Consider the following 72,089-nt stretch of genomic DNA (forward strand, 5'->3'; position numbering starts at 1 on the left):
CACCTGTAAATTTAAAACAACATAGATGCAGAGAGCTGCAGTGTCTGGAGAAGCTTCTGCAAATGTTCATATCAAGCTGGATTGAACCCAACAAGTAAACGAATAGGAGGTTCAGCGCTGCCTGTAACCTGAGAGTCAAAACCTACTACTGCTCTCCACAGATTTTGGTGGAGGGGCAGGAAGAGATGCTGTTCAGAGAGATTTTAGTCGGTGAATTAAACTGATGTCAGGTGGAAGTGAGACTCTTAGTTTGATGCTTCACCCAGAGATTCACGCTCCAACGTGTGGGTCACTGAGCCTGTAGTAAAGGGTTACAACCTACAGACCACCTGTGGTTGTAAGGTGGGCTGTGATTGGTTGCACTGTACACACACACACACACACACACACACACTCACACACACACACACACATATATATACAGCACATTAACTGCCAGCCTCTGGTTCATGCACGGCATGGAAGTCAAGGTTACCAGGCCTGCAGGGGCTCACTCAGCTCCAAGAAAATGTCTCTGAGCGTCAGCACTTTCACTTTATGACTGCCTCAAGCAGACACACACAGACACACACACACACACAGAGACACACACACACACACAGAGACACACACACACACACAGAGACACACACACACACACAGAGACACACACACACACACAGAGACACACACACACACACAGAGACACACACACACACACACACACACACACACAGAGCCTGCTAGTTGCAGCATGATCATTTGATATGGTTATCTGTATAAGCTAATGTTCTGTGTCTGTGACTGTGCGAGGAAAGAGAAAAAAAAAGCTTGTTTGTGTGTTTGTGTGTTTGTGTGCGAGTGTTTTGAGTTGATCCCACTGAAAGTCACCTCTGATAGCCATTATACACCCACACGCTGAAATATCCCTCAGTTTCTCTTACCCCCTACCAGCTCACTCCCCCACAATGCACACTAAACAGACATGGTTTGTTGCTACGTTCCTCTGATTTGCAGGGGATTTACAACAGTGCCACGGCCGTATTAATAGGGCGGGTATACGCTTCAAGGACTAGCTGCTGGATCTTAAGCACAGCAGTGGATTTGTGACGCATCGTATTCATAGTGGGAACGAGTTTAGACTCTGAGGTTTGGGAATCAAAAGTGATTCTGACCATCAATCAGTTCCCTTCCAACACATATTGAAATATCTCTGGGGACTAGAGTCAAGGTGTGGCTCTTTGTGTGTGAGCAAATTTATGTATGCGCATGTTTCCTTGCTTTTGAGCATTACTTGTGTCTGTGTGTGTGTGTGTGTGTGTGTGTGTGTGTGTGTGGCTGTGATTTGAGCAAGTGTATCAGCGCACAATTACGCAGGGAGTCTGCGTCCATCTTTATTTGTATTTGTGCGAGTTGTATGAGGCTGTAAATCACCTCTGTGCCTTTGTCGTGCCGCCGCCTGCCTCTCAGTCTGTGTTCTGTGATAGATCTTGACAAGCTGCTGTCTGAATTATTGATTCTCTGATCTGAAAGTTTGATGCTTAGCCCGAGGGCTGGATTAACCTGCCGACAGAACCGCTGTCTCCCCCCTCAGAGGTAACCACAGCACAGACACACAAAATACACATGCATATTCATGCACACGTATGTGCACGTACACACACCAGACACTAGTTGACACGGTGGACGCTGCTCTCGGCCTGAGAGCCCCCCAGCCCACAGTTAGAAGCGGGATGATTTCGTCTCTCTGTTCCTTTGTCCTTTTGAATGGCTCTTCGTGGGTGGGTGGGATACAGAGTGCATCATGGGAGACAACAGACATGGAAGACAAGACTCAAAAAACATTAAATTCTCCCAGTGGTTGCGACACCCTCAGGTAGCGCGAGCCGGCTCCCCGTTCAGCGGAAACTCTGCCTCCGAGTGGAGAATTTGTTTCAAACAAAAACATCATGGACGATCAATAAAAGAAAAGACATTCAGCAAAATGACAATTCCTGTTCATGAAGCTGCGGCGGAGGAGGAACTCACACCAACCCGGACGTACTCAAGTATTCAAATATAAAGCTGTAACACACTCCCGTACACCGACACACTGACACACACTGACACACACTGACACACACTTCCCTCAGCGTGCACGTTAAGCTAACCTTTGTATATTCAACACTATGTTAAAGATAATTTATCTTTTCTGTTTTTCCGGTGCTGGGGGGAAGGAAGTGCCAATAAGGCTAATTAATTAATAGGATGTTTATTTCAGTTCATAGATTTACTGTCTTCTTTTGTTTCTTTTGTGGTTGGTGTGTTTTGTGTTTTATCCCCTTCATGTGTAATTGTTCCACTCAGACCTTTTGTTCTGCGTTTCTTCGGTCACTTGAGTTTTTCTCCCAGCATGCTCCCTCACATCTGCACTATAATCAGTATTTTTATATTAACAACAGAGACGTGGCTCCAAGTGAATCATCACCAAACTGCAGCTTCCTGGAACTGATGGAGGTTTTTTAGCGTCTTTTGGTTCATTGTTTTGGTTTTGATTCAGTCTCATCGCTCTCATGGTCTTTGTTTCAGATGCAGCTGATCACTGTTTCCAAAGAAACCTCCTCACACACACCTGCCCGGCAACAGGAGACAAGACGAAGTTAGCGACGAGCTGGTGAACATAGTGAAGCATTTAAGCTAAAGAGAGATAAAAAAAATATTGGACTTACATTCATGGAGTGGACAGAAACATGAATCCAAATGAATTCTCTTGCTGCTGGATGTGTAATTGCAATTGTTTTCCATAAACGTGCCGCAACATCTTTATAAGATGATGTAAATGTTGTCTTTAATTAAACTGCGTTAAAGACGTGGCAACAACCATGAAATACGGCCGTAAAGTAAAGTGCACAAACATATGTGGACACTTCCTTCAGTGTATTTCCAGCAGCACGTCTGTCCTTACTGCTGATAAAAAAAGAAAAGAAAAGAAGTTGCTTCCCTTTAGAAACTGAACCGGAAAGACTTGATGTAAATCTCAAGCTTGTGTGTTAAGCATAAGGCTGCAGTCAGGACGTACTTAGCCTAGCTTAGCATAAAGATTGGCTCCAAATTTGGCTACGTCTCTCCGTAAACATTTTTTTGAACTGCTGGTAAGAGTTGGAGCCCTCTACCGGAGTCTCACATATTTACACCACCTAAAACCAGCACAGCGCTCCATCATCCTCGCTCCCTGTTGATTTGAATTGTCGACAGGTTTTGAATGAATTCTTGCCCTTCAAAATAAAAATAAATAAATAACTAAATAAAAAAAAGAAAGATTTTGGGATGCACCACTCTCCTGCTGTGACGTTTCTCTTGTTCAGTAACTACATGACAAATTGACAAATTGTCCATTTCTACTGATGCTGCGGCTGAGTGATTTGTGACAAATCGAGCGTTTCATTATAACGTGTTCCCTGTTTGGAAATAGTCATAAAAAAATGTAAAAAAAAATAAAATTTTTTAAAAAGCTTTTTTTGTTTGTTTGTTTGTTTAGTTTTTGGAGTGATCAGATGACAGATGAAGGTGTGTCGTGGATTTAGCAGTAAAGTCATTACAGCCTTGTTAGGAAGCGCCATAAACCAATGGCCCACATCAAGCAGTGCCGCTGTCTGTATTGTTAAAATGCAAGTGGCTTTATTTATCGGTCTCTCCTCCGTCAGTCGCGAACCTTTCCCTCCCTCCCTCTCTCTCTCCCTCTCTCTCTCTCCCTCTCTCTCTCTCTGTCTCCTCCTGTGTGCTGTTTCTCTTTGCTTATCTGTCACATTGCTGAGGTGAGTCCTCTGTCTCCTGATTTATTCATGATACGACTTTTAATATCATTCACTATGACACTGGAGTCTGCATCCCAAATTAAAATCCTTCAGGCAAAGTGTGTGCCATGTACTGTGTGCACTATATGTGTGTGTGTGTGTGTGTCTGTGTGTGTTTCTGAGAGGAAAAAAAAAAAGAAAAAAGAGACAAAATCTACTGTATCTCCATCACTTTATACGGCAAGTTGAGATGCACAGCAGATGCTTAAATAATCCATTATCTGATTACATGAGGGCTTTGCATGCTTATGCAAAACTGCAATACTATACATCTCTAATTATATATATATATATATATAGTCTTTATAAAGTGTGTGACTTGTCTTTGTGAGTCTCTCTATGGTAACGTGGCATCTCAACAATTAGCCAGGTGTAATTGAGTGGGGTACATGATTGTCACTGGCAATTGCAGTGATGGAAAGGCACGCCATTCAAGAGTGTGTGGGTGTTAACCACGAGCGCGGCTCCGTGTGTGTCTCTCTGCGTTTTTAATGGGCGCTATAAGCTTTGATGGAACATTACCAGTTTGTTCTTGAGCGTATGTCAACATACGTGGGTGGAAAGGTACGTTTCTGAAGAGCTTTCTCTGTTTAAACGCGTGGGCGGGATTTTTTTTGTATGTGTTTATCAGTATATTGTAGAATTTGTCAGGTGCATTTGAAAGTGACGAAGAAGGAGAAAAAGCCGAGCAAGGACTTAAAGACACCGATGTGTCACAGTTACCTCCGCTGTGTTCTCCCCTCCACTTACGGCCCCCTATACATTCGTCTCCTCTTGACGACATCACGATCACACTTTGTACCTGCTGATTGCAACCTGCTCGTTGTCACCTCACAGCTGATCCTATAGCTTCCAAGTGCAGCAGCTTCTTCTTCCTGTTCACAGCTGTTTGAACAACTCTGGAGTCTGATGTAGTTTTAAGCTGAGGGCTGTGAATGACAGCACCTACACTTTAATGATATGGAGTGGTATGGACGGGAGGGGGGGGGGGGGGCTTGGAAAGACTGTGGAGTAGCTCAATAAATAAAAAATAAATAGAAATCACAAAGAAATTAGATTTAAAAACACATCTGCCTATTGTCACACTTGATATTTATGTATTCATATTGTCCTTTTTGTAAACACTGTACCTGTGCACCTTATGTTTTGTCTGCTTGTTTTTAATTATGTAAAACCACCATAAATTAATAAATTAAAAACAAACAAACTAACAAAAAAAGCCAGCAACAACACCTGAATGTTACATATGAGAGTAGCTGAAAACGAGCGAGCAGAGAAACTGTTCGCTGAAACCATTGCTACTTTTTAAAATGCTGTTTAATGTAAATACTCTGTGCAATGTATTTCAATATTTTCATTACTTTTTTTCTTTTGGTTTTAACGTTTTAACGCTCTTACTTATTTCTCTGTTTGCACATTATGTAAATATCTTTTTATTTATCTTTACAAATGCAAGTATTGATGTACATACCTTCTTATTTATGGTTGAGTTGTTGTTGTTTTCTACTTTATTCTGTTGTTATACTTGTTTCCCTCTGCTGCTGGAACAAGTGAATTTTCCCCAGTGTGGGATCAATAAAGGTTTATCTTATCTCATCTTAACGAATTAACTGCTGAAATTATAGATTAATGTAATAGATAAATAGTTGAAACAGAAAGCTTAATGTTAAGGGTGAATGGTTAAAATAAAAACAAACAAAAGTAACAGTGTAACACAGTTAAAATAAAGGTTTTATTGTTATTTTTATCTGAGTTGAACACGTACAGAGATGATCAGCCACTCAGTGATCACTGGTGGTTAAGCCCCGCCCCTGGTTGAACACGACAGGTGGATCACAAAGTACCTGCACCAGCAAGGTTGTGTGAGAGACAGGGCTGAGGCGTGCTCGTGGAACGGCGACGGGAGGGGGGAGGGGGAGGGGGAGGTTGGGTGAGGAAAGGAAGTTGATGAGCAGCATTAAAAAGTAAAGAGTGAGTAAAACCTACCGGCTAACCAACCAACACAGAGGAGTCACGAAGAAGAAGCAGCCGGAAGTGTGTGTTTTCCAGCTGTCTCGGTAAGCTTGGGGCTAATATATGTGTGTGTGTGTGTGTGTGTGTGTGTGTGCGCGCGCGGCGCTGCGTGGCCTGTCTGTCTGTTGAGTTATAGAAATGACCTTTAACCGAAGCAGTTGTGTTAAAGCCAGACGATGAAGATGTAAATATTTAAATGACACTTTTAATATTTTTACTGCAGGAGATGCGAGAGTCTGTTCGTGTCACTTGTGTTTTCATTAGAGACTGTGAGATTGATACTGAACTCTTTCCTAATATTGGATTAAGGGGAAGCTAACAGCTGTTGTCCTAATGTTCTTTGTGTTGTGTAATAGTGTACAGTGATGTTTAGATATTGATTTCTACATTTGAGGTTTTTTGAACTAGATCGTTGAGTGTAATATTGTGTGTGATGCTTTAATGTGACGTTGTTGTTGTTGTTGTTGTTGTTGTTGTTGTTGTGCTTTCAGTATGAATGTTCGGATTAAATCTTAAAGTGCCTGTTTGCAAAATCAAACAGGTCGGGTGGTCTGATGGGCAGAGTGAGAGACACCCCCTGGAGGTCATTCCTATGGTTCTACCTGGAACCCGGAACCTGGAACCCGGAGTCGAGTCATCGAATGTTCCACCTGGTGGGTAAGGAGGAACCAGTCGCCACGACGCCCGCACACATCCACAAAGAGCGCCGCACATTATTCCAGAAAACTGTCACAGGACAGTCACGAACATTAAGAAGACTGAAGGTGATGACAGATAACAGAATTTAATGGCTTTAAATACACGAAAGACTTAGTTTTAAAGGGCATGAACCTGTTATTGTTGTGAATTATTACCTGCAAGTTAATTTCACTAAAGGTTTCAAATTGCGACTTACCTTGTGCTTCATTACTTTAGTTTATGTTTCTGAGCTCCTCACGAACCTTGTAGCGGTGTAATTATCAGGAGTGGGTTTACTTCAGCTTAAAGTAATTGTAAATAGTTGAAATATCATAAATCCTCAGCCAAAAGCAAGTATTCACAAAGTGGCAGAGTCTCGAATAATAGCAAACAAAATAAATAAATAAATAAATAACATTAAATAAGAAAAAAAAAAAGAAATGACCTTTAACCTCCAACAACAGCTCACATGGTAAATTTGGCATAATGTATATTTCCACTGCACTGACTGATGTTCTCACACTGTGATTTATTCCAGAAAATTTACATTATTCTGAATTTATTAAGACAACAAGTAAATATGGAGGAGGTTTCAAACTTTTCATCAACCCCAGAACGGCTGATATTAAAAATAAAAGCCTCTTTTTTAATATGAGCATGTCAAAATAAGGGTCTGTCTCTCTCCCTGCCGCTCGCTGCTATTTGAGAATTCACAGCAGTTCTTTTAAAGAATCGGGTAAATGTTAAAAAGAAGTAATGTAGTGAGTATAGATGGGTGAAATAGTTAAAGCAGGACTTTGTAAGTTTTGATAGAAGGAAAAACACGGTCTTCCTAGTGCAAAGAAAAAGCTGAATTTGTAAGAGTTCAATATATTAAGTGGCTTTGCAGCTAACGGTGGCTAATGGCTAATAACGTTAGCTAACGTTAGCCACAACATCGGATGGATATCGCTGTGTAACTGACTTTTGTGTGTTGGTAGTACTTCTACACAGCTCACCAAACCAAACCTAAACATTCAGTTACGTGAAAAAAAAAAAATTCTCTTTAATAATCGATAATCATTAATATTAAATGACATACAGTTTAAAATCTATTCAAATGAGGACAGTAAGAGGATGAGTTCAGGGTTGTGGCGGTACGTCAAACCGCTGTCGTCATGGACCCTCACACACAAACAGAAATATATATATATATATATCTATATTTACATGTAATATAAAAGGCTCTTTGGTGGAAAGGATTCAGAGGGTTTCTGTGTTCTGTCTGCTGGCTCTTGGGGTGGGAAGTCATTATGCGTGTTACCACCTGGCCCTTCTCTTACTCGCAGTGCTGTATGGCTCTGCGGTAACAAATACCCCAAGGACGATAGCAAGGGACGACAAAGGATGGAGATGAAGAGGAGGGTGGGTGCACGTTGCGCCTCAGAGTGAGGGCATGGCTCAGCAGGCTCGGCGGTGTCCCCTCGATGCTGGCTGGTTTTTGATGTTGAGAACCCGGAGTGGGCTTGGTTTTTAATGTTATGCAACTTTGAAGATAGAGTGTTTGAAGTTATGCATGAGTTGGACTCATTTCCAGCTTCTTCCTGATTTGTTTTTGTTTTTTTTTGTTTTTTGTTTTTTTTTTTTCCCACCATCTCTTTCTTCTCTTAGAATTTTTTTTTTTTTTCTATGAGACGCACAAGTTGTGCGTTTGAAGTGAAGGAATGTTTCAAGGGTATCTGCTGAAGCGCCCGTTGTGGTCGTGGTCTTCACTGTGCTCGTGCCTTAATTGTGTCTCTTAAGTAATTGTTCCTCATTTGGTCTCTCCTACAGAATCTGCTCTGATTTTACACATTGTATGGAAGAACCTGTTGGAGCTTGTATTCTTTTGGATTAAAGGAGCTATATATAAGTCGTGGCTATCGCTACGTAGCTAACATTAGCATAAGCAGCTGTTTACTTACCAGTCTAGAAGAAACATTTCAAAGAACTTCATGCCTTTATCTCCGGCGGTTGTTTTGCTTCTATTTCTATCACTTCTATTCTTTTACTGAAGTTAGCATGCTAGCTAGCTAACGCTGGCTGGAGTCACAGTGTCTCAGTCTGCCCTGAAGAAGTAGCACTGCTAAGAGGGTGGATTACCTCTTGTATTGTAAACGAAGCGATGGCTGAAGCTCTTGGCGAGCGACCATCACCTCCACCTGCTTCGCTTCCAGCAAAAAACCATCTTACCATCTAAGAAAAGTTACATACGGCACCTTTAAGGTCAATTTTAAGTTCCAGGTTAAAATTGAGGGAATTTTAAAAGACCGACTTACTAATTTATATCAAGTTGATATTTGTCTCTTCAGGTGAGAACATGTAACGCTCCCCGGCTCATTTCAAAACACACACATATCTGACCCGTGTTTGGGCCAAACTTTTGTTTTCCTCTGGCCCCAGTATACGCCCGGTTCCACGGCCCACATCTGGTCCATATACAAGCATCACTGTCAGATGCTACCTCCACATCTGGACCTATTCTGGCGCACACACAGGAAATCTTCCGGCTGTCAGCCAATACTGGAGGATACCAGCCAGGATCTGGCCAGATGTGGAAGCATATGGGCCAGACTCGGGCCGAGGACCGGGGCCTATATCGGGCCAGAGGTTTCATTTTGCGATCACTTATCTTAAAGTGGCTAATGCCAGCTAACATTACTGTAAATATTAGCTTGAAACGGTTCTATAATTGTTGATCTGCTAGCGTGTTATGAAGAGCTAGCTGCTACGACCTACAAGCTAACGGCGTTGTGATGTCATGACGTAGAACCAGTTTCCGTTTGAAATCAGATGTGCTCCCTCCATCTCGGCTCGAGCTGTTTTTAAATGTGCTCTCGAAAATAGAGTCGACTTGACTTGACCAGAACATGAAGGGCGTTTGCTCTAAATCACATTTGATTAAATAAATGTACAAACACATCTCTGAGTGCAGGAAAAGAGAAGGATTTTAATAAGAAATACACAAACAGGACTTGAAAACGGTCTCAGACTTTTGGAAATCTCATTTACTTGATCTCACCCCATCAGGAGAAGCTTATTTAAAATTTTAAGGAGTGCAGGAAAGACAATATTTCAGCTCGATACAGGATCTTTTTTTTTCTTTCAGCTCCATATTTCTCCATTTACCTCTCCCAATAAACAACAGCGAGCGGCTCGGTGCCATCTATTCCTTCGGTTGCTCCTCTCTGCCCTTGTCAAAAAAGACAAATGATGTGAATCCTTCCTTTTAAAAATGCTGCAGCCCATTTTGGATTGTATTGCGGGAGCAATAGCACTGTTCAATATTTAGGATTAGGCTTTGACAGCATGGAGGAGGAACCATTATCCCATTGTCGTGTGAAGCTGGAGAGAGTGGTTTGGATCTCTGTGATGTGCACTTTTAATGAGGCCCATTAAATCAAGTGGCAGTTCCTCACAAGGAAAAGTTGGTTGGTGTTTAATAGTTTCACCGCAAGCTTACATAAGCCCCTTTAATTCAGCGCTTGGGCGCTCTTTCCGGGCAGCGCCGGGAGAAGGCTCCCTTGCTCCGCCGAGAGGCACGCAACAGCAATTAGCCGTCCTCTGGAGTCTTAATTAGGGAGCCACGTCGACCTGAAGACGAGTGCGTGAGAGGACCACACGTCGGTCAACAGCCAAACAAAAATAGATGAAAAAAAAAATAGAGGCTCCAATTAATTACAGACTCCAAATGAGCATCCAAGTAGCAGCAGGCCTTGAGAGGCGAGAGGAATAAAGTCAGACATGGCTGGTTTAACTCTACTGGTGTGATGGAGTGGTGCCACCAGTTTATACCTCTGCTTTTGCATCCGTCCCTACATGCAGGGCTCACCTTAGAGATGTGGAAGAAGGCTTATCAAGCAGCTCGCGGCGCCCGAGGGCAAACTGATCTGAGTGATCTGAGATTGTATGCTATATGTTCTTTAATTAGCTTGTAACTGACTTTGAGGGGCTGTTGTCTCCGCTAGCTTATCCTTCATTTGTTTAATTGGCATTCGGTGCATGCACTGCTTTTTGCGTGTGTGTGTGTGTTGGTGTGTGTGTACTACCTGCTTTTGTTCCACCTCTTCGCCTGTGTGTGTGTGTGTGTGTGTGTGTGTGTGTGAAGCAGGTACCGTTGCCGTGGCCATGGTGATGAGAAACAGCATGGAAGAGGGTGACAAAAGGCAATTGCCATGGTGATGGCGTACAGTGTTTGGCACTCGTGGTTATGTCAACAGTAAAGGCGATACGGTGACGCTGAAGCGGTGGGAAATATTTCTGTAAGGACCGTCGCACCGGTGATCATCGCTATGACGATGATGGGCGTTAAGGTGTTGGCAGAGCCGGGTTCGGGCGATGAGCGTCACGGCGCTGAGGCCTGATGTCCACAGTGCAGCTTGTGTATCACATTACAGCTGGTCTGCAGGCAGAAGACAGCAGCCTCTTGTTAACTTTAATGAGATAAAGACATGCCCTGCTCTTTGTCTAGGGACTTCTCTTTTTATATTCGTGTGTGTGTGTGTGTGTGTGTGTGTGTCTCATGCGAGCATGCTGTTCTGCCGCGACCACAGTAACCTCACAAACATAACACAAACAGAATAATGTCATGTATAAGAGGCGGATGTCAGATCTGATCACCAGTCATTTGTATTCCCTTTGATTTTTCTGTGTACAGTTCTGCATTAACCGTGTTTGTTCTATGTGCTGCTGATATTTTGCTTATTTGCAAATGAGCAATGCTCTTTCTTCAACAGACCTTGACAGCTGACATTATAGTGATGCTACTTTGCATCTGTGTGAAAAACTAAATGCGTGTGCGCGCGCTCCTGCAAAAACGGGTATATCTTTGCATGTATCTATTTGCGTGCTGAGTGTGTGGTTGGGCGCCATGCCAGCCTCTAAGTGACAGCACCCCCTCTCGTTGGCGCATCTTTGTCTCAGAGACTAATGGCACAGAGAGAATCAATTACCGCCATAACGCTGGTGATATGCCAGATCTGCTGGGCGGTGGAGGAGAGAGTAAGCCATTCCCATGCACCCTCCGTTTTTCACCCACCTCCCATCATCCTCCTCCTCCTCCTCCTTCTCCTCATCCTCCCAATGTCGACCAGTGGAGGGTTTTGAAACGGTGCAACGTCCCCTCTCTTCCCGTCATCAGGCCTCTGTGGAGCACCGCAGGGAGATGGCACCCATTCCAGACACTCCCCAGAAGCCACAGTCGCACCCCATCATCAGAGAAGCCCAGGTTCCCACCGGCGAGGCGGAGAAAGACACCCTGAGGCTTGGAAACACAGTTCCACTACACCACTCAGTGTGGCAGCTACTCACTGTTTAGCCTTTAAACGCTTAAATCTCATGCTGTAAGAACAGGTGATCGTCATACCTGGTTCACACTCGGGCGGGACACACGGTTGATAAAGGAGTAAGAGTTTGAAGACTCTTTTCAAGTTCAAAAGTTTCTTTGTTCTCACCTTAAATGTCAGTTTAACGTGTTGCAGCACAGTGTAACATCAACACCAGCTTACAGGCCAGATGTGGTGCAGTATGCAACTTACACAAGTCTGATATGGAAACCTGAAGTTTGAAGATTGTAAAGTGGTGCATAATGAAATCAGCAGCAACATTTCAACACATTTGGCTCCAAAAATGTTTTTAAAAAGTGGTATGTAATTTTTAACCCTTTTTCTTACAAGATTTACAGCAATATTTGTGAACTTAGAATAAAAAAATAATGTAATGTTAATGTTAAATCTGAATATTAATTCAAATAAATAGAATAAATCTAAAATGTTACACGTTAAAACTAAACGGTAAGTTTAGATGTAAACATTTAATCTAAATCTTAAATGTTAAATCTAAATGTGTAAAGGTCAGAGGAAGTACCAAAATAAAAGCTCAGTAGGGTGCTATCAACAAGCTCAAAGCTGTTATAGTTTTTGACTGTTATCATAAAACTTGCAAGAATCCAAACCATGCCTAACCATAACCACAACCACAACCACAACCCGAGCCATATTTGGAGGTTCAACTTTCGTCCTTCCACGTTCATCCTTCTCGCTCGCGCCGCGGCTGCAGCTGAATACACTTTAGTCAAGCTAGCTTCCACGGACAATATCCTACTGCGGCCACAAGAGGGCAGTAAATTACAAGATGAATGCAAACAGGCAACTACAGATCCATTACTGGAACAGAACGAATGTCGACCTCAGTGTCGTTCTGATTGATGTCCACTGTATTTTTAGCTTTAACTGGTCAAGCACTGAAAAAAAAATATATATATATATTTAAGTGTACCTGAAGACCATTCAAACATCCATGTTTTGATGCTCAATTACTGAAACTCAAATACAATTTCAACACATTCTCTTCAATAATTAATAATAGAAAGTCATTATTTGGCATTGACACGATGGATATGAGTCTTCTGGAGTGTTTGACTGTAGAATTCACTAATAATTTATCCAGAACTGATTCCTCTGGGGCATTTGATCAAATTCTACAAATACATGCATGGAGCAATTTTAATATTTAATGCTGGGTCTCAGTGGAGAAAGAGAGACGCAGTGTCCCATGATGGTGAAAATGTTGTTTAGTGGGTTGTCTTATAGAATTTATTCTGTGGTTAAAAGAAAATATTTTAATGTTAAAGAAAGAAAATGTTCGGATTTATAGAGCTAGAAAGGAAGGCTGCGAGTACTTCCATTTATTTAGTATTTTACATTTATTTTATATTACATCAAAGAAAATACAGTAGATACAATGTGCGTTACAGGGCAACAACTAGGTAGAACAACCGGATGTGAATTCACATTAATCAATGGAAATAAACTGAAAATTTTAAAGATTAAGATAAGAAAATTAGTTTTTGTCTTTGTTGTTAAAGCAGCACAAAAATCAAGCTTAGTGATTATAAATATATATATTTAAAAATAAATGAATGGAAAAAAAGATATGAATTTAATATTAATATTCATTTTATGTATTTAATTTCAAATTCTGCACACTGGAAAAGTTTGACCTGATTCAGGAATATACATTTTTTTGTGAACATTTTAATATATTTGTATGTTGTATTTATGATTCATACTATAGCCACTGAGATTTCTAAAATAACTTTTGACTGGACAGGTTAACAGGACCTATGACATACTGTCGGTGTTGGTTTGCCGTAGCTGTGCCTGAGACGAATAGCTTGGAGCTACAGGTATTTGTTGTAACCAACGGCAACGGACAAGGATGTAGATTCTAGGCTAGAACCCCGCTAATGTAATTTTGAACGTGTGTCATGTGTGCATGATTCACTGATGGTGATTAGCCACGGTGAAGCTGGAAGCCTGGGCCGGAGGGACAGCTGCAGGGGGAAGGAAGGAAGGCCGTGGAGGAAATGTGGAGAAGTCACAGGTAAGAGCGAGGCAGTGAGGGAGAGACAGTGAGTCTGAAACAGAGAGAGAGAGAGAGAGAGTGTTTGTGAGAGTGAGCACTATGCAACATTATCTTTGCTGGACAAACAGTTATCATAATATCACGTAGCAGATTGAATCTCTATTCTCTCTGTTCTTGGGATTGACAGCGATCAGACGTCTCTGTCTTTCCCAGCTTTTTTAAAAAAAAAAATAAACTTGACAGGTTCAGGATCTACGTTTAATCATGCTTATAACAGGAACGTAAGATCACAATTAGTTCTATGTGCAAATCAACGACTGATATTTTCAGTTTGATTACATATGGCATTTTGTTGGCTGGTGGCCGTGGTACAGTAAAAGCTGAATAATACCCTCCAAGTTTGTGCCGGGTGGTTCTTAGCCCCCGCATCATCTGCTACAGTTATGAAACATACTGTCGGTTATCTTCCTTTTATTATATATGTATATATAGCATGTATAATACATAGCTACTTCAGGATGACTCTCAACTTGCAGATTCAACTTCTGGTGATCATATTTACACAGATGTTGCACAATACGTGTAACATGTATTGCATACTTATTGTATCTACTGTATTTTTTTTTTTTTTGTGTAATCAAATATCTACATTTCCATATTCAAACTCTTTAAATTTGAAACTTTTCGTGCCAAAACATTTTAAAACACAACTGATTAACAGCATTTTCACCATCTCTCTACTGAGAGCCAGCATTAAAATAATTAAAAATTTTAAATAAAAGGTTCCATGTGGTATAAAATGAGATTTCCATGTGTAGTGTGATTATAGATCAGGTCTAGCTTCTATATTAATACTGTGAAAGTATCAAAGCCTCAGTCCACAGAGAAATGCACACAGCCTGTATTCAGAAACTGAGCCTTAAAACCAGCCGTCAGGACTTCTGGAACTTTGTGATGTCACAACAAAGCAGTCACCAAGCCCCGCCCACCTGGACCCACCATCCAAACCTTGCAGGATTTGGTTTCTCTGAGAGAGGAGATGTGAAACTACACTGAGATGGTTTTTACGTCCTTAAAACCACAAATATATTTTCTTATATTTACAAACTTCACAAAAACCAAACAAACAAACAAAAAAAACATCAGAAAAGTGTAAAATATTGGATCTTTAAATTAAATCTTGTTCCAGGCATTTGCTGAATCAGTTCTAGGTGAATTATTAGTGAATTCAAGGTCATGTTGTCTACAAACCTCCTTCATATTAGTCACAAATAATGACTTGCTGTCATTAATTGTTTGAGTGTTTATTGAAGTCGTATTTGAATTGAAGAAATCGAGCAGGAAGACGGTGGGATGCTGGGATTGTCTCCGTGTCCTTTTCGAAACACCTGATATTAAACCACAATTACTTGAAGTAGAAAGTCCTCTCTCCGCTCCACGTCTTTTATTATGAGGTTTCTCAACAGCAAAACAGCATGAGGAGCCACATGAAAGGCCTGTGGCTGTAGTTAAGAGTACATAAGCGGTCTCAACGCGCCGACTGTCAAATTTAAAGGGCCGCAGGAAAAAAAAAAAAAAAAAAGAACAAGTCCCTTTGTACGACCTGTTTTCTGAGGTCCAGCCACCAGAAAACGAAACATCGTCTCAGCCCTGATCTCGTACGGCGAGTTTTTCAAATTATCCATCAAACAGGATCGGATTGTCTCGCTTCTTTCACAGCTTCAAAGAGACTGCCAGAAGAGAGAGGAGGAGGGTTAGACTGAGAGAAAGAGAGGTGGACGGAGGCATCTGACAAACTCATCTGCAACGTAGAGGAGAAGTAGAGCTTCTGTGGTAGGAAAACTAAAAGAGATGTCTGTCTTCTGCTGTTACAGTAAATAGCTTTTATATACTCGGGTAAAAAAAAAAAATAAAAAAAACAGTACCCTACCCTGGCTTTGAAAGCTGTCTCGTCTAGACGTGGTAAACGGGCTACATTTGAAGTGTTGCCAAATAAAAGATGAGCTGTTACTCAAAGGCCTCTTCACTCTCTTTATCTCCCCTCAGCCTCTCCTCCCTCTGAAGTTTCTATCATTCGTAGCTGATGGCACCTGTTTTCAGGAGGGACAAGCAAAAAAGTTAGCATCACACTGAAAGAAATACTCCCCCAGAGGGGTGATCCTCCGTAATCCTGAGCGGTGGGTCAGAGAAATCATCAATAAGCAGAGCTGGATGGGGTCAGAAGGCCTGAGCTGAACACATATTTATTTTTTCCCTATCGACTTCAATAACAAGATTTTCATGAAATTGAAATTACACTGTAATAATTAAATACATTTAATACCAGAATATATATATTTTTATTTTAATTTTAAACAATTTAGAAACTAACTTTATTATCAGAGAATGTCACAGGTTATTACGACCCATAGTTATGTTTTGTTGCTAGGCGACATCTAGGCGACATCTAGGCGACATCTAGTGGTCGTGGTAATTATGACAGGAGAAAAAGACGTCGTGTGAAGAGAGACAAAGTCCACGTCAGCACGTCGGTGTTCGATTCCCATGCGAATGAAGCAGTTTATGTTGTTTCTATCAAAGTTAACCACATTGTTGTTTGCGTCTTTATTATGGTAAAGCGGGTAGTAACCTGTAGTAATAAATAAACTAATAAACTATTAGTAATAAACGACACTGCCGTCCTCCTTAGTGCGAGCAGTCTGTCAGGTTTTATCGTTAGGCAGCCTCTAGCCGCCGCAGCAACTACTCGGGCCGCATGTTTATTATTGTAACCATGACAACGATTGTCCCGTACACCTGCCGCCGAAGGGTTTTATTCCAGGAGAAACTTTAATATCTTTCACAGAAAATTTTCCTTTTGACAATCAACAGCACAAGACATTTAAAGACACAGACGTGCACACACGGTTAAAAACTGCAATTGACAAGGACGGTGTTAGACGGGTCAGGGTACAGAGCTGCGTCGTGACTCGCGCTTCCACAGACAATGCATTCAGATCCGTGAAAGCCTGGTCCAGGTTCGAGGACTTGAACCGACAGAGAATTATCGGCTGAATCTGCAGCTGCTCTCGGCTTCACGGAGCTTTACGGGGAGTTTCAGCTCTTTGTTTCGTTTTGAAGCTTCACTACTCTGCTTCTCTCGAATCTCTCAGCGCCGTTTTCAGTCACAGCTGACGGTTGTAATCTGCAACAGAGCTCTGCAAAACACACTGAGCGCTACCTGCTCAGCAGCACACGACTGACAGACACAGTTGGCGCCTCTCGTTGTAAAGTCTCATTTAACAACTAAAGACGCTTTTTTCCCTCAGGAGTCGGTAGAGACCAAAAACAGAGCTGAAAGAAGAGCGGCTAGTCCTGATGTGAAACAGCTGGATGTGTAAATAAGCAGCTGTTTGCCAACAGTTTCACCATATCAACATCAAAGATGATTTGTCAATGATTTGTTCACAACAACTCGTTTCCACTTTCTTCAAGTGGCCAAAAATAAAAAAAAGGTTTTTTAATTAGTTAAATGCTCATTTTAAGTTTTTCTCGGGTTGTCTTCCATACGTGTGAACGGAACTTCTTTTGGCACAAACATTCACCAGGACTCAAGGCTGAAATTATTAGATTTTGATGGTCAAAGGTCAAAGGTCAAGGTCATGGTGACCACACAAAACCACTGTTTTGGCCTCTTGAATGTTGTATCTCAAGACCACCTTGGGGAAATGTGTTCAGATTTAGCACAAACATTCACTTGGACTGAAGGATGAAGTAATTAGGTTTTGGTGCTCAAAGGTCAAAGTTCAAGGTCACGGTGATCTCATGTTCTTGTGAATGTGACATTTCATCACTTCTGTCACACTGTGACCTCACAAAACACGTCAATACATAACGCTCAAATTCATACGCTAATTATGACACAATTTAACTCTAATAGGGTACAATTAAGTGATAGCATTTTATATCCAAAGGTGTCAAAGGTCAACGTCACTGTGACATCATCAACGTTCTGCAAAAACACTTCTGGTCATTATTCAACACAGGAAGGAGAGACTGTGACCACATTTCCTGCAACTTGGCTGGTTGGTGGAGGGATACAACCGTGAGGTGGTGAATCTAGTTTAATCCATACTGAGTTGGAAGGACTGTTAACCAACAACCACACGATATGTAGCTTTTATGTGTGAAGAGTGCTTCTGTCTGGTTTACTAATTTGAGTTACTTGCTAAGAATAAAGTTCGTTCCTGATTTATAGGAACCTTTTTTCTCTCTCTCTATATATATGAAAACAACATGAATTTCATACTAAAAAAAAAACAAATCAGTTGATTAGTTGCCAGTCCAGTTCAAGCACTGCTCTACAGTATATCCTTACTGTTGTTTACATGTTTTTATGCTTTAATCTTCTTTTTTATCATATTTCTAATTTGCTGTACCCACATTTCTCCATGGGGATCAGTGTATCTTCATGTTATCTTACTTTGAAAATGTTGCACCTTGAAGTCTGAGCACACGCACACTGCGAGTTACCAGAAGTGCAGCGGAAGATCCCAGGAATGGGCTTCGGGCCCTCAGGCCAAAGGGTGGAGAGTCTGGTGGCTGGGCAGGAATGTGTTTAGCCAGACTCCAGACTCATCGCCCAGCTTCCCAGGTCAGCTTGCCGGTAGCCATGTGGGAAGGAGGCAGCATTATCAAGAGCCCTGGTATGGGCCAGGGTTTGATGAGGTGGATGACCGGCGGCTGAATCATGTAAAATCGCAGGTTTCCGCGGCCAACAACTTCCTCTTTCCCTCGGTGGTGACTGTCAGGACAGTATTTTAAGGCTGTGGTTAAAGATTCCAACAGTGTGAGATGGCTGTGTGTTCATTACTCGTTAGGCAGCTTTGTCTCTCTCTCTCTCTCTCTCACACACACACACACACACACTATAAACATAGTGTACCAACGTTTCCTAACCCACATGCGTGTTTTCGTGCAGCACGTTCACATGCAACACGCACCGTTCCCGCTCTCCTCCGCCTCTGCGGGGGTTATCGGTGGGACAGATATGACAGTTCGCTGCAGAGAGAGGGATTCAGTATCACACAGCTGCAGTGACGGTGTGAATCTGGGGACAACATATAGAGCAGTGTAACACGATAAAAATGCACCTTCTGTCCACTCAGCAAGAACTGGAGGAGTAAAGTTGTTATAGAGGAACTCCACATGTCGAAATTGATGCATGTGGAGAGCAACAGTTGTAGGTGAAAAGGCTCTGCTTTTGAAGATAGTGCCTAGAGAGTAGATAGTAAGATTGGTACCTTAACTAATCAAGCTAAAATGATGTTAGCTGGCTAACTTCATCTCGTTAATTCCTACTGCTACTACTTTTAACACATGTGGAAGATTCATTTTATAATCTCAAACTAAATTATCCCAGAGTAATCTTGATAATAACTCGAGTGGAAAGCTGTAATTGTGATCGCACTTAATATAAAGCTTCTTTGCATTAGACATGATGTAACCATGAAATGAAGCCCTGCCAAAGACAATGAATAATAAAGTCCATGAAGTTGTATGACCAACTTCATTAAAGTAAACAGCTGTTAACGCTAACGCTAGCTATGTAGCAATAGCAAAACTTACAAATATCTCATTTAAATTGTAATTTAATGGGTAAATGCAGTAAGATGTGTGAATGTTATATTAACAATTTTATAATTTGGTGCAAAACTTTGCAAATCTTCTTCGCTTATTGTCCCAATTTATTTAAGATTTTGATAAGATAAGATTTAGATAAGATATTTTGTTTAATTTATGATCCCATAATGATTTAAAGGTCCCATATTGTATAAAGGTAGATGTCCATGTCTTTTCTGATTATAAAGCAGGTCTAGGTTCTATATTAATACTGTGAAATTATCTAAGAGTTTAACTTAAATCTGCTATATTTTTATGGGATCACTCAGAAAACAGTCAGCCAATCAGAAGAGAGGCTCAGAGCCTCCTCTCTTCTGATTGGCTCACTGACCTGTTGTTACTAGAGCTCCAGAGAGAAGCCTGAGAGAGGAGATGTAAAACTACACTGAGATGGTTTTTGGTTCTTAAAACCACAAATATATCTTCTCATGGATCAACACTTCAAATAAAACACCGGAAAAGTAAAAAATATGGAGCTTTAAAATACATTGTGTTAATAATAACCTTCATCTTTCAAACAAAAATAGATTTTGTTGATTTCTCATTAAAATTACAAGATTCACATTTGATCAAAATGCTGAATATAATTCCACTTACTGGCTTTTTCTAATAAATATTCAAATCAAATGTGTCAGTGTCAGGCAAGTACTTGAACAAATAATGGAAAATTAAATTAGTGACCACCAACAGCTAGCTTAGCCCCAGTCACCAAAACTCTGAACAAACCCAGGGGACTCCAGAGTCCAGACACACCAGCAGCATTGTCTCCACTGAACACACAGACAAAACTGATATCAGCCCAGATATTAAGATGGATTTGTAGAAGTGAAAAACCAAAACAATCAGTCAAGCTAACTGTATTTTCCCTGTACAAAGAACAGACTCCAGAAGACAAATACCCCAAAGCTACGCTGTAATTCACAAGCGCAATATGCCAGTGGATGTATAATTAACAAGAAAATTATTATATCAGTAGCATGTAGAAGGTGGGAATAAGCAGCGTGAGCAGCAGCAGCATGAATGATAAGAGAAAGCGTGAGATTGTCAGCACCACACTGCCTTAGTAACTTGTTTTAACATTACTGCTGATTGCAAGAGTTGGCTGATAAATCAGGCATAACCTCCAGCGCTCTGCCTGAGCTAATGTGATGCTTCAACTATGGAGTCAAAGAAATGCAAGAAGCAAAAGCAGAATACCTTATAGTGAAATAACATATATATGTATATATTTATATATAATAAAACCAGCCAAGTTGCAGGAAATATGGTCACAATCTCTTCTTCCTGAGTTACAGCAGCGAATAATGACCAGAAGTGTTTTTGCAGAACATTATGATGTCACAGTGAAGTTCACCTTTGATCATTTGAATTTAAAATGTTATCAACTTATATTATCCTTATTAACATTTGAGTTAAATCTTGTCAGAATTAGTGTATGAATATGTTATGGCCAAAAACAGGTCACAGTTTTTCCAGAAGTAATGAAAGTCCCTCTGGATGTTCCTGACATATTGCGTTTACAAGAATGTGAGATCATCGTGACCTTTGAGCTGTTCACCGCCAAAAATCTAATCAGTTCATCTTTGAGTCCAAGTGGATATTTGTGCCAAATTTGAAGAAAATCCTTCAAGGCGTTACTGAGATATTACATTCACAAAGCCAAAACCATGTTTTGTGAGGTCACTGCAACCTTGACCTTTGACCCTTGACCTTTGAGCACCAAAATCTAATCAGTTCATCCTTGAGTCCCAGTGAATATTTGTGCCAAATTTGAAGAAGTTCCATGAAGGCACTACTGAGATATTGCGTCCACGAGAATGGGACCCGAAAACAATATGCCTCCGCTCTGGCTGTCGCCGGCGTGGCTCAAATTCGGCAGAACGTTTTCAGATTTAAAATTAAAGTCAAGTCAAACTGGCTGATGGAAGTTCAGACACCAAAATTCAAGATTAAATATTCAAGACCGAACATCTGGGCCGTCATGGTTAACCCATCAATCATGAATGAAACTGATCAGACCTTTTGTCACATGAGGTTACCTTCTGTCAGTCATACAGTATAACGCCCTGAAAAAATGTTCAGATGAGTGATCGAAAACTTTAGATCCTTAATCTGTGAATCCAAAAACAGACATAAACTTTCAAAATAAATGAATAAATAAAAATCCAAACCACATAAATTTCATAAGTTTTTTTTCTTCCAAATTCAGTGCACTCTTTTAGGGATAAATCGTTTATCTTTCTTGCTCCAAAACTTGATATCATAGATGTTTGAGAATATTTTATTGCATATATATTTATATATATTTCCTTTTGGTGCATATTTTTTCTATTAGCTTTCCACAGCCATCTCCTTGTGGTACTAGAACCGGTTGCTAGGAGATTCGTGATGCAACTGTGCAGCTGTTTCAGATAAAGGAGGCAAAAAAAAAAAAAAAAAACACGACATGACCTCATGATCAATTAGTTTGGCCGGCAAATAGCCTGTAAACCAACACCATCACAGGCGTTGGATTAGTTTGCAGTGTGTGAATCTGTCTGTACATTCTGCCCTCATTAACATTCATGAGCAGAGTAGAGGGAAGTTTGAGATATTGTGCTGCATGAGTACACAGTTTTTTTTCTCCACAACTTTGTGTATGTGTTGTGTGTGCCGTCTTACCCGAGGGACATCACAGCAGAAACTCATTTCACATGAAAAGGCCCGGGCTCTCGCTGGAAACTGTTTGTGTGGAAGAGCACAGCCTCCACCACGCACCACCCAGCAGAACCGCCCCACCCCCCACCGCCCACCCCCCCATTACAAAAAAAATAAATAAATAAGAAGAATTTTTGATTACAGTAACAAGCCCATAAATTATGCAGGGAGAGTTGAAGATGATGAGCTGATGAAAGACAGCCCCTTTTAACCTTTTTCCCAGCAGAGGAAGAATTGCCCTCCCTTTCTGTTTGGCCACATGCAGCGAGGGAGAGAAGAAGAAGACGGGGATCTAGATGATAGGGTGATATGTTCAGGGTAGGGGAGGGGGAGGGAGGGGGTGTCCTCTATTTTCAGTTTGCAAGTGGGAATACGTACTGAAACATGATGGCCTCGCACTGCATCTGTTTCAATAACTTCTTCTGCTCGGCTCTGTTTCACTGGTGTCACTGGAGAAGGAAGATTCCAATTGATTCTGCTGCTGTCGCCATTTTTGTCGTGGAAAATGTTTTGTTGCTGCTGCTATGTGTGTGTGTGTGTGTTGTGGGAAGGGGAGCAGGGGGGGGAAAGCTGTTGATGTCGACTTCGATCAGTGCGGCTGCTGGGAGCATCCTAGTAGGAAACAAGCGCGCCACTTTCAGAGTGGCTGCCTGCTAATGTGTTCCTGTGTAACACAATACACACTCCCCACCCCCTCTGCTATCATCACTCCTACTACAGCACACACTCATACCTACCACTTCACACATGCAATCACACCAGGGTTGCTAACACAGACAGCGGCTAACTATTTTGCAAACATAAAAGATCAACACTTTACTTTAAGGGGCAACTATTGTCTATGTAAAGATATAGTATAGTCATGGCTAACCCACGTTTATAAATGCACAACGACCTCCAACAGGTGAGATGGCACAGTGCAGTAAGTAGCGTTCAGGTGAGATCCAGAATTTCCTACACTGAAGAAGAAACCGTGTTTTTGTCTAAAAAGACGTCAGACAAAAAAGAGGTGAAACAAAAGCACAGACGGACTGGACATGAGGACAACTGGCTCAAATCCCGGTTGGCCAGCTGACCATCAAAACATCTGAAAAGTTTTTACTGCTCCATTAGTATCTTTGCCGGCTCCATCAGTGTCATTCATGCGGCCAGTCCAAGGCTGAATTTCTTTCCCAGTCTGACCGTTGTGCCGATATTGGTCTGGCTTTACGGAGAGGAGAACCCTACGAGCTGCCAAAGAGTCCAGCTTGACTCAGAACTAGCTTTTCTTCTTCTCCATGTTTAAGTAGCTTCATAATGTTACATGTCTGTTTTCATTAGCAACAGCTACAGTAGCAAGATAAGAGTTCGCTGACTTGGTTGTGGTTAGATTGTTTTTAGTTGGCTCTCGAGCTTCTTGTTGTACGTTTAGTCGCCAATTTCACCGGGCTTCGTAACATCCTGATGAAGCATTTGTGTTGGTCTAAGATGCTAGTGGTCTAGTGCGACATCTAGTGGTGGTGACGATCATCTACAGAACCTTTGAGGGGCTCTATTAAAGGATACGGCTGTTCATATCTTTTTTTAAATTAGTATTGTTGTCAAGAAAACCGTGACAAGACCAAAACCATCAATGAATCCTACTTAACAAGCCTGATTCACCTTATTCCTATATTCTGCAGAGCTTCAAATCACAGCTGTTTGTACTGCACTTGGTTGTAACACATCTGGACTATCAGCCTGCGATTTTGTCCATCACAGCTAAAAAAGTATTCGCTGAGATACCTGCATGCCTGGTCCCGGACTGAGGGAGTGCATGTAGTAGAACTGTCTTATTTAAAGGTGAAGGAGTCTCTTAACCTTCCTCTGTGAAATATACTGTGTTTTCAGAAATAGCGAAGATGTATTTTTTAAAGAATAACAAGTGACAATGGATAAGGCAGCTCTTCTGCAACCTGGAGCTAACGCTGTAAAGGAAACTGTTGTGTGTAGGGCCCCCACTCAGTGACACAATTTACCACAATTTATAAGGAAATCCTTGAATACAATCGCTTTTGAAAAGAAAGGTTGAAGATATTTTGAGTTCAGGCTGATCCGAAAGGGCTAATATGTTTTTTTTTTTTTTAGAGGAATGTAATAAGGACTTTTATTGTGCTGTATTGTGGACTGGGTAGCTATGGACATTTCATTGCAGTGTGGATTGTGCAGTATTTCTGATTATATTATAAACTAGTGCTGCTGCTTGTTTTAATGTATTTCTTCTTTTTTATTACCTGTTTTATATGTAAGTGCATGTATTATGTATATGCACATGTTTATGTATGTAGCACTTATTTTTATTTACATAATCACAGTTATGTAGTATGTTTTTTTTCCCCATGGCCTCCAGGAAGAGTAGATTTTGCGTTGGTAACAGCTCATGAAGATCCATATAAATAAACAAACATCAATGAGCCACACTGTTGCACTGGATACTGCTGGTTCATTACCATGCTGTAGTTTGTCTCGTCTCAATCCCACATACATCATCCTGCTGCTGGAAATACTCACCAGAACATAAAGTATGGATTAATCCACTGCTGAAAATAGTCAAACAAATAAACCATTTCTTCCTGTTTGAGTAACTTTTACTAAAAAAGTTTCTAAAAAAAGAAAAGGAAGTTGCATCTGTTTTAAGATTCATTATAAAAATTAAAACTCTATAACAGTGAGCTGTTTCCATCAGGGATGAGAGCCGCAGACAGGGAAGAGAAGAGAGGAAGTAGCGAGAGACAGATAACCACATTGTTGGTTTCGATCCTTCCAAGGAATTTGTTGAGTTTAATGTGAATATACAACATTGCCTTGTCCTTGAAGCTTTAAAAAAGTTGTATGAAGAAGGGCCATTGGATGCTTCAGCAGTCTGAGTCTAAACATGAAAGCGTCGCTGACTGACTGGGTGATAAAGTTATTCCAGTAATCTGACGACTGAGGTTGTGGTTGTTCTTTCAAAATTATTTGGCACAAACAGTTTCTATTATATCATCAGGGGGAGTTTACAGGAAGTGCTGCTAACTTAGCGCCTTTATCGCTAGATTTGAGATTTGATTATTATTTTTTTTTAAAAAGCACCTAGCGACAAATCAAGCAACATTTTTAACGACTTTCTGTGGAAAGAGTTGCCAGTGTTGTCCTGTGAAACCCACGTCAATAAGACCATTAATAATTAGTTAATAATGAGCTGCATTTTATAAACTCTTCATAAAGAGTGTCTTAACAGAGAGTGGTACTGAAAAAATGTAAATAATACCCGCCTTACATTGTGTAATGCATCATTCATATTGAGCATGGAAGTTATAATTTCATCTCGGAAACAGTCATTTGATACTTACTAAGCTTGTTCACTTTTTTTCCCAGAGCTTTCAACCACATCTAATAGACTTCTTTCAGTGGAAGGAGTATTTTTTATTCTTAATTTTAATTTTGGTACTTTATAGCATTATAAATACATTGTGAGTGGATGATTATCATTTTACAACACGGTGTGCTAAATATATCGATCAAAAATATGCATTAAAAAGAAGGCAATTTTTGTTTCTGATGAGAACAATAAAACTGTGCTTTTAATCTTTATCTCACACATCACAGTCCACATCACGTATTACTGACTTTATATGTTACGTTTCAGCTTATACACACCAGAAATATGTACAAAGATTCACACATGTGCGTCCACACATGCACCCGAGGATATCTGGCACCTCACCAAATCCCATATCCCGCACAAAGAGCCATTGTAGTTAGCTATGATAATGAGCTCAATATGCCCTCCTCAGGAATGTGTGAAAACGGGGCTGTTTCAGTGTAGAAATGCCCCCTTTCCCACAGTCTTAAAGAGCCAGCGGCCCCCTTCGAAACATGACTGGCATACAAATGCCTTCATGCCTCCGTGCTGCGCCAACGTTTGGCGGGTGGGCAGGCGAGCGGAGGGCACTCTGGCTGCCAACCAAGATCTACAATGGCCATATGCAGAGGAGGTGGAGGAGCATCTCCCAAGTGCCTGGAGGTTAACTGTAGACCAGCGGGGCCACGAGCTCTGATTAGTGATTAGTGAACGAGGGAGCAGGCGTCGGGCTAGGAAAAGCACTCAGAGATATGAGCCAAGATAGTTATGGAGGAGAAGGTGCCAAGATGAAAACGCTACAGGTGGGAGGGGGAGGAAGGGGGAGGAGGGGGCAGTCTGTGGACAATTATCACATATATACAGTACGTATAAAGGTGTGAATCTCCTCAGAACACAGAGCCAATTTGATCTTAGAGGTTTTAATTAACTTAACGGAGAACAACCATTAAATAATAGAACTGCGTTTGGAAGCCCCTATCACAACAAAGATGGCATCCTCAGCTAATGATGATATGAAAAGAAATGATTTAATTTATTCTCACCTAAAAGATGTTTCAGAATAACAACCATGGGACACATTCAAGCCAAAACAAGTTAAAACGAAAATGAACAGAAAACATAAAACGGAAGGTTTCATAGCAAATTCTTTAACAACAAAGGGCGAGTTTTTCACTACATGATGATCGTGGCCAAAAGAATTCAAGATAATAAATTATAATGGTGTCAGTCAAATTTATCTTTAACACCTAATGGATAGTGAACAAAAGATCCACAAGGCCAAACATCTGCCAACACCATATTATATTATTATCAGCACAATATCAATATTTCATCTTTTAAATATCACCTGTATCTTGTGAGCCCTCCTCCTCCCAACCCAAAGAACAAGTCATTTGTCAGCGTCTTGGTTTAAAAGGACAAATACAGAGAACTATCACTTAACTCTGCAAGTTGTCTTCAGCTCCACGGTGTGTTTCAGTGTCTGACAGCTCATTGTTTTGGTTTTGCCCGTACCCTCTGATCCGGAGGAGGGTACCAGTGTCAGACAGACAAACAAACAAACAAAAACTACTTTTCCTCGTCCTGTAAACTGCATTTATCCAATCAAATGTTGGTGAGAGTAACTGACTTTTCCCACCACATGACCACACCTGACTGTTCGCTCATGGGTTGTAGTTGCTAACAGAGTACGGACGTCAAGTTGGCAGAACGCTTTAACATTTATGTCCCATTTATGACCTTCACACTGTTCCTTATTCACTAAGCCACACCCATTTTTGGGTCAATCCAATCAAAACAATGGTCGATGTCACCTGGAAATACATCGTCACATTTGACCGAAACTTCTCTAATAAATGTGAACTTTGTTGACCCTTTACTAGAAGATATAACATTAGCAGACGCAGATTAACACAGTTTAACTGACACCAACATACAGAGGTTTTGGCGGTATATTCTTTTAGATGCACTACTTAGCAGGTCATAGCTTCGGGTATGATAAAGCTGACACATTATCTTGCAGATAACAGCCTTGACGTTGTGTGTTGTTCCCTCTTTAGCTCTTTTTAATCAAGGAGACTTCTCAATAATACACAAAGCATTAATTATTCGAAGCTTCCAGCAGGTCGGAGTGTTTTTCTCTCTTTCCAGATTTCCTTTTCGAAACTGAGCGATGTGGTTCTGAAGTGAGTCGCTCTCGGCTCAGCACAGGGTCTGGTTTTGATTCTCTCCTCTGCCTCTCCAAGACGTCTGAGTTGTTAGTCCTTGATTGGTGGTCCTGACCAGGCAGGGCCAAACCTTGGGAGGTCCCGACAGCTTGGGTCAGTCTCAACCTTGGGTATCGAGACCTGTAACAGCTGGAGAAGAAGGAAGGGAAAAACGGTGGAGAGATTGGCTGAAAGCCTGCAGTTAGAGAGCAAGCTGTGCTGCCACACTTCCTGTCCAGGAGGTCTGCACCGAATCCAGCAGCGAGCAAAGTACTTCAGACTGGAATAAGACTGAAATACAATTACTTTTTTTTTTTTTTTTTGACTTCCTTCCTACCCTAAAACCAGCGAAAGTCATAACCATTACCTGATAGTATGGCAGGTTCCAGGACTATAAGACTTTTTGTTCCTTAGCAAATCTTCTTCTTAGCACATGTGGTTCTACAATTCTTCATCTTTGTTTGACAGGGGGCGGGGTTTATGCCGCTAACAAGCTAGCTATTTTGTTTATTAGCGTGCAATCAGACTGAGCTAGCAAACAAATATATGATGTCTTTCAGTTGACGACAACATCAAAGTTCCTATCATTGGCATATCACAGTTATAGGTAAGAAGATTAATACAAAAAAAAACTATGATAGTTTTTCAACATTTTGTTTTTGTTTTTAAAGATAATTTATTTTCAAAACATTTAAAAATGTTATTGATACTCTTATTTTTCACCTAAAATTGAACTGTTTTGGAAATTATTTGTTGACCCACTTGCATACCTTCGCGGCCCACTAGTGGTCCCCGGCCCACAGGTTGGGAACAACAGATATAGTGACTAGTACTCACGGGGCTAGTTGGTGAATCGTTGTAGCTGGCGAGCTAACCACAAACTCGCTAGCCGGTGCTAATCAGTCACAACAGCTCCTGGAACTTGCCTCCATTTTCTTTTTACTTCCTCTGTTTCCTCCCTCTGATATTTTGTGAATCACTGTTTTGTAAAACAAAAAAGTTCAGAAGAGGGGAAGCCAATGGTCAGTTTGAGCAGCAGCTCCACATATGAGTGTGTTTTTGTGTGTGTGTTTCTCATTCGTGCATCTATTTCATGTTATTTTGCCAGATTTTGTTTTTATTTCCACCTCAGTTAAAAAGGTCAGTGAAGTCTAAAATAAATAAAAACAATTCTGTCCATAGAAAAATCATCCACGTTCATCATGTTTTCATTTCTGTTTTTGAAAATATTTCATATAACTTACATATAACTTACATCAGTGGTGCGCTGCTTAACATGTTGTACTCTGAATTTACATCATTAACAATTTCATCAGCCAGAAAAATGTCGCTAAACTGAGATTAGGTGAGTTTACCCTCCGTTACATCACTGATCAAAATTCCAAATCCTTCCTCAAGATTTCATGTTCAAATTGTTAAAAAAAAAAAAAACAGCAGTGAAAGTTGCTCTGCTTTAATTTGTAGTTCTCTCCCACTCTTCCTCTTTTAGTTTTCTGTCGCGCACATACACATGTGCACATTTCGGTTATTTACACAAACACCCACATAATCCACATAAACACATCCGAAAGCATTAATCCATGTCCCTCATTTAGATACTTTTGTGCTTCGCAACATGATGGAAAAGCAAGTGTGTGTGTATGTGTGTATGTGTGTGTGTATGTGTGTGTGTGTGTGTGGTAGTAGTTAGTAGTTTGTGTATGGGTTTTTTTGAGGCATCACCCAGAGTGGTGAGCCACTGAGCGGTCAGGGTGTCATTGCCGAAGTCCAATCAGCACGGTGAGAAACAGCAGGGTTCACAGCAGTGTATCTGTCTTCAAGGCCAGACCACAAGATGGAACAAAATGATGAAAAACTGTCTGAGGGAAACGTTCAGCCTAATACAAGAATCTGGTCATTATCACCCCCCCCCCCACCCCCCCTCCTTTCCCCATGTCGGAGGAAACTTCTCTTAACTCAATATCACCACTGAACTTATAGCGACAGCGCTTCTTCTGTTTCCTCTAACGGCTGGTTCGGTTCTGAACGTTCTCAGGTAAATCTGTCTTTCTTGGCAGCCTGTTATATATTTAGCTGTTATATGAGTGCAGTCAATTCTCCAATGGGCCTCCATGATAGCACCAGCTGTGGTTGCTAGGAGAACTGTGACAAAACTGCCAAAGCCTTTATATCGTGGGGGAATGAATGAACACAATGAATGTAACTCAGTAGGAGAGAAAAAAAAAAAAACAACACAAAGAATGCAACAGGATCAAAGTGAGAAATCATGTGTCACATTCATTCATTCATTCATTTCGCTGCTTATAGTTACACTTATTTATTTATTATGAGCATAATATATAGAATATCAGCTAGATTCTACATTAATCTATTTTATTATAGATCATTCGTTTTGGACACAAGGAGCAGTTGTTGGTAATACGTTTCCACATTATATTACGACACTACAAAAAAAAAAAAGAAGTCTTCCAGGGTACAGATCAAATATCCAGTGTGTTCTCGCTCCGCCCGGTTTTATCGAGGATGCATCGGTACGTGACTTGTGTGGACTTGGGACAGCGAAGGTTCAGCCAGGTTCACGACTGTTATTATTGTGTTTGATGTTTTTTTTCCCATTAAGACTTAAAATACGTGTGAGATTACCCAAATAAAGCCTTTTTGGAAATTTGCTCAGGCGTTTTCGGATGTCATACCGATAGAAAAAGTGTTATCTCTTTGAGCACCTTTGGTAATTTACTGGTGGCTCTGTTTGGAAGATGAAATTTGATCTGAGTTGAGATATAATATTTGTTGCTGCTCGTTAGTTTGAGAAGATGAAGCTAAAAATATGTGATTTGTTGGACAGTTTAACAACAGCTCTGCTTCCGTGAGCTTCTGTACAAATATACCAGCATGTTTCAGTAAAAATAAATATATATATGAATGAAAATTAACTTCATATGAAATGTTGCTAGATTTTTTTAATTAGTATTACAGATTGGATATGAAGTTTATTTTACTACACTCCGTGAAGTTTTTCTGTCTGTTTGTGTAGACTGTAGTTTAGATGAATTAGTCACAGTACAGTCAGGTACGGGTGTGTTGAAGTGTAACCTGTGCCGAGCTGAGCTGCTGATATTAGGAAAAAAAAAAACGCTGTGGTTCCAATTACATACAGCCCCCCTGTCCTCAGGAGTCCGGACTTCTGAGTTGAACTTGTGAAGTTCGAACTATCAAATACGGGAGTCTGGACTTGGCGTACTCCTGACCTGTTGATAATCACATAGACGTCATAACAGCAGCATTACACTGACACCTTTAAATATAGTTTATAGCATGTCAAACTACTCACACGAGCCTCCATGTTCACTATCAACTCAGTTTGTTGCTCCCCGTTTGGTGCTGGAGGAAGCGTCATTGAACGTAACTATTTCCACGAGCCATATCAAAAAACTTACAATAATATTAAACACTGATTGATTGAACGTGATTTTATCGGAACATTACGACGAAAAAAAAGATGTTCCAGACGACAGGAGCAACATTGGAAATGTGTCTGTGACAGTGAAGCTGTTTGGCATAGCCCTTCATTTAAAATTTAATCAAGGCAATGTTGACCATGTGAATACTTTCCATTTTTATTTTTAGCTCGTAATTTTTTATGCTTTTATTGGGAGAGCTAAATTTATTTAAAGCGGGGTAGGAGTGGGTGAAAAAAGCTGTGGAAAAGACCCCAAATTACTCCTGTTATTTTCCATCTCGTCCCAACATGAGGACTCTGGGTCAGACGTGGGTTAAACACAGACAAAGCAGCTGCCAGTAAATTGTACCAAGAGGATCAGATGTTCTCCCTGTTACATCATGAACCTCCTACAGTCTGCAGAGTGGATGTTTCACTGATTTGTGGTCACTAAAGAAATAAACCTCCAGACAAACACACACATTCAGACCAGAGACTTTTCCGTCGGCTGCTAGTGGAACTGCTTTGGTACCAAGAAACGTCCATAACACGCATGCAGAACTAGTGAACAATGAAAGGTAAACTTTGATTAGATCCAATATTTTATGAACATCGACCGTGAGATTTGGATCTTTCCTGAAGAAGTTAAAGCTATTTATACCTGATCAGCTTTTTGTTTTGACACAGCATCACTTGTGTAGAAATACTGAAAGTGGAAATGAAGTGACTGCCAGGATAATTGCTTCAACAGCTCTAAAATAAATATGAAGCATTAAAAGAAAAAGATGAGAAAAGAAAAGAAAAACTTTCTGCATCTGTTTAACATCGTGCGTATCACAGCTGTATGTGCTTCTCTGTTGTGTCACTAACCTAAATATCACAGTCTAATGACCTTCTAACCGTCTGTTGATGCATGACACTGACGGTCGGTCTGTCAAAGGGGGTCACAGCTCTGTGTTGCGTTTATTACTTTATTTATAACTCCTTTCCTAACCACAAAAACAGACAGGATTGAGATGTTGAAATAAGGTAAAGTAATGTACAAGTAGAGAAAGTTCAGCCATTCATATAATGAATAAAAATCAATAAAATAGATGTAGTATTTCTACTTCTGCGCTCATTCTCCGTACTGTGGACAGTGTCCCAGGATATGTCAGATATTTTCTTAGTTTTTGTGGTGAGTCTGTAAAACAGAAATACGGGATTTTTAGTGGAAAAAGGATAATGGACATCACAGGATGGGACCTGGATCAATTCATAGTGTAATAAAGTGTAAAAAAAAAAAAAAAGATTAATAAATGGATTGAATGTGAAGTTTCTCTTTATAGAAATTATGCAAAGAAGGAGGGACGGGGGGAAGTTAGTTAGTCACTCCTGTCAGTCCTGTATGTCTAAACCTAGGCGGACGTCACAGTTGCTTGTTTTGGTGCCACATGGGGAGCGTACCGGACGACAGTCACTTCAGGCCTCTTTAACAAACCGTTTTTTTTGTGATTGATCACCCGCAAAAATCTCTCTGAGGGAATGTGTATAAGCCTTGATCATATAACTATTATTGAGTGTAATTTTGATATCCATGCTGAAACTATCGTGCAGGTAGGTAAGTCTCAATGGTACAGAGTCGCACTTGATTTAAAACTTGTTAATAATTGAACGAATGTGGTTTAAATGTGTAAATGTTACTGTTTAAAAATTACCCGAATTTTTTCATACTTTTTTTTGGGTGATATTTAGGTCCAGTTTTACGTCACACAGCTAAATGTAACGCGCTTTAAGAGGAGCTGAATATTACTGTAAATTGCACTGTCATCGTTTTCAGCATTCCTGCGTTGTTGCTGCGCTGTCTGCTCGAAGGCGTTCACGGCGTCGAGCTCGGCTGTGCACAGGAAAAGTGACAAAAGTAGCACTATATAAAGAATAAAGAGACAGGCACGGTTGTCTCTCATCTCGGCCCGCCTGGCCAGTTGCTGTGCAAAGTGGGTGTGATTGTCGGTTTTGGATGATCTGATGTTGGAGAGGCGTGGAGGGAGTGGGTTTACAGATGCCGCTCGACAGTCTGACAAGTACTGCAGTAAAAACACACTGACGTCTTAATGGTGAATTCACACAAACACGTTCAAAGAGGAAGGGAGTCTCTTGTCCCTCAAGAAACTGAAGCCTACAGGCACAAGTTTGTCTTCTCATGTTACCACTACACTGACGCACTAAAAAGAATTTATTCCCCCAAGTGATTTGTTTACCTGCATCATTTCTCTTATTCTAGTGCCAGTAGGCTGTTGAGATTATATCATGACAGAAATGGGAAGCCCATGACCGCGACGTTTCATTTTGTAGTGCATTTACAGCTCTTGTTTCATGATGGAATCAAAGTGGTTGTCTCCAGGTTAAAGGTTCCCATGTGTCGGGGCAAAGTGATTCGAGTGCAGGGACATCAGTTTCAGTTATATCCTGATCATGAAAACAATTCTGTCTGCACAAAGCAAGGAGTGTGTTCACCGATGAAATTGTAATGCAACATTTTAAAGGTCCCATCCAGTGTAAAGGTCTGTGTCCATGTGTAGTGTGATTATAGATCAGCTCTAGCTTCTATATTAATACTGTGAAAGTATCAAAGCCTCAGTCCACAGAGAAATGCACACAGCCTGTATTCAGAAACTGAGCCTTAAAACCAGCCGTCAGGACTTCTGGAACTTTGTGATGTCACAACGAAGCAGTCACAGCAATGACGTGTGTCACCAGATGATCTAGGGGATGTGTGTGGCTCCACACCAAATCCTGTCGCAGCATTTTAGTCTGACTCATTTCAGTTGAAGCTAGTGTTGAGAAATGTATGTGAGAGTCGTGCTCACTTTTAACCTAATTTACAACAGACTGTCCATAACGACGCATTCTGGCAATCAGACAATTAGAAGCCTAACTGTATTGATGGATTGCGAGGCTCCATATTTACTTCGTCGGGTTGTGCTCATAAACGTCAGCAAACTACTTCATCAGCTGTTATTCCGTTGTGGTAAAGATGTCAGCTCACATTTAAATTATGATTTCCCCACTTCCTCTCGCTTTAAATCCCTGGGGCATGCATGTCAAGTCTGACTTTATTAAACCTAACTGGGGAAGTAGAGATTAGATCAATCTGTGGTATGAGGTCATGTTTAGTGGCCGAGGACATTTTCATTCCCAAGTCACTTTTTTCATCCTTTTTTTTTTTGGAGGATGACCGCTGTAAGGGTTCAGTTAACCTCCACGCAAGACCTTCCCGCTTCTCTCTCCCTCCTCAGGCGGACAGCGGGGGCAGATGGGTGTTCACTCAGGCGGACCCCAGGGTGTGTTTGACACCCAGCTGGGAACTCAGGCCGGGGGCCCTCAGGGGGCCTCAGCATCGTCGGCACTCTGCCACTGGTTCGGAGGAAATGAGAGGATGTTTTTCTGGAACTGCCGACGATACTTCCTCCATTTTTTTTCTTATGTTTTTTCAAATAACCCACAAAGAATCAGTTCTTTCTCTCCATGTGTGGATTCTTCCCCGTGGCTGGTTAAAGGATGTTGCTGTTGAGGTCACAGTTATGTACAGTTGGAAACTTCAGTCCTCCTCTCTGTGCTCATAATCCATTGTCTGCTCGCTCTCTGCCTCTCTCTCTTTCCAACCCACACACACACATATACACACATACACACACACACACCTTTATACAGTCGCACCAATCTGCCAGGATTTACTATTTGTGCCTTCTATTTGTTATGCTCCAATCATACTGGCTGTATGGTTGATGCTTTTATTGAGTAATAAACCCTTTTATATTTTAATCAACAGTCGTGATCGTTGTTGTTGCTGAGATATTATGTGAAGCCATCCTCTGCCAACAGAGTACTCCAGTTACCTTCATTATACTGTCATTTCATTGGTGTTATAAATCTGGTTGTAATATCGTTGTAACTAAATTTAAACGGTTAATAATTTTGCCAGACTTTTCATTTGTTTGGATAATTTGAATTATCAATTAAAATTCCAAGACTCGAGGTTAATAATTGCTCAGACTGATCTGAATGCCCTGATTGCACCTCCATGATGCGATGTGACAGGTGGTTGTTGTGAAAAACCGACAGACAATTATCATCCTCCAGCTCTACCGTTTCTTTTAGCTACTTTTAGCTCATTGTTTTGAGAACCTTGTTTTTCTATTTTTAAGTTAAAGACAGCAGTTGTTTTGTGAGGTGGCTGGTAGGTCGGTGGGTCGATTCCCGGCTCCGGTAATTGGCATGTCCAGGTGTCCTTGGGCAAAATACTGAACTCCAAAATGACCCTGATGTATTATCGGTGTGTGACGGTGTGATAGAGTATGTGTAGGATGGTCTATTTCTAGCTGGATGTAAATAAGAAACTTTTTGCTAACATGTACGCAGTATTTAATTCCTGTGAATTCTGTTCATCTTCGCAAAGTGTGGCGTCAGAGTTTCAGTCTCTCTCGTCTGATGGATTTCATAAAAATAAAGCAGATTTCATGTAAAAACACTCAGAGAAACCAAATCCTGTAAAGGTTTGGTTGGTGAGTCCAGGTGGGCGGGGCTTGGTGACTGCTTTGTTGTGACATCACAAAGTTCCAGAAGTCCTGACGGCTGGTTTTAAGGCTCAGTTTCTGAATACAGGCTGTGTGCATTTCTCTGTGGACTGAGGCTTTGATACTTTCACAGTATTAATATAGAAGCTAGAGCTGATCTATAATCACACTACACATGGACACACAGCTTTAGATTATATGGGACCTTTAAAATGAATAAAATATGCTCATACATACTGTAATACATACAGTAATGATATCTTCATATTATACATCATTACTTATTATTAACTTTTTTCCAATTGTTTGCTGTTGAATGCAGTTGAAAACTCTCATCTATTGCTGGTCGTATTTCAATTTCAATTTCTTTGAAATTGTAGTTGAGGTCCTTTGTTCCGAATTACTTTTGTAGATCTACTGCAGGATGTTTAAGACTTTAATATTCTGCTTTCAGCCAGGCTTCAATCCAAAAAAAAAAGGACATTACAATAGAAAGCTTCTTTACAGAAGAGAAGAGTAACAAAAAGTATTCTTATCTGATGCGAAAGAGATTTCTTATGTAATAATATTTCTGGTTCTGTTTTGTTCTGATCTACTTTTCCATTCATATTTTAAGGAATTCTCTTTTTGTTATTATTATTATTATTTTGTCTCATCCACTTGTCGTCTGGGAGGATTTAATCTCATTTATTCCAGTGTTTTTTCAAAGGGACTTTTTTTTTTTTTAACAAGGTCTAAGACTGTGCCATTGTGTGTGCATTAACATCTCCTCCGACCATTCCCCCGAGCCACTCCAAAGAGCAGGGATTAATATCAATTATGGACGGGTGGGAAAGTTCCCCGCCATGTGCCAGATCCTTAATAGGGACATGTGTAAGTCATTACCTCAACACTTTGGGCTCCCAACACAGTTTAAGTATGTGTGTGAGAATGTGTGTGTGTTTGTCAGAAAGAGAGAGATGATTGATGATAAAGAGGAACAGAGTAAAAAGGGGGGAGCTGAGGGTTTCTTTCTAGTGTGATAAAGCTCAGAAAAAGCAGAGAAAGTGGGTTTATATTCTCTGAGAAGCGTCTGTTCTCTTTTGAAAAGTGATGAGAGGCTCTATGGTGACAAACCTTCTATCAAAACTTTAAAAAAAAAAAAAAACAAAAAACCCTTCTTTCTCAGCTTCACACACACACACACACACACACACACACACACACACACACACACACACACACACCTCCAACAGCGGCAGTGTCAGTCGGCCTGGTTCTATCAGGGCTCTGTGTTGTTGACAGTGTTGAAGGCCTCAGTGAAGATGACTCTCACTCACACACACACACACACACACACACACACACACACACACACAGACACACACACACACACACACAGACAGAGCTCCTTCACTTCTCCCCTCGCTCCTTTCCCGCCTTTTGCCGGTTATCTGCCTCATGTTTTTGTGCATGGCAGATCACAGTTTGCGCCGCCCTCTCTCCGGCTGCTTCACAGGCTCAGCTGGAGAAAACGCCGGCCAGCCTGATGAATGGATGCCATAACGAGGGTCAGAGCGATATATGGTTTAGCCAATACTGGCCCTGATCTCATTAAAATGTGGGAGAAGTGCCAGTCACCATCGACCAGGGTTGAATATAAAACGCAGACTCAAATATCATGTTGTGGATATTAGCATTTTAAAGCTTTTACTTACCTTGTTATTTTCACTCGTGTCCTCCTTGATGTATTTACAACCCTGCCTGAAGCTAAAACACCTGTATGAGTGTCCTTCTAGTTTTATGATTTAAAGGTCCCATCCAGTGTAAAGATCTCTGTCCATGTGTAGTGTGATTATAGATCAGGTCTAGCTTCTATATTAATACTGTGAAAGTATCAAAGCCTCAGTCCACAGAGAAATGCACACAGCCTGTATTCAGAAACTGAGCCTTAAAACCAGCCGTCAGGACTTCTGGAACTTTGTGATGTCACAACAAAGCAGTCACCAAGCCCCGCCCACCTGGACCCACCATCCAAACCTTTACAGGATTTGGTTTCTATTAGTGTTTTACCTGAAATCTGTTGTATATTCTTATTGGATCACTCAGAAAACAGTCAGAGAGGAGATGTAAAACTACACTGAGGTGGGTTTTTACACTTCAACACTTCAGATAAAACACAGAAGAAGAGAAAAATATGGAGCTTTAAACGCTGGAAGATGCTTAATGTCATTAAAATGTTAACACTACATATTATTAATAAAGCACCTCACATAAGGTTTACACCTGTGGGCTGTCATTTTCTATTCAAAATCTGAACTTTCAGAAGTTTGTTGGGTTTTACACTATAGAAAAATTCTAGATAGATGATGATTAATTTGAAGAAATTATAGTGATTTAGTTTGTTCTAACTCCCAACCCTCGTGTGCAGCAAACCTGTAACAAGTGGCTCCAGCATAAGAACATATTTATTGCTCAGTGGAGTTTTTTACCCATATCATGCTGTAATCGTATTCCCCTGAAATGATTGTGTTTGCATTCTTTCATTCACTTTGTGATACAGAGCAACAACTGGAAGGTTTGCCTCGTTTAGCTAATGACTGAAAACATGAAATCATATAAAACAAAGATAATAGTGTTTACTTTTTTTTTTCTCTTTTATGATGGGGAGTGACATCCTGCAACCAGAGAATTACTAGATCAGAAAATGTGTTTATTGTTACTGAAAAAGGAAAAGATAACTGAACCCTTCTTGAACTAATTAGTCTGTATATTGTCTTAACAGCAATTTTTGGCATCAAAAAACCTGTTGGAAAAAACACCAGTTAGTTCTTAACATGTTGTATCTCCATATTTGCTGTAGCCTCCGTGGCTGTTAGCATATGCTGGCTACGTACGTGAGCGTCCTTGTTATGCCTTAAAGGCAAACTAAAAATAAACAAGCAAAGCAGCCTGACAATAAATGAGGCTATCAACACAGTTTAGCTTTAGATCATTTGAAGGTAGAATCATACGCCTGTGAGGTGAATAGTAATCCCAGTCAGACCAGGAAAACCAGTGTCACATGAGATGAGTTATATACATGAGGTTTGCTGTTTCACCAGTGCTTCCATTCTTTATGCTAAGCTAAGCTAAACCCCCCCCCCGGCTCCAGCTCCATACTAAGCCTAAAGAAACAAGAGTGATAACAATCCTCTCATTTAACTCTCAGGAAAAGGTGAATGAGTGTATTTCTCAAAAATATATAAAACATCAAAACACAGGTCTGTTAATCCACCAAAGGCTAAATGTTCTGTGTTTGTATCTAAAGACAGCGACTTATCTGAATCCAGTCCTGCGAGAAACTCATCTGCTCTCTTGAAAGGAATGCAGGTCACGTAATCTTATAGTGGCGAAATTACATTATGCTCAATGGTATTCTAAGGATACAGCCAATATAAGAACTTAAGAGAAAGGGAATTGAGTATGTTTTTACAGGAAAACCTTGCCCAGTGCAATTTTAAGACAGGGTGTTCCCTATCCTCCATCGCTCCTCAAATAGCCCCGTGCATCCCATTCCCTCTCCCTCCCTGGGGACTCGCGGCGCTCTGGACAGATGACCTCGCTCGCAGCCAGCACTCTGGAGCGAGCCGAGCCAGCCAGCCAGGCTCCAAGTCGCTCCCAGCACTCCCCGCTGATTATAGTGGGTGGGTGCAGGAAAAAGCAGTGGAGGTGTTGAGGCTCAGATATGGAGAGCCAGAACACTGGAGCTGTTGCTCTGAGGAGCCCAGACAATGCGCTTTTACAAGAGGGATGGATCTGCACGCCACAGAGAAGCCAATAAATCCACAGTGGACGGAGAGACAACACAGCGCCATTGTGTTGGTGTTGTTCTTTGTTTTAATGCGTCCCATGCATATCTGTGTCTGTGTGCACATGTGTGCCTGAGTGCGTGCTTTCGTGTTTGTTTGTATGCGGATCTAAGTGTCTTCACCTCAAAGGACTGGCCCTCATCGCAAAGCTAGTATTGTTGCAAACCTCTCTCCACCTTCCTCCCTCTGTCTCACGACGCCTCAGTGGTGGTGCAGAAGAAGAAGAGGGGAGGCAAGAGGGAGTGCGTTGTTGAGTTTAGACCGGCAGAGGAGGAGGAGGGGAGGGGGTGAGGAGGCGTGAGAGGAGGGGAGGAGGTGATGTGAGCCTGGGCAGACTCCTCGGAGCCGGACGAGGAGCTCCGATTATAGTGGCGGGGGACCGCAGCGAGACGTCGCCCAGCAACCCCAGCGGCTCTTCCCGTAAATCATGTCATCGGGGCTCCTCAGCGGCGCCCCGAGCCTCCCATCCAGTCTGTCAGCATCCCGGCTGGAGGACTGAGACCAGGGGGCCATCCGGGGCAAGCAGGACCAGAGGTGGGGCCTTCAAAACTAGAATTCGTCACTCATAACTCTGTCTTTGCTGAATTTAATGTCGTCTGTGAGTCTAGTAGTGTTTCCCATCACTTGACCCTTTCCCCACCGATCGTGAAACATGTCTGAAGCAGCGTTTTCTAACACTCCTGTAATGTGAGAGTACAAGGTCTACTACAGAACAACAGGATCTGTGTTAGTTGACTCAGCACTGGGACAGATTAGGGTCAAATGAGGAGAAATCCCAAATGAAAGTAAAAACAAATCCTCTGACCAGCCTTTCTGTCTCCTTCCAAAAGTCAAAAAAAAGGACCACATTCGCTCAAACTCGAGCCTCCATTCAACAAAAACGAACAAAATGGCATCATATCCCACAAATATCAGTAAAAAAAAAAAAAAAAAAGACGGATTATTTACACTGCAGAGTGTTCAATGAAGGGAACACCAGTGTCACAAAGGGTCAGCAGCATTTCACTTGCTCTGATGAGGGCTTACTGGCCCAAACACATTAGAGCTTTGTAACGGTTGCTTACCCTTCAATAATCCTACACTCTTAACAAAAAGGGTTTGTCCAAAAAAAATGGTCCTTTAGGCTTCTGCTATTGCTTAATTGCGAATTGGGAAGCTTTGAGAAATACTCCCTGCAGAATCACATTGAAACGGCTGAGCATATCACTGCTGTGCTGCAAAGATCCATGTAGGATTTCTCACAACACTTAAGCAGTCTTTTTATGTTCTGAGGTTCAACTAAGGTTACAGAGCTAAAGTTCAAATACTGACACTGTAGAAACTGCATTGTACTATATGAAAATCTTAATAATTAATAAACAACAGCACTTGAAGATCAGCTCAGCCACTGGGAGAGAGACAGAAATATGAACTGTTCTCTCCTCTTATTCTCCAGTGAGGTGTCAGCTGAGACCCTTTTTTTTAAGAACCACAGTGTTTTACATTCTGATTTGCCACGAATCATTACCCAGCATGCATCTGATGGATGTCAAATAGCTGGAGTTGGCCAAGTTCAGCATTCATCTTAAAAAAAAAAGCACTACATTCTCACAATACAATATGACTGAATGGGAGACGTTGATATTAAAACAGCTTTGGAAAGATTTCTGTGCTGATGAAAGAAAGATAAGTGAGTGATTTTATAAAACCATATCAGGTTTTCACCGGAGGAGAAAAGAGTTTTTATATGAATCTGTATTATAATGATCCATGTTATTATATTACATAATAATAATAATAATAACTAGAAAATCCCTGGAGATTTTTTGAATGTTCTTGCTGCTTGGTCTGTGTACTTCACTTCTCGTTTCAATCTGCACAAAGGACGTTACTTTCAGTTTCATTCATGTCGTAGAGACTATAGACGATCGCTTCTAAGATTCTAAAGCTTCTAAACTTTTTGAGACTCTTATTTTGAAAGAGTCTGTGCTTCTGTGTTTGGCAGTGTAAATTGTGTAAGGTTTTGTACGAGAGAGCCAATAATTCCTTCTTACCATGGTGAGGCTTTTATTTTGAAGGTTAATCCAAATCGTGGAGATGGTGTTTGTGTGTTTCTGTCAATGTGTGTGTTGAAGTATGACGCAGCAGTAAAGCTCCAAAGAGGGCTGGGTTTGGTCGTTTTGAAGACGTCTCTCCATTCATTCTCTAAGGGAATTGTTTCGCCTTTTGTGGGCATTAACGTCGCCATGGTTACACAAATCACTAAGAAAACTCATGGCACACCATTCCTAATCGAGCTGCACGTATTGATATATATATATATATACTGTTTGGGTTTTCTCAAAAATTTCGATACGGAAGATGAATAAGACGAATAAGTATGCAGAATAATAATATATGCCTTCAATGCTATTGGCATTGAAGGCATATAATAATTATACTTCAATAACGTTATTTTAAATAGTTGTGTTCGGGTATTTTTTGACATTTTCATGTGGATCTTTATGTGAAAAATCAGACTTATTAATGATGTTGACATCTTTGACTTTGTATATCTGGATCTCACAGATGTGTAGGATTGTTTGGCCTTGGTGGAGATATGCAGTTTACTCACTGCAATTCTAGTTTTGTCAGTATTGCCTGGTTTTTAATAAATATCCTCTGTATTTTGAAACTGGATGATTATTTGAATCTATCACTCCTTGCATGTCCATGTGTTTTTTTTTTTTTTTTGTAAGTTGTATTCAAGTCCGACACTCCTCGTTAACAGCCGTCTTTTTGAAGTACAATCTCTTCCCCTCTCTGATATAATCTTCTAGACCTTGGTGGCCTGGATGAGTGGCACCCTGCCCGTCTCTGCCCGGGCCAGGGCCCCGTGAACATGTCATTTAGATGGCCCTACTTGCCCTTTTAGCGCCCTGCAGCGTCTGGCAACCCTGCAAACCCAAAGCCAGCATCTCGTTAGCATGCCGGTGGCCGCTCGATCTCGCCGTCGAGCAAGGTCACCGGAGACTGAAGGTGGTTGGAGTGCAGGAGGGGCGGAGGGTAAGGGGAAGTGGTTGGGGGCTGTCAGTCTGCACTATTAGCATTCACTGGCTCCCTGCGCATCGCTAAATTTTTCAGTAACCTCCAGCTGCTTGATGTTGGAGCAAATCACCAGAGAGGCTCACCGTGTGCCTATCCACCTTACCCCCCCCCCNATCACCCCCCCCCTTTCCTCTGTCTCCATACCCGTCCACACCCCCGCCCATCCCACTCCCATCTTCTCCCCCTCCGGAGTGCCGTCTCATCCAGGCCTTTTCACTTATTCATGTGTTTATTTATTATTTCATCGGCTGCGTCTGAGCTGGAGAGAGGAGGCATCTAGTTGTGAGAACAGTCATTAATTCATTACAGCCTCTTCCTCTTTCTTCCTCCCTCCTCTCCTATCCATCTATCTGTATCTCTCCATCTCCACCGGAGAGAGGACGCTTTCCTCCCGCACAAACACACGGACTTATTGCCATTCCTCTGTTGCCCTCCTGTCTATTTTACTCCACCTTCACACTTAACTATTTCTCTTTTTCCCTTTGTGTTCCCCCATCTACCAATCCCTTCCACTGCTTCCATTCACGTTTTCTCTCTGATTTCCCCTCCTGCGTATTGATATGTTGAAGGACAGGTGCTCAACTATGTTCAAAGCTCCAGTGATCGAAGCTGATATCTGGCAAAAATAAGTGTATCTGGGCAGATTCGCTGATCAATAAGAGCCACGGAGAAGCTCTTCATCTTCTTGGTTCCTCCCTCTGGATATCCGTCTTCTTCTCTGCCGTATCTTTTGCTTCCCACGTAAACAAGGGCTTTTACAGCTCCGAAAGGCTGCGTCATTTGAGTTCAACGAGACCTGAATAGTGTTGAAACATTCCAACGCTGAGACCAGATGCGTGAAATAAGATTTAACCGTCAAGAGAGCGAGAAGCGAGACGAATGCCAAATTGACGCAGGATCGTTGTGCAAGTGGTGCATCTTGATTTTTAAAGATTTACTCTCACTGTATGGACGCGGCGGCAGTAAAGAAAGTTGCTTTGTGACAAAGACAAGAACAGGGGCTTCTGCCAGGCTCCTTCACATATTTTATTCCTTTGTCTGTCTCGGGTGAACGGACCCAGTGATGGGAAAGAAAAATATGTAAGAATATCTGAGACCATCACCTCCTGTAGTTCTGCTGAGACACTTCTTCACTCCAGGTGCAGCTCTATTCCTCACACCACGCATGACTCCTCTCTATCATGTTAACATCAGTAGTCAGACTAGTTTGCTGATGTGTGCATGTGTGTGTGTGTGTGTGTCTGTGTGTGTGTGTGTGTGCGTGCGTGCCTCCTCAGGGGCCAGCGCAGGGGCCCTGGCGGCTGCTCTGAGGTTTATGTATGGGAGCGGGGCTCCAAGGTGCTGGCAGGCCTGTCTGGGTTATTAATGACAGCGATAGACCAGACCTCACACACTCCATCACCTTGTGCCTTACACACCACCAGCTCATCTACCACGGTGACACCAGGCAGCCTCACCCCCGCCTCACCCTGCCTCACCTCAACCATCAAGCCGGGACAGGAGCGATGCTTCCTGGGGACCCCAGACAACGTTTTTGGCTCTGCGTTTTGTCAGCCACCTCTCAGCCTGAAGTTTCTCTGTTCTGTCTCTTGTCATGACATCACGGCAGACACAGGAACAAAGACTTGGCTGATAAACAGTCACTTTAAACTGTCAGTGGTTAATATTTTTTATTCTTATGTTCAACCGTATCACAAAAAACTCCCTTAAAAGCTTGTGAGTTTCAACACTGAGACTGAACTGAAGCGCACAGACTTTTTAAAACGTGGATGGATCAAATCTGTGTGTGTGGTGTGAAAGGCATCACACAGAGACCCATAGGAGCCTCTCCTGAAATAGCGCCCCTGCGGCGGCAGGTGTACCAGACATTGGTTGTCATGGTTACAATAATAAACACAAGGACTGTACCGACAGTGGCGCTACCCACCTATGTCACCATGGTTACTGTAATAACGGTCACGGCTTGGTTAGGTTCAGGCAAAGAGTTGGGTTTGGGTTAAAATAAATGCTTCCTCAATGTCAGACGATCTTTGTTGTCACGGTTACAATGATAGCGACGTCGAATGGTCATCGATAATATAAACAAGATAAACTGCTGCTCTCCTGTGTCACATTCATCCATCCACCACAACCTCCTCCTGACGTGGACTTTGTCTTTCTTTAAACTACGTCACCAACACTTTCTCTTCCCTTTGCTCCTGTTATAGTTACTGTGACCACTAGATGTCGCCTAGCAACAAAGGGTAACTATGGGTCATGATAACCTGCTGCACAGACAACCTATGGGCTCGTTTTCTCACAGTTCCCCTCAGCTCTACTTTTTATCCTCTTAGGTCTTTCTTTCAGATCCCCGTTCCACAGTCCCTGCTCTCATTAACCTCATTTCATTGGAAAAGCTGTGACAAACCCACTACCTACCTGTGCACTACCTGTCCACACACAGACAGAGTTGGCAGTCTGCTAACACGTCAGTCACAACGACTCAGTCATTTAGTATTGTTAATGTTGTATTTACTGCTTGTTTCACAGCCACAAGTTGCTCAAAAATGCTTCATGCAGCTTTAAATCAACTAAACCTGATAATAACATATTCATGCATTGTTGTGCGGAATATCATCAAAATTATTTGTGATGATTAGGTCAGGTTAAAGGTTTCCCCACTGCCAGCAATTTAGTATTGATCCTTTCTATAACAATTATTTCCCTTTTGTTTAATCTGCCAATTATTTTTCATATAATCAATTTATGTTACGGTCTATAAAATGCCTGAAAATGGTGAAAAATGCCCAACAGCACATCATCCATCCATCCATTATATATACTGCTTGGATATACTGCTTGTATCCTTTGAGGGTCCTTTAGAGTCCTCAGTTAACCTAACCTGCATGTCTGAGGTTTGTGAAGAGTGGTTATGAAGCTCAGAGCGAGCTGCTCCACCGTCGGCAACTTGGCGGCGCCTGACTCCGCCCCTAACTCTCAGCTAATCCATAAATGTCACTCAACTGTTGATGTGTGCTGTATCTTGTGACAACCCATCGCCTGCATGTGAGGCATTCAGGGAACATCTGTAAATTGTAGCGTCTACTGATAGTCTGCATGTGAGGCATTCAGGGAACATCTGTAAATTGTAGCGTCTACAGGATAGTCTGCATGTGAGGGATTCAGGGAACATCTGTAAATAGTAGCGTCCTCCGATAGTCTGCATGTGGGAATGGGGGGGTTTCTGGGCTTTGATTGGCTTCTTCTCCTGGGCCCCCCACAGTCTAGGAGCACTGCTGATTTAAAGTTGGACATTTTAACATGGGAGTCTATGGGTATTGACTCACTTTTGGAGCCAGACTCATGTGGCCATTTGAGGAACTGCAGTTTTTGGATCTTCTGTGATGATTGCCGCTTGCGCAGAACCCTGGTTTGAACCCAGAACCTTCTAACCACTGCCCCCATTATCTTGATTCATCAACTAATCGATAAGTTGCTTTGGCAACACAATACAGTAATCAATAAGACTGCCTCATGTCCATCATATCATGGGGGGGATGATGCAGACTATATATATATATTAGGATATGAAACTGATGTTGGTATTTGTCCTTTGCCCATGAGGTTTTCAAAGAATTCAGATATAAAAATCCTGTCTCAAAATTCCTTTGTAATGCAATTAGAGTCAGTCTCTCAACTCAAACAGGACAGAACAAGTCATTACTCATATTTTCCCAGGGACAAGTAACTCACAACACCACATATTTTTTCCATGACGCCTTGTAGTTAATCACTACATCCTCTGTTCCCTTCGAAAATTAGTTATGAGCCAGTTGTCTCTCCTCTGATTGATCACCGTTCCCACCAGTCGCTCCTTCTGCTGAGTGAAATCAAAGCGGCGCAGACATTTCCATTCTTGTTTTCTGCCATTTCTTATAGAATTTAGCTCAATCTGAGAGGACAACAAACAGGTTGAGGGATCAGGTCGGGTTTTAGTTTGGGGATAATTCAACTGATATTTAGAAGAGATAAAAAAAAAAACAAACAAACATAAATTTTAAAGTTATTCTTTTTGGGCTTTTCTATGCTTTTATTAGAGTAGCAGCGAGAGAGAGACAGGAAAGTTTGGGGTGAGAGAGAGAGGGGATGACATGCAGCAAAGGGCCGTGGGCCGGATTCGAACCCAGGCCGCTGCGGTAAGTCCTAATGGTAAGCACTCTACCAGGTGAGCCACCGAGGTGCCCCAAAACAAACATAAATTTGTCACACTTCTTGCTACTGAGGAAATGATAACATTACCATAAAGCATTACTGATTTCATAGGGCATTATAATGATCCTGGGGCTGTAATTATCAGTCGCAAGGTCACAGTGAAGTCAAAGACAAAGTGCCTTATCAACAAAAATAAGCTTAATGGGGGCAGTGGTATTAGAGAGGAGCCTTTTTAAAGACCTCCATTGACAACTGTAATAAAACGGTACATAAAGAATAGAAATTCTTAAGGCTTTAGATTACAGTCGAAAATGATTGTCTAATTATTGTGTGTTGTGTGTTGTGCATGGGTGTGCTAGCTTTCATTGAACGTGCTCATTTTTGTTGAGCAGAACTGAACATATCCACTTGCAACTAATAAACGTGAGCGTCGTTAACTCCCAAGTTAATGACATTCATGTTTTTAATTTGTTTCCATTGTTGTTACTGGGGGAACAAAATGTTAGCGTCTGAGGAGGAGGAGGGTGTGCAACAGTCCTGCAATAAAAATGCTTCCTTTCACGATTCTGTGATGTTGTCTGTGGAGGTGTTGAGAGGTGTTTCTGTTTTGTTTTTTTTTTGTCCACCCTCATTGACACATAAACGGGGCGGATAAAGCTCAACGCACCACGACTCAAGATAAAACATGAAAACAGACACAAACAAATTCAGAAAAACATCTTCATCAATTTGACACATGCACAACGCAACGGAAGTGTTTCCAGGGGACACTAACAAGTGATGAACCTGGCGTACCGGACCTTTGTCACCATGGTTACTTTAATAACGGATATGTACTCCCTCAACATTAGACGATCTTTGTTGTCATGGCTACAGAAATAATAACGTGGTTAACTCTGTCGAACGGTCACAACCCATCCATCCATCCATCCATCCATCCATCCATCCATCCATCTATCCTTTATTCTACGTCACCGACACTTTTCCCTTTGCTGCCGTCATAATTCCTATGACCACTAGGTGTCGCCTAGCAACAAAGGGTAACTATGGGTCGCAAAAACCTGCTGCACAGACGGACCTGTGGGCTTGTTCCTTACAGGAGGACAGTCTCTGAAAAGCAGAACTGCAGGAGTCAGGAATCGAACCACCGATCTTCCGATAGGTGGACGACCTGCTCTGCCACCTGAGCCGCATTAAGTCAGCACTGCTTTTCACCAAGTGTTCGGAATAAAGTGCCACTTAAGTGTATTTTATAGCTCTCTCTCTCTATAATGTTTATGTTTGTAAAACGCTGATTAAATATGAGTTCCATCGTTTGTCCCCGCCCACTGTGATAACAGTGTCGTCACAGAGAGTGTGGGTTGTAAAGTGGAACAGAATACATGCTGCTAAATACAGTGCTCCGTTGCCCCCCCCCCCTTACATTGTAATTAATGTAGTTAGGGTTTATTCAGGATGCAAAATAAAAGTGTTTTATTGTTCGCCTCCTTTTTGCTGTAATTACAGCGTAGTTACAGAAAATACAGGCTGGAAAATAAAAGGTTTCATTGCTCATGTTTTTTTCTTTTTCTTTCTGTAATTACAGTGTAGTTACAGGTTACGCATTCTGCAAAATAAAGTGTTCCATTGTTCACCCTCTTTTTCCCTCTGCATTTCCTTGGTCCTTCATATGTGCTAAATATTTACGCTGTAATTTGCAGGCTGTAATCTGAAGCATTACCCAGTGATTTCTGCCTCCTGCTCTCTCTCAGCTACCTTCACATTTCCCTGTGCCACTGCAGCTGCCAGTCAAGCCGGCAGAAGACGGAGGGCAGAAATGAACGCAGACGAGAGGAGGGATGGGTGAAGATTGGCAGGCTCGCGGAAGGCCACAAAAGGTGAAGATGCATGAGTGAAAGAGCCAGCAGAGTGGTGTGTGTGTGTGTGTGTGTGTGTGTGTGTGTGTGTGTGTGAAGGGGACGCGTGATAGAGAGTGTGAAAGAGAGGTGGGAAAAGAAAAAAGGGGGGAGACCGAGGAGAGACGAATGAAAGAGAGAATGAAAACAGAATAAAAATAGAGGCTGAGAGGAATCCTCATTTTTCATTTCAGCCGGCGGACTCGATGCCTTGAGATCAGACAATCAGACCTGATGGCTTTGGGAGGCTCAGTCAGCTTAGGGCTCGGAAAATGATGGGAGGATGATGAGGAGGGTTAGAGAATCTCAGAGAGGAATAGAAGTGGAAGGAGGAGAAGGAAAAGAAAAATGGTATTAGAGTAAGTAATACAACACAAAAGGACAAAGGATTTCGGCGATGGAGATTGCAGAAACCACTGGCGGAGGAAGTGGGGCGATTTCTTTTTTTTTCTGCTGAGGGCTATGTGTGGGTTCGGAGTGGATCGGGTGTTGTTTAATGTCACCAAACAGACCCCGAGCACCGAGCCCCTCCCTGGGTGTAAACAGCCGAGTCTAAAGGTGAAGGGCGGCGGGGACGGATGGACAGATGGCCGGACGGAACGATGGAATTTTCTTCTCTTAAGAAAGCCGTCAGCGTTGGGTTTATGTGTCCTTCACCCCGATCCCGCAGGAATAGCATTAAAACACCACCTCCCCTCCTCTCCCCCCTCCCTTGCTTCTCCCCCCTTTTTCTCCCTCTCTGTCTCTCCTTCTTCTCCACCCCCTCTCTCATTAAAACTGTGCGCCTCGGCTTCTAATTAAATCCCACTTGAAAGTCTTAAAAGTCAGACTCAGATTGATTCAATTTGCATTTCTGAACAGGGAACATTGCCTAAAAGGATTAATAAATTGGTTGAAAATGCCTCTTTCTGCAATGTGCTGTTGTTGCTTGTAAGACAACACCCATCTAATACCTCTTTTTCTCACATTCTTTCACTCTTTTCAACATAGTGTCTCGCACACAGATACACACACACACACACACACACACACACACACACACACACACACACACACACACACACACACACACACACACACACACACAGACGAGGCCCTAAAAGCAGTGAACCCAGTTGCCCATTCATCCATTTGTCCAGACACACATACACACACACACACACACACACACACACACACACACTCTCTCCTCTTTTGTGATTCCTCCCTTCAGTCGTCAATTGAATTCACTTTTGCCAAAAACATTGTGTCCTTAAAAGTGGTGAACATACAAACCCACATTTTGCGTCCGCACATACACACACTTGGTTGTGCACGCTTGTGCAGGCACAGGAGCTACACACGCGCGCACACACACACACACACACACACACGCCACATTCATGGTCGGCGGCAATGTAATACTGTTGGCAGACCTCCAAATTTTTCTGCAGAATGTGATGGAAGCATACAGGGGAGGGTGGTGTGTGAGTGTGTGTGAGTGTGTGTGTGTGTGTGTGTGGAGGGGGGGGTGTAAAGCACAAGAGAGTGAGAGAAAGAAGAAGGGGAGGGGGGGCAATCACTCAAACAAGGCATGCTGGAGGATTAAAAAAAAAAAAAAAAAAGCAATAGGAATATTGGCATGAAGAACCTCAGTGATGTTGACGTGCCGTTGATGACTCACTTGGGTGATAATATGTGAGGTGCGCTGCTGCTGGAGGAGGACTGGCCACGGGTCAGTGACTCTCCTCTCCCCGGGGCACACCGACTCAGCTCGCTCACCAAACCCGAGTCCCGAGACCTCACACTCACTCCTCACATTCCTCGTCAAGTGACTATTTATGTCTACACACACACACACGCTTTGATCTCGGTCACGTGGTAGTTACAGCTTCCTATTGTTGAGAAACAGATGCAGCGTTGAAATAATTAATCGATTAGTCAATGAAGAGGAAGTTAACCTTGGGTTTTGAATGACAAACATTACAAGAAGACAATATTCCTGATGCTTACATGGCTAATGGAAATGAATACTCCACTTATATTCCCGTTTACATGCGGCCACATCATCTCTTATTTAAAGGTCAGCGTTGCGATGTTTGCGCATGTGAAAAAACCTGCTGATATCCAAGTCTTCCAAATGCAAATGTTTAAAAAGGTTTAAACGTTTCTGCTGACCGGGCCAAACGCTGCGCGTCACAAACTGCCGTAAAAACTGAGACGCAGATTCCAAACGTGCTCCTGAAATCCAAATAATAATCGAGAAGGTCATATTCTGGAAAATCCAAACTCTTTACACGCCCCATATCAAATTTCATATATGACAATACCTGGAATAATAGTGGAATAATAGTGGAATATTAGTGCGCATGTCAACATATTGAATGATTAACAGACCGTTCCTGACTCCCAGAGCGTTGCTTAGGAGCACATCATTGGCTAATTACATACGTTTGTGAGGTTACATGAAGGAAAAAAAAACTGCTTGTTTATTTCCATGGGTCATCAGCTGGTGAGGATGCTGGGGACCTGTTAGCTTGGACCTCAGGGTTTTAGCTCAATATCATGCAACGTATGTAATCTCTGCGTGCATATTTAGGATTCTTGTGTTAAAGTGTGAGTTGGAAACACACAAGTTTATCTGGAAATGACTCTACACCATCACACATTCTGAAGGCTGATCACAGATAGAGGTCTTTACATTTAAATTTAATAATGTTAGAAACTGCATCTGGGAAGAAAACATTTACAGAAAATATAATAAAACAGTAAAACAAGTTAATTAAATGGAAGGTTTTTTGGCGACAACTAAAAGTCTTCTTTGGTTTCTAATGGCTCTGGCAGTAAGTGTGGGTGAAATTTCAAAAAATAGACTATTCCTAAAGATGGTCCAATGAAAGACAAATCAACAGCTATGATTTTATTGATGAGAAATTATCCAAGTTACAGAATAAAACATATTGTAATCAGAAGCATTATTCTCACTGTGTTCACATACAAGCAAAACAAGCCTTCACACACAGAAGACTTGCCTTGAAATCCTTTTTACATTAGCACAAAAAAGCAACATAAAACCATTGGTGTAATCCTTTTCTACTGGTTTACTGTAAGCTATTTTTCCCATTGTATTTCAGTTGCATAAAAATTACTGCTCCATGCTTTAGTGAGCCTTTGTTTCAGGCATCATCACTGTCACTGCTTACTCTCAGGATCGTATCATCATCTCAGTTGTGGCTGAAGCAGCATACGGCCCCTCCTCACTGAGGTCACTGGATGGGCTCGCATGTTTTGACCTCAGATTCAGGACATCGACACGACCGGTGCGAGACACGGCTCTTTACTTAGAGCAACACTGACCTCAAGTGGTTGTTTAACAGCATCTCAGTGAAGGGACTGGGAGCCCTGCTTCACTCACACACATATTGTTTTCATGATATTATGCTCTGATTATAGTAATTATGATGCACTCACGACATGCTTGTACTGCTCTTATGATGTCTTATAATGCTGAATGAGCAATGAGAAATTGTTACCACCGCACACTGAACTGTTTGTGCTCAGTGTTCTGTTTCACTTCCTCAGTCGGGGACAATCTGCTTATGTGCATTCCACTGATTTAGTCAGTAAATGGCATGGAAAAAGAGATGAACTTAATAAATGAGGCTAAACTCTATGGGTGCGGGGCCGGATTAACACGGCAGGAGGCCCCGGGGCCATTTTTGTTTCTGTCACTGAAGAAAGTAAAAATCAGGGACAAGTGATATTTATATGCAAATGTTACCAGACAGAACTATTGCTCAGAAGATGTCTGGGACTAAACAGCACTGAACTACAAGGCGGGTAGATTTCTCCAGTGTGTTGACATAATTAAAGTAAAGATTTTGTAGTAACAACTAGATCATTCAATGATCTACTACTTTGAAGAAAATAAAATCTAAATTCCTTTGCTTTGTTGACACTTTTTGTTTACGACTTAATTCCATGTGTTATTTCATAGTTTTGATGCCTTCAGCATCGTTCTACACTGTAGAAAATAATCAAAATAAAGAAGGTGAGTCCAAGCTTCGACTGGTACTGTATATATATGTAGATAATGATACATGCCATGCAAACTGTCTGCTTTTATCATGCCCGTAATGTTCACTTTTTGTATTAAAATTAAAATCATATGTAAAATTATTTATTTGTTACTGAGGTCATAGGTAAAGCTGGTGTTTACATACATGAGGGTGCAGAATATCAGACACTTTTCAATATAATACAGTACAACGTCACCTCAGTGCTAAAACATGACTGAACCGTCTGTCTTTGTCAGACAGACGTTATGGTCGAACAGTTGTAGTGGATTGCATTAGATTGTACAGATGGACCAGATAAAGTGGTCACTGAGTGTATGTCTTGTATCATATTTCAAATCACAGTAATAAAACAATGTGAAGTATGTTTTCCTCACATCTCCGCTCAATATGCAAATAAACACAAACTTCCTTTCTTTGCAGAGACCAGATGCTTTATTGTTTTTTTCCCCCTCTCTTCTGATTGGCTGACTGTTTTCTTAGTGATCCAATAAAAATATAGCAGATTTCAGGTAAAAACACTCAGAGAAACCAAATCCTTCAAAGTTCAGATGGTGGGTCAGGTGGGCGGGGCTTTATGACTGCTTTGTTGTGACATCACAAAGTTCCAGAAGTCCTGACGGCTGGTTTTAAGGCTCAGTTTCTGAATACAGGCTGTGTGCATTTCTCTGTGGACTGAGGCTTTGATACTTTCACAGTATTAATATAGAACCTAGACCTGATCTATAATCACACTACACATGGACATCTACCTTTATACAATAAGGGAACTTTAATGCCAGATGAACCAAACTTATTTTCAGGGGGTTAAAAGTAGGCCATGTGAATGAAGAACTGAGGAGGAGAATAGTTTCAATTTTAAGATCATAGTGATCAATGAGGCAGAGTCTAATTAAAATTTAAGCAATATATTTTAATATATTACTTAATGTGTTTGTCAGCTTTCCAGAGTTTTAATTATTTTTCTCTTTGGCCTATATGCTTTTGAAAGATACTGATTTTTTTTTTTTTTTTTACCTCATCCCTGGGTTTGTCTCCAAAACCTTAAAAAGTGCCTGTATCAGAGAGAAACAGGAGATCCAGTTTGGACATGTTGTAAAATTATCATCATTTAACTTGATGCCATAATGAGGTTCTCAGTGTCGAAGTACACTTGAGTTTCATCCACAGTCTACAGAGTCACGTTCAAAGCCCCAACAGGTTGACTTTCCCCAGTGCAGCAGGAAAGGGTAAGATGCTCTGTTCACTCCTGTATATTTGCACACGCTCATAAGCTTTGTCATCATCAGCGTAGTGGCAGCGCTGCTCCCTCGCCATGCCTCGCGGCTTTGATTGATCATTGTTTTGATCAGCCTTGACTTTATGATTTATCAAGTCTCCTCATGTTCATTTATCTATTTAGTGCACTGACGCCCCCTTATTACCATCTCACATTGTGTATCTTATGCTGGATCACACAGAATAAGCGTCCTCACAACTTACTGTATTTGGAAAAACTCGCATGCTGACCTGTAAATTCAGAATATTGGAAGATGTTGTTTTACTGCATTGTCAAGAAGCCATTTTAATTCACCGGAAAATGCATCATCGATCAAAACCCTGGAAGAAGAAAATGAAAAGGAGCCGGAAGATCCCAGGTATCTTTCTCCCTGACTCCATCCACATCAGCCTGTGTTGGTTAGGTCTAGGCGTTCAACCCCGAGACCTGAGCTACGGAACCCCAGTCCAAACACAGACTGGTGAGCACCAGGTAAAACCACTACCACTGAGACGGTACACACACAGATGTGTCACTTGGCATGTATGTTGGCATATAGGCAAAAATATGTAAAGCAGTAAATTGAAACAATACGAATAATATATGTTATATTTTTTTTTATTGAAATATATCTGTATAAAATCCCATGGGAGTGTCACCATAAATACTACAAGATTTTTTGACTTACTATTCTATAACTTTTTATTCCTTACTATACTATGACGTTTTTATGAAATTTTGTACCTCTCTATACTATGATGTTTTTATATGCCTTAATATACTACAACTTTTTTGATGTTCTTATGCATTATTATACTATGATATTTGTATGCCTAACTATAATATGATGTTTTTTGAAGTTTTAATGCCTGACTATATTATGACGTTTTTTATGAAATTTTATGCCTTACTATACAATGACGTATTTTGACATTGTTTTGCCATACTATACTATGACGTTTTTTTGGCGTTTTTATGACATTGTATGCCTTACTATACTATGACTTTTTTTAACGTTCTTGTGCTTTGTTGTACTATAATATTTTTATGCCTTACTATACAATGACGTTTTTTTTGACATTTCATGCCTTATTATACTATGACTTTTGATGTTTTTAGGCCTTACTGATGTTTTTTTACTAAATTTTATCTCATGCTATATTATCATGTTTTTATGCCTAATTATACTTTGACGTTTTTATGCCTTACTATACTATGACGTTTTTTTGACGTTTTTATGACATTGTATGCCTTACTATACTATGATGTTTTTATCCTTTACTATACTATGACATTTTTGATGTTTTTATGCCCTACTATATGTTGTTTTTTATGAAATTTTATGCCTTACTATACTATGACATTTTTTTATTTTTTTATGCCTTACTATACTATGACGTTTTTTATGAAATTTTATGCCTTACTATACTATGATATTTTTTGATGTTTTTAAGCCTTACTATACTATGATTTTTTTTATGAAATTTTGTGCCTTACTATACTATGATGTTTTTTCTCAAAATGTCATGCCTTACTATACTATAACGTTTTTTCTGAAAATTCTTTCATTACTATACTATGACATTTTTATGCCTGACGATACTATGACTTTGGAATTTTTATGCCTTACTATAATACATTGTTTGTTATGAAATTTCATGCCTTACTATACTATGATGGTTTTTTATGAAATTTTATGCCTGATTATACTAAGATGTTTTTTAATGAAATTATATGCCTTATTACAATATGTCTGACTACACTATTACGTTAGTATGCCTTATTATACATTTTTTCTGAAATTTTATGCCTTACCATAAAATGTCGTTTTTTCTGAAATTTCTTGCATTACTATACTATGACGTTTTTTGATGTTTTTATGCCTTCCTATACTACGATATTTTTTATGAAATTTTATGCCTTACTATACTATGATGTTTTTTCTCAAAATTTTATGCCTTACTATTCTGACGTTTTTTATGAAATTTTATGCCTTGTTATGTTATGATGTTTTTTCTCAAAATTTTATGTCTTACTATACTATGATGTTTTTATGAAATTTTATGCCTTACTATACTATGACGTTTTTTCTCAAAATTTCATGCCTTACTATACTATGATGTTTTTTATGAAATTTTATGGGTCACCATAAAATGTTGTTTTTTCTGAAATTTCTTGCCTTACTATACTGTGACGCTTTTTCTCAAAATTTTATGCCTTACTATACTATGACGTTTTTTATGAAATTTTATGCCTTGTTATGTTATGACGTTTTTTCTCAAAATTTTATGCCTTACTATACTATGACGTTTTTTATGAAATTTTATGGGTCACCATAGAATGTTGTTTTTTCTGAAATTTCTTGCCTTACTATACTATGACGTTTTTTCTCAAAATTTCATGCCTTACTATACTATGATGTTTTTTATGAAATTTTATGGGTCACCATAAAATGTTGTTTTTTCTGAAATTTCTTGCCTTACTATACTGTGACGCTTTTTCTCAAAATTTTATGCCTTACTATACTATGACGTTTTTTATGAAATTTTATGCCTTGTTATGTTATGACGTTTTTTCTCAAAATTTTATGCCTTACTATACTATGACGTTTTTTCTCAAAATTTCATGCCTTACTATACTGTGACGTTTTTTATGAAATATTATGGGTCACCATAAAATGTAGTTTTTTCTGAAATTTCTTGCCTTACTATACTATGACGTTTTTTCTCAAAATTTTATGCCTTACTATACTATGACGTTTTTTATGAAATTTTATGCCTTGTTATGTTATGACGTTTTTTCTCAAAATTTTATGCCTTACTATACTATGACGTTTTTTCTCAAAATTTCATGCCTTACTATACTATGATGTTTTTTATGAAATTTTATGGGGTCACCATAAAATGTCGTTTTTTATGAAATTTCTTGCCTTACTATACTATGACGTTTTTTGATGTTTTTATGTCTTACTATAATATGACGTTTTTTCTCAAAATTTTATGTCTTACTATACTATGATGTTTTTTATGAAATTTTATGCCTTACTATACTATGATGTTTTTTATGAAATTTTATGCCTTACTATACTATGACGTTTTTTATGAAATTTTATGGGTCACATAAAATGTCGTTTTTTCTGAAATTTCTTGCCTTACTATACTATGACGTTTTTTATGAAATTTTATGCCATACTATACTATGACGTTTTTTCTCAAAATTTCATGCCTAAGTATACTATGACGTTTTTTCTCAAAATTTTATGCCTTACTATACTATGACGTTTTATATGAAATTTTATGCCTTACTATACTATGACGTTTTATATGAAATTTTATGCCTTACTATACTATGACGTTTTATATGAAATTTTATGCCTTACTATACTATGACGTTTTATATGAAATTTTATGCCTTACTATACTATGACGTTTTATATGAAATTTTATGCCTTACTATACTATGACGTTTTATATGAAATTTTATGCCTTACTATACTATGACGTTTTATATGAAATTTTATGCCTTACTATACTATGACGTTTTATATGAAATTTTATGCCTTACTATACTATGACGTTTTATATGAAATTTTATGCCTTACTATACTATGACGTTTTATATGAAATTTTATGCCTTACTATACTATGACGTTTTATATGAAATTTTATGCCTTACTATACTATGACGTTTTATATGAAATTTTATGCCTTACTATACTATGACGTTTTATATGAAATTTTATGCCTTACTATACTATGACGTTTTATATGAAATTTTATGCCTTACTATACTATGACGTTTTATATGAAATTTTATGCCTTACTATACTATGACGTTTTATATGAAATTTTATGCCTTACTATACTATGACGTTTTATATGAAATTTTATGCCTTACTATACTATGACGTTTTATATGAAATTTTATGCCTTACTATACTATGACGTTTTATATGAAATTTTATGCCTTACTATACTATGACGTTTTATATGAAATTTTATGCCTTACTATACTATGACGTTTTATATGAAATTTTATGCCTTACTATACTATGACGTTTTATATGAAATTTTATGCCTTACTATACTATGACGTTTTATATGAAATTTTATGCCTTACTATACTATGACGTTTTATATGAAATTTTATGCCTTACTATACTATGACGTTTTATATGAAATTTTATGCCTTACTATACTATGACGTTTTATATGAAATTTTATGCCTTACTATACTATGACGTTTTATATGAAATTTTATGCCTTACTATACTATGACGTTTTATATGAAATTTTATGCCTTACTATACTATGACGTTTTATATGAAATTTTATGCCTTACTATACTATGACGTTTTATATGAAATTTTATGCCTTACTATACTATGACGTTTTATATGAAATTTTATGCCTTACTATACTATGACGTTTTATATGAAATTTTATGCCTTACTATACTATGACGTTTTATATGAAATTTTATGCCTTACTATACTATGACGTTTTATATGAAATTTTATGCCTTACTATACTATGACGTTTTATATGAAATTTTATGCCTTACTATACTATGACGTTTTATATGAAATTTTATGCCTTACTATACTATGACGTTTTATATGAAATTTTATGCCTTACTATACTATGACGTTTTATATGAAATTTTATGCCTTACTATACTATGACGTTTTATATGAAATTTTATGCCTTACTATACTATGACGTTTTATATGAAATTTTATGCCTTACTATACTATGACGTTTTATATGAAATTTTATGCCTTACTATACTATGACGTTTTATATGAAATTTTATGCCTTACTATACTATGACGTTTTATATGAAATTTTATGCCTTACTATACTATGACGTTTTATATGAAATTTTATGCCTTACTATACTATGTTGTTTTTTTGATATTTTATGCCTTATTATGTTATGATGGTTTTTTTCAAAATTTTATGCCTTACTATACTGTGATGTTTTTTATGAAATTTTATGCCTTACTATACTATGACGTTTTTTCTCAAAATTGTATGCCTTACTATACTATGACGTTTTTTCTCAAAATTTTATGCCTTACTATACTATGACATTTTGTATGAAATTTTATGCCTTACTATACTGTGATGTTTTTTATGAAATTTTATGCCTTACTATACTATGTTGTTTTTTTGATATTTTATGCCTTATTATGTTATGATGGTTTTTTTCAAAATTTTATGCCTTACTATACTGTGATGTTTTTTATGAAATTTTATGCCTTACTATACTATGACGTTTTTTCTCAAAATTTTATGCCTTACTATACTATGACGTTTTTCCGTAAAATTTTATGCCTTACTATACTGTGATGTTTTTTTTGATATTTTATGCCTGACTATACTATGATGTTTTTTATGAAATTTTATGCCTTACTATACTATGACCTTATTTGATGTTTTTATGCCTTACTATACTATGTTTTTTATAAAATTTTATGCCTTACTATACATGTCGTTTTTTTTTGCATTTTTATGCCTTATTATACGTTTTTATGAAATTTTATGCCTTATCATACAGTTATTTTTTCCCATACTATACTATGACATTTTTTGATGTCCCAGCTTGGGTTCCTAATGTGTGGAGTTTTTCATCCTGTGCCTGTGTGGGTTTTCTCTGAGTACCCCTCCTTCCTCCCACAGTGAACAGACATGCACATTAGCTTTATTGGCAACTTCTTACCATACTGTGACCGTCTTATCCTTACATGGGGTGAAATGTTCTACATTCAGTACATACAGTTCTACATCATTCATTCAACCACATTTGGTCCAGACAAGAAACACAACGACCACCAGCAGAGGAATCCACACATGTCCATGCTATGTGTGACCTGGTAATGATGTCAGAGCTCATCGTGGCGCAGCAGCTCCTGGCTGGGCTGAATTCAGACGTCCTCCATGGCTCGCCACCAGTTGTGTTGGTTGGAGGAGCTCATGCCGTGCACCCCCTTCTGGCCGTGGACGGGGTGGCTGTACTCTTCATCCGTCACACTCACACAGATTTAAGTGCCCACGTGTTTGAAGCACACAGGTTCAACATGCTCTCAGTGGAAACCATTACACTGCACTGTCCACAAGCCTTACAATACTGTCACTTTTTTTATGCCTTACTATATACACTGACTTATGACATTTTGTCCTTCATGTTTTCTATTATTATTTTTTCTCAGAGCCCAAACTGAGATAACTCTGAAGATACATCAGGTCAATAGAGACAAAGTAACTCAGATTGGCATCATCAGGGTTGTTTTTTCAGAAAGGAAAAAAACTCCCCAAGACCCCCGGAGGACATTTTCACAAGCTAGATATTACATTAATACTAGTACATTAGTAAATTGACTTACACGTGTAACATTGGTGGAGTGCCCCTTTTTTAAGTGCATAAACACAGCTTCTTTGTTCCTGTGAAAACGAGCACTAATCCCTTTGCCATGTGGGAGTACTGCAATACAACCCAGCATCCAGCAGGGGGCAACAGTGTATCAGCACAGTTTTTCCTCAGCCCTTCTGCCGTGTGGAAGAGCAGGCAGTGCCCACTCATTGGTGATTAAGGTTCTGGTGATGAGTCACGAGGAGAGGGTGGGAGAGGGATGAGACAGAGAGATAAAGAGAAAGAAGAAGAAGAAGTAGGTAGAGAGAGAGAGAGAGAGAGAGAGAGAGAGAGAGAGAGGAGGGGGGGGTAGGGGCTGCTTACATTACCTCCAGGTGTCCTCTCACGTTGCCAGGAGGCTGACAGATTTCTACTGTCTGGCCATGAATCTGCCTGCTCTGTGCTCTCCTGCCAGGGTCCCTGCCTGTCCATTTATCTACACCACACATCCATTCAGAACATGCACAACTACTCTCCATTCAGGGCGGGGGTCAAGGCAACAAAGTACCTTCATCAAATGGTATTTGCCACCAAAATCTACCAAATCCTCTTAAATAAATGGATTTAATACACGAGTACAAACAGGAGGAAGAGGAAGTATAAGAAATTGAAACTAGGAGAAAACTGGATAGCGTGTGGCAGAAATACGTGAATGAAAACTCAGATTTTTACGGTTTTATTTATTTTCTTTTTGATGATATGACTCACAGTTTGATTATTGACACTTGCTTCAGCTTAGTTCTTGAAAAAAAAAAAAAAAAGACCTCCTCTAGATCAGATTAGCACACGGCTTGTTTCGCAAACATATTAAAATTAAAACTCAACTTCCAACACTTTTCACAGCCTGCTTCCCCTTTCTGATACGAGTTTCATGTCACATATCCGGTTCTGTTCTTCTGTTCAGTCTTTGCAACAAACATCTGTGGAGAGTTCTTTTTTTTTTCTTCTACTTCTTATCTCAAGATTTATTTGTGTGGTTGATTTAGCACAAACATAACCATGCATGCAGCAGCAGCAGCAGCAGCAGCAGCAGCAGCTGTGACTGAGTGTTGATCAGCCAGCTAAGCTGCACGGAGGTGGCTGACTAAGTCTTCTTACCATGCAGAAACTTTGCTTCCCTCCTCCCAGCCTCTCCCACACACAGCACGTCACGTTGTGTTTTGTTTTTCCTGTGGCCGGGTGTCGTCATAGAGGAGCAATCACAAATGCACAGCCCATAGACTGAAGTACTATCTGACTTTTACGGGGACAGACAAAACAACAAGGGAATAAACTGCGTGTTGCTTTGTCTCACAGTAACTGTGGACGTAAACGTTCCAGCAGCTGCCTTTATCTCAGCGTTGTATTCATGGGCTCTTGCTCAAAGGTACTTTGGCTGTAATAGATTAACCAAGCGATCCTCATGATCTCTTCACTCACTCCCTGACTATAAAAGCAGGCTTTGTTATTGTCAGGCTTGATGAGACACAAGTCCATTAGTGACAGTAGCGTTGTGTGTGTGTGCACACACGTGTCAGAGTCGTGCCACATGTGCGTGAAGCAGGGGAATATCTCACAGTGCACACAGTACGTTGAGCGTGTGAACTCATGACCTGCCGATATAACAGCAGCTTTACCCAGATTTTTTTTAAAGCTACGGGGTTGTAGGTTTAAAAGTTGCATCAGCAGTGTGAATTCAGATGCCTGAGTCAACATGTGTATCACACCTCTGAAACACACATCTGAAAACCCCCCCACCACCATCTCCCGTAAGCCAGCTCGTCTGACTCATGGTGCAGCACATGGCTCCCGCTACTTGTCTTATGTTCATATGGATACCGCAGACGTCGGCTGAACTCAGTTTCAGAAACCTTTTCTTATATTTTAGTTTTTTCCTCTACTAATATTTACACAGAAGTGTCATCGCTTTTTAAATATTAGAGGCATCCTCTTGTGGCAACAGTGACTCAGCCGTGCAAACTTGTCATAAATTTACAAGGTGACGTGTTCAATAAAACTCCAGGTAGACTATGACCTCCAGTTGATGATCATCAGAAGGCAAACAGCCACCAGTGTAAACAAACATCAAGGATATCTACAGGAAAAAGCATTTGTTAGTTCCTCTTAAAAATACTGTCCTCAGGTAACACTTGCAAACAAACATACAAATGTTCGTAAGACTTGAAAAGCGAATAAAAGTCTGCAGAATAATTCTCCACATCCGTCCTTGAATGAGAAAAACAGATGTAGTGTATTAGATTCAAAAGAGGATCAAGTCTGCAGGACCTGGTCAACCTGGTTCAACAGATGAAATGCATTATGGCTCAGGCAAGGAAGCAAAATTAATCTAAGAGGATAACAAGTGCTTCAGATGTGGAAGATGTTTGAGCAATCGCTGGCAGAGTAATGCCACGCTTGTTAGCGAGGCTCAGGAGGAGGATGGCTGTGACTGCTGTGTTCCAATCAAATCAAAATGACAGAGTGACCTTGGAGAGGCACAGAGAGGATATATTTTTAGCCAGCCGTTCTCACAGGGATGCTTTTTTTTTCTCCATTATCTTATTTTATGTTTTTGCTCCGGTGCCGGTCGCCTGGTTCTATAGGGACGTCTGTTTACAGAGCAGAGCTCATGAGACAATCAGGCCTCAGCTGAGGGAGTAGAGAGTATTGACTGCTTCACATCACTTGCTTTTTTGACAAGTCTCTCTTTTTTTTTTCTTTTTTTCAAGCTGTGTCAATAAAAGGCCTTTCTTTGCACTTGCTCACTGGGGGCAGGGGGAAGAGCCTGACTCAACTACTGAAATCAGGTCTCTGAGGTGTTTGCAGAGCTGCTGGAGTTAAAACCAGACCCTTTCTTTATTTTCGGTTTGATTGCTGCTCTGTATTAGAGTATAAAAGGCTGTCATATAAAAGACTGTCAGCTGCCACGTGGGATCGAGTCAGTCGTGGGAGGGACTTTAAGTTCCAGCGAGAGTCCAGGCCAAAGAGCATTCTCCTTCAAGTTTTGTTGTTGAAATTGGAGAAAAGAAAAAGAACGTGGAGGCATTCTCCACAAAGACCAGGTAGACAATGGAGACACAGGCTCCAGCCCTCAGTCCAATGCAGCACCTCAAAATAAGAGCGCTCGTATACTTACTTTAATAGGTACCCTGCGGATGTTGCTGTCTGCTAGTACCGCTGTGGTACAATTACACGTGGGTCTCTGTTTTGTGTGTATGGCACATATGCACAACATACAACAGACGCACGCATGAGCACACAAACAGGTAGTGTGATTCACATCCTGCTGAGTCATTTTGTCCTGCTGATTGACAGCTGGTGGCTGTAAACTCAGCAAGACACAAAGCGACACATAGACTAATAAAAGGCAGTGAAGAAGACTGGATGTAAACAATCATTTAAAATGTGCATTTTGGAATTTGAATTTAAGTACCTGCATTTAACCAGTGTAGTGAATGTCACTGTGTTTATTCATGTTGCTATTGTACAAAATCAGAAGTTTTCTGTCGTAATTCGGCTATTTCGGGAATTTCTCAACTGTTGACAAGAAAAACAGAAGTGTCAACAAACCTTTGGCAAAATATGGCAGCACAAACCACTACTTTGCATATTTCATTTCACTTAAATAATAAAATAAAAAATAAAAATATGTAATTTGGGCTTTGTTTAACATATGAATACATGGTAATCAGGTAGCCACTGTGGAATAATGTGTCAGTGCCCCAAGGATGGAATAATAATGAGTTTTCCTGTTATTTTCATTCTGCTGACACAGCATGAATGCAGTGTTAATATTCAGTTTCTTTTTGTTTTTGTAGCTGTTGCCATCTTTGCTATTGGTTGTGTCATTTTAACTCAACAATAACATGTTAGTCACCAGCTTTACTGCATAGATATCCGGGCAGTTCAACTGTACTGGCCACGGCTCGTCAGCACAGATGTAATTAACAACGTATTTAATGGCCGTATTCCATTTAGGTGGGGCCAGTTTCCAGAGCCCTGGTACTGTGTGTGCTGTGCCCATTGATATAGCTACCTGGTACATTTCATAGGAACTGAGCCATCACCTGTTTAACGAGTCAAAATGTCCACAATGAGAAAAGTCTGTCATCTACAACCATTGATATGGTTATTTTCACCCCCTGAACTGTAAACCAGCACAACTGCAGTAAAAGTCAGATGGGGTATTAATTTTATGTTCACTCATCTTTTGTCTTAAACAGAATAAATGCCTCATAAAATGTGGAAATCCTCTTTTTTGTTTTAAAAACCGAAAAATAAAATGTTTTCAGTTCTTTCCTGATTAGACTTATACCATGCTAACACGCTAAACTAAGATGATTAATATGGTAGAAATTAAAAAATAAACCTCAGCATGTTAGATTTCTCATTGTGAGCATGTTAGCATGCTAAAGCTAACATTTAGCTCAAAGTAACACGGTGCCATAATACAACCTCACAGAGCAGCTAGCATGGCTACCGAAAGGCGCTATTTGTAAGTTTTGCTATTGCTGCATAGCTAGAGTTAGCATCAACAGCTGTTTACTCTCTAGTCACGTTGCACGTTAAACATCAAACTTCCTTCCTTTACTCGCCAACAGGTGGAAAGCAACGCCAAAGTTAACTCTCTATCACGTCTTTTAAAGTTAGCATGCTAACCAGCTAGCCCCGGCCCAGCTTGTTGCTTTCTGATAGCGACTCACTGTAGCCTCCATTTTGTCCTGTATCCTGTAGTTTGGTTTCTGGTTTGTGCTGTTTGGTAATAACACTGTATATCTGACCATTATTTTTAATACAGACTTTCTCAAATAGATTAATAAGATTGTGCCAGAGATAGTTGTATTTCTCAGACAGCTGAAAACCCAATACAACTCCCAATAAATCAGATTACACTGAAATCAAACCGTTTCATACTTAGCTGTAGGAGCTAGTCAGCGGTGGAAAGTAACAACAGTAAATACATTTACTCACTTACTGCACTGTACAGTTTTGAGGTATTCGTACTTGAGTAGTAGTAGTTTCTATTTTCTGCTACTTGATGCTTCTACTTCACCTCAGGTCAGAAGCAAACATTATACATTTAACATTGCTTTATAAAAAACAAATAAATGATCGTGTATCATTATAGATGAGATCTAACTACCTTTTCCCCCCTGGTTACATCGCCTCCCTGAAACTTTGCTTTGACAATCTGCTTTCAAAGTCACAGAGCTACAGAATCAACGGATGGAAAGAAACATTCTGAAACCAGATTAAAGTTTATTAATAGTCACAAGAGACTGTGAAAAAAAAAAAAAGCGTAGTTACCCAGTTTCCAGAATAACCTGCATATCTGCGATAATCAGGTTAATGTGTTCCAGCCTCGATGCTGCATCTTAAATGCCACAAACAAGACAGAAAATGGCAGGGGTCTAGTTTGTGCTCATCATTTTACACTCACATGAATTTACTCACCAACAGACTTGAGATTAATCTGTTTAAAAACCTTAATGAAATGAAAATACTCCACATATCTGAAACAGAAGCAGAATCAGTTGCAGATTGCTGATTTTAAACCTTTACATAAACTGATCAAAAGAAAAATTTGTACCTTGTAAACGATTTAACCAGATTACTTTCTGGCTGTGTCGTTTCTGCGCATGACCTCATTCTTGACGTAAACGCGAACGTACGTTTCTCCGCTTCCCGAGCTGTGAGAAGAAATTTGACACGATTGACAAGAATTAATCAGCTTATTCATTCTGATTTCAATCCCACTTAAACAAAGATAACATGTGGTCGAGGCGGTTACTGGAAATAACTGGAGTGTTTGTATCAGTCCGATTAGAGCTGAATTATTAGCGCAGACTTAAACACGCTGAATAGCAATGGGAGAGAGTGCATGGGTGGGGGAAGGGGTGCCTGTAGTTAGTGAGTCCTCAAGGACACAATGTGCTGTGGGAGCCGAGCTGAGGTGTTGCAGGGAGGCAGCATGGATAAGAGGAGGAGAGGGGGATGGGAGGAAGGACTGCTGCACCGCATTAAAGCCAGGCCCGTGGGTCGGTGGTGGGTGGTATGGGGATGGCAAGGCCCTCCGCGTGGCAGGTGGCCGGCGAGGAGGGAGGGAGGGAGGGGGTTGCTGCTGACGTCTGGACAGCCATGCAAATCTAGGAAACCAAGGCGATGGCCCCATTCCAAAGTCTGCCTTGTGAACCGCGGTGATCTCTGGCAAAAGATGAAATGAAGCACTAAGGAGGCTCAAACGACAAGTTTGCATTTCTTTCTTTTGCTGTTTGGCAGCGCTCCTCTCTGTTTCACACAGAGAGGTCCACTTCAGTGAAGAGCAGCATCTTGACAAGGGAGTTCTGGACACAGATAACAGGAGACGCCGCTCAGCGTCTCTGCAGCACAAACAAAGTGGAATGAAACAGTGAGAAGTTAAAAACATGGACAGAACGGACAGAAATACCTGATGCACAACTGTTCCTACCTCCCAGTCAGATGAGATGAGAGATGACTGAGTAAACAGTGGGATGATCCAGTGATATAAAAAAACAAATTAAATAAAAAGTTGTGTGCAGTTGAAGGTACAGGTTGTCTACACAGAACATTTTCACCTGTGACAACAGGTGCTGTGACGCCTTGAGGACATTTCTAATAAGGTTTCATTGCAATGTAAAAAAAAAAAAACATTTACATGAACAGAAGAGAAAAAAAAGAAGCAATTTCAGAAGCACTGTATTGGAAACGCTGCTAAATCTGCTGTTGTGTCAGAGCTGATGACATCACACCTCATGGCAGCTGGTTGTCATAGTAACGCAAGACACTTTGCAGCCTGTGCGGCGGTCAGATGTAACAACAACTGTCAGAGCAGAGATGTCCTGTAAAAAAAACAAAAACAACAAAAAAAATATGAGCCTACAGGTCGTCTGTGGTCGTTATGACGTTTTGTTGCTAGGCGACACCTAGCGGTCGTAGTGATTAAGACAGAAACAATAATAAGAGCTGTATTGTGAATTCATCTTTTAAATGAAACACTGCACATGTGGGCACACGGAGGAGGAGAGAAGCAAACAGATAACAGGCAGAAAGCAGCTGATATGAAGCAGAACACGACACAATGAGGTCACAAATAAAGAGACAGGAGAAATAAAGAGACTTTATGGATTATTTTTGACGGTCCACCGATGTGCTGCCCACTGGGATTCGTCTCGGGTTTAATCCACTTTTATTTGCTTGTGGACTAAATTATGGCGATACACTGTGAATTTGAGCTGTTAAACACAACGTAGTGTTTATATTTGACATCTTTAGTTTCTTTGGTTTTTACAGGTTGACATAACAGATTCAGTAAACAACTCCTATAAAGACATGCCTTTGTTTCATGGCTTGCCTTTTGTTTTTGAGACTGCGTTTCCAGATATGTGTTTCCCCACAAAAAAATATATCAAAGTTGACATAAATTTCCTGCAGTAACACAAAGGTCAGAGCTGCTTCTTTATAAGACTCTCGGAGATATTTCATGGCCTGGTTTTTACAGTCTAAGCCATTGTCTGAGACTGTATCACATTAGACCTGCTGCAGGGGATAATACTGAATAACGTTAAACAAGCAGAGGAGTCCATTAAGATTATTTAGTCAAATCAGAGACACACTTGCCCTTTCACCCTCATTCACATGCAGCAGGTTTGATGGTTGTCTTAAAGTTGTAATGCTCCAGAGTGTATGATCGTAATTAAGAGACTCTCAGGGCTGATGGTGAAGATTATCTGCTGAGTTCAGCCGCGGCTGAAAGCTCAAGCTGCAGCAGCTGCACCAAGTCAAATATTGACTCGTTTAACTATGCATGTGAAAACGCTTCCCAAGTTCAAGTCTCACAGAACGGAGCTTCACGAACTATCACACTCACAAAAACACCATCACTTACCCCGGTTCACCTTAACATCCTCCGATCTGTAAAAGCATTTATTTGATTTACGTGACATATTAAATAAAACATAGTTTACATTTGCTGCAAATGTCTCTTAAAGACTTTAAAATGAGGTAATATAGACCCATAATATGACCTGAAGTTGTATAAAGTACTCTGATGTCTTATAATTGTGTTTGATTATAAAAGATTTCCCAGCTGTTCACTCCTTCTTCTCATGTTTCCCTCCATCGCACAGAGCTGCACCGGTTTCACCTACACACCTGAGAACTTTTTTCATGGATATTTCAAGCATGAAACGTTTTGTCCATCTAGGTCGGGGTGTTGTGAAATCATGTTGTGAAATCGTGTTGTAACTTCAGTATGATACGGCGACACCTGGATCCAACAGCCCACCTTTTTTTCTCAACAAAAACAAGTTTTAATTCCACCATTTTCAACCTCTGTGATCACTGATCACAAGATTACCGAGAGGCATACACAATCTGCACAAACACGTTGCGTAATGTTTTCTGTGACTCTAGAGGAAGCGTTCTAAAGTCTGAAAAAAATAAATATATATATATATATAACCCTGATGTTGTCATGGTGATGTCATCATGGTTATCCAAGCGTGGGCAACATGTGGTTGTTCATCAGATGCCTCCTGCCTGGTAAACAGACACTGTCCAGACGCATTATGTGAAATGTTTTTGGAAACAAATCACATAGATAACGGTCAGGATGGAGGGATGGTAGCGCCGGCCCCTCGATGTTCTAGCCTGAAAAATCTCAACTGTTGCTTTGGATCGTCATGAAATTTCATACAGATGTTCATGTTCCCCAGAGGATACATTAAAATAACTTTGTCAAATATTATGAATTATTACCGAATACCTGCAAAACTAATGATATTCCCTTTAAAGTTAGTTGTATCTTGTATTTAGCGGGGGGGGGGGGGGGGCCTTATTTCTACTAGATCTGTTAGTAACACAACCTGTTCACTCATACATGTTTTATTCTGCCTTTATCTGAGCACTAGGCTTTCCAGTTCAAATTGGGATTCTTACGGTTGCTTCTTGCTTTGGACACTAACCAGTATGAATACATATGTGAATGTATCTATAAACCACTGTAGTCTATATGAACGTATATTCAAAACTTCATGATTAAATATAGCGGTAGCGGTAGCCATGTCGCTAGTTAACACTTTCGCTAGCAGCTAGAAACAAACATACAGATTATCAAACAGATGATGAAACAAACAGATTTTCTGACGGTGGCTTTTCTAAAATGAGAGGTGGTTAGATTTATTATATTCTGTTATATTTGATCCGAACTCGGTCTTTATCGACATTAGAAACCACTTGGAAACGCTTCGGGGGTGAAAGTTGAAAAGTCGTCTGTGGCCGCTTTAAATATGATTCTGCATGAAAACAGAAAAGGGAGATATAGTTTCAAAGTAAATGTGATTCAAGTTTCCTTAAGTCAACAGCTACTAATTGTTGAAAACAGCAAATGTAAAATGATAGCGATCATTAGTCAAGCTAATGCTACGTCAACAGACAATAGACAGTATATGGACATTTATTTTAATAATACTTTTAATATTAAATCACTGTAGCTTCCCTACAATCACCTCGGGAGAGAGCAGAGTTTACGGCACTGTGACTAACACTCTGTGATCTGTGTTGGTATGTAATCACATCATCAAGCACAAATCACATTTCTTGGAGCCGCAGGGCGTCTCACAGCGCTCTGACAATATCTTGTTTCAACCAGATTAGCCTGGTCCACATTTGACGACCTCAAGACAATTTGCAGCTTGTTGCTGTAGTCATTGTCCAAATGACACTGTTGTACATGTTGATTTTCTTCAAGCAGCTACAAGACTCAAGAGAATCACGGGAGAAATAAACATGTAAATGTGACAAAAATATCGATGGTGTCCTGGTATTTATTCATGAACATTTATTCATTTCAATTTTCAATCTACAATTTGATGTGATTTGTAAACGCCTATAAAAAGTTTGACATTACCTTTAACTCTCTCTTGGTAGGAACCATCTGTTGCATGTGGTATACACTGCAGAAAGTGTGTACGGCTTGTCTCCCATCATTTTACACTTGTTTAAAATCTATGAAGGATTTACTTTCATAGTCAGCTACTGGGACCCAAAACTGTAGGAAATATAAGGATATCTAAGATTATGGATTATAACTTGGATTATAAATGAAAAAGTAGCTTCAAAGAGAAGTCGAGGAATGAAAGACCTGATTTTTGAGTTGCTCCTCTCGTCGCGTGTGCGCAGTTAAATTGGGAGTGGCCCGGTGCGAAGGTTACGTAACCACTGTTCCTACGGTGGCAAGTTTACATAAGATTAATCAGCTCGATCAAACGATAGACAATCGAATGACGCCTTTATGAGCAGATTCACTATGTTGAGAATATCATGCAGCAGTCACACAAACATGTAGCTGTTAGTCCTAGATGAGACTGTGGATGTAGTAGGTTGTAATTAGCATGTAGGCAAATGAACACGAGCATTTTTGAATGATTTCATTTACTTACTTGTAAATTCTGTGGAGAAGCTGCAGTGCAGGCACATGGTGAAGCGAAGCTAATGGGCTAGGCTGTGAGAACGTAGCTAAGCTAGCTTTCATTTCCAGCAGTTACTGTGGGAGCAGCACAAGCTGTCCTTCATAACGTGTCTTTGTATCACAGATAAAGAAACGTAAGAAGAGCGAATGACGAATGTTAACGCTTTAAATTGTATGTGAACCCGATTATGGGAACTGTGGAAATCACCTGGAGATCCAAGAATCAGTTTCCTCAGGTCAGACTCTAGTTTGTCGTGTGATGAAACCTGCAATTATGTGTGTGTCTGAGTCACGGCTGCACCTGAACAGGCAGTGAGTTATTAAAAAAAAAAATAATCACAGCCTCATGTAAAACAGGCAAAACACAAGCTTCCGTCACTGCTGACTCACACCTGTCTGACTCCTAGACAGATTCTGGAGTTTACTGAAACCTTTAGCAACTTAAAAATAGTAGGAACAACAATGTAAAGTTTTAAAAGGGTTATGGGGTCATTAAATGTTTGGAATCATAAATACACTTAGAAATGTCTCTGGTAGTCTGCCCTGTGCAAAGTTTACATTTCCATCAGGCCTCAAATGTCTCAAATGTCTTATTTTGTTTATGCGATGAAAATATTCAAAATAAAACGGACTCTTCAACTGATATCAGCGTTTTTCTGTGGGTGTTTTTTTAAGCTTCTGTATCCTGCTGCTTCTGCAAACTGCAGGTAATACACTCACTATGGATAAGTGCCTCAACACAACCCCACGTCGAATAACCTGAACCATCACTTTAAGGCCTTCAGGACTACAAGTGTGTACACATGAAATTTAATGGAAATCTTGCCTGTGGTTGTTTACATAACCACTACTAGAGGAAAAGTTCAGGGGACACCAGAAGCATCAAGAATCGTCCTCGGGGGACCATGACACTAAAAATGGCCAGAGATTGTTTATATACATCAAAGGTCAAAAGTGTGAGACTTTCTCATGTGGTCTGACACTACAGTCAGTGACCTCGCTCCACATACCTCGGATACTTGCATCATCACTTTTCTTTTGTCTTCTTTTTGCCCTGAAGCACCAACTTCACTGGAGCGCTGAGGTGAGTCATCCTGTAAGCAAG

The 72,089-nt window shown here is 40.3% G+C and overlaps 1 long non-coding RNA gene across 1 annotated transcript; it reads left to right on the plus strand.

Annotated features, from left to right (window-relative positions):
* The first annotated feature begins 5,800 nt into the window (after positions 1 to 5,800).
* LOC111230607 lies at positions 5,801 to 49,332 on the plus strand. The gene is made up of 4 exons (XR_002665452.1): positions 5,801 to 5,869; positions 6,367 to 6,478; positions 48,676 to 48,771; positions 48,984 to 49,332. It is a non-coding gene; the product is annotated as an uncharacterized LOC111230607 (long non-coding RNA).
* Positions 49,333 to 72,089: the final 22,757 nt, after the last annotated feature.

This window comes from Seriola dumerili, unplaced genomic scaffold (assembly GCF_002260705.1).
Source record: "Seriola dumerili isolate Sdu_G_001 unplaced genomic scaffold, Sdu_1.0 BDQW01000273.1, whole genome shotgun sequence".
Taxonomy (NCBI): Eukaryota; Metazoa; Chordata; class Actinopteri; order Carangiformes; family Carangidae; genus Seriola; species Seriola dumerili.